The sequence below is a fragment of the Homo sapiens genome, chromosome 1, assembly GCF_000001405.40.
Source record: "Homo sapiens chromosome 1, GRCh38.p14 Primary Assembly".
NCBI classification, from domain to species: Eukaryota; Metazoa; Chordata; class Mammalia; order Primates; family Hominidae; genus Homo; species Homo sapiens.
The window spans coordinates 26,076,780-26,139,011 of NC_000001.11; the positions used below are offsets into that span (position 1 = coordinate 26,076,780).

General features: G+C 44.4%; 1 protein-coding gene across 3 annotated transcripts, besides 9 other annotated features; it reads left to right on the forward strand.

The window, feature by feature from the left end:
- Nucleotides 2,437–2,613: a silencer, noted in NCBI's record as "fragment chr1:26405707-26405883 (GRCh37/hg19 assembly coordinates)". NCBI's record gives its function as "represses an EF-1alpha promoter that drives an FKBP-Casp9 reporter gene in an ReSE screen in K562 erythroleukemia cells {active_cell/tissue: K562}" and the evidence as "EXISTENCE:reporter gene assay evidence [ECO:0000049][PMID:32094911]".
- Nucleotides 16,583–21,473: an enhancer, noted in NCBI's record as "VISTA enhancer hs2271". NCBI's record gives its function as "enhancer in: heart[3/4]" and the evidence as "EXISTENCE:transgenic organism evidence [ECO:0001131][PMID:17130149]".
- Nucleotides 34,059–34,338: a silencer, noted in NCBI's record as "silent region_471". NCBI's record gives its function as "represses an Ori minimal core promoter by ATAC-STARR-seq in GM12878 lymphoblastoid cells {active_cell/tissue: GM12878}" and the evidence as "EXISTENCE:reporter gene assay evidence [ECO:0000049][PMID:35858748]".
- PDIK1L (PDLIM1 interacting kinase 1 like) lies at nucleotides 34,383–48,776 on the forward strand. Of its 3 annotated transcripts, NM_001243533.2 has the most exons (4): nucleotides 35,045–35,136; nucleotides 35,681–35,871; nucleotides 37,513–37,814; nucleotides 45,058–48,776. In NM_001243533.2, the coding sequence occupies exons 3-4, from the start codon at nucleotides 37,530–37,532 to the stop codon at nucleotides 45,796–45,798; spliced, it is 1,026 nt and encodes a 341-aa protein (NP_001230462.1). In that variant the 5' UTR covers nucleotides 35,045–35,136; nucleotides 35,681–35,871; nucleotides 37,513–37,529; the 3' UTR covers nucleotides 45,799–48,776. The 3 variants fall into 3 exon arrangements, with proteins under 3 accessions (NP_001230461.1, NP_001230462.1, NP_690048.1); NM_001243532.2 differs by lacking the exons at nucleotides 35,045–35,136; nucleotides 35,681–35,871 and adding an exon at nucleotides 34,383–34,641; NM_152835.5 differs by lacking the exon at nucleotides 35,681–35,871.
- Nucleotides 34,399–35,038: a silencer, noted in NCBI's record as "silent region_472". NCBI's record gives its function as "represses an Ori minimal core promoter by ATAC-STARR-seq in GM12878 lymphoblastoid cells {active_cell/tissue: GM12878}" and the evidence as "EXISTENCE:reporter gene assay evidence [ECO:0000049][PMID:35858748]".
- Nucleotides 35,089–35,318: an enhancer, noted in NCBI's record as "active region_479". NCBI's record gives its function as "activates an Ori minimal core promoter by ATAC-STARR-seq in GM12878 lymphoblastoid cells {active_cell/tissue: GM12878}" and the evidence as "EXISTENCE:reporter gene assay evidence [ECO:0000049][PMID:35858748]".
- Nucleotides 35,699–35,808: an enhancer, noted in NCBI's record as "active region_480". NCBI's record gives its function as "activates an Ori minimal core promoter by ATAC-STARR-seq in GM12878 lymphoblastoid cells {active_cell/tissue: GM12878}" and the evidence as "EXISTENCE:reporter gene assay evidence [ECO:0000049][PMID:35858748]".
- Nucleotides 36,853–36,902: a silencer, noted in NCBI's record as "silent region_473". NCBI's record gives its function as "represses an Ori minimal core promoter by ATAC-STARR-seq in GM12878 lymphoblastoid cells {active_cell/tissue: GM12878}" and the evidence as "EXISTENCE:reporter gene assay evidence [ECO:0000049][PMID:35858748]".
- Nucleotides 46,659–46,953: a silencer, noted in NCBI's record as "tiled region #12487; HepG2 Repressive non-DNase unmatched - State 15:Elon". NCBI's record gives its function as "represses a minimal TATA promoter and a strong SV40 promoter by Sharpr-MPRA in HepG2 cells {active_cell/tissue: HepG2}" and the evidence as "EXISTENCE:reporter gene assay evidence [ECO:0000049][PMID:27701403]".
- Nucleotides 51,879–52,173: a silencer, noted in NCBI's record as "tiled region #4586; K562 Repressive DNase matched - State 5:Enh". NCBI's record gives its function as "represses a minimal TATA promoter and a strong SV40 promoter by Sharpr-MPRA in K562 cells {active_cell/tissue: K562}" and the evidence as "EXISTENCE:reporter gene assay evidence [ECO:0000049][PMID:27701403]".

The window sequence follows — 62,232 nt, forward strand, 5'->3', positions numbered from 1 at the left end:
GTAAACATTTATTATCTCATACAGTTTCTATGGGTCAGGAATTCAAGAGCAGCTAAGCTGGGTGGTTCTGGATCTGGTCTCTAAGGAGGTTGTAGTCAAGATGTTGGCTGGGGCTGGGCGCGGTGGCTCACGCCTGTAATCCCAACAGTTTGGGAGGCTGAGGCAGGAGGATTGCTTGATCCAAGAGTTTGGGACCTGCGTGGGCAACACAAGGAGACCTTGTCTCTACAAAAAAAAAAAAAAATTACCTGGGCATGGTTTTGCGTGCCTGTAGTCCTAGCTACTCAAGAGGCTAAGGTAGGAGGATTGCTTGAGCCCAGGAGGTCAAAACTGCAGCAAGCTGTGATAGTGCCACTCCAGCCTGGGCAACACAGTGAGACTCTGTCTCAAAAAAAAAAAAAAAAAAAAAAAAAAAAAAAAAAATATATATATATATATATATATATATATATATATAGGCTGGGGCTGCAGTTGAGTTTAGCAGAATGCTTGACTGGAGCTGGAGGATCCACTACCAAGATGGCACACTCATGGTTGGCAAATTGGTGGGAGGCCTCAGTTCCTCAGTACACATACCTCTCCATAGGGCTGCTTGAGCATCCTTATAACATGGCACTGGCTTCCCCCAGGGCAAGTGATCCAAAAGAGCAAGACAAAAGTGGTACTATCTTTTATGACCTAGCCCCAGAAGTCACACACTATCATTTCCATTGTATTCTACTGGACACACAGACCAACCCTGATACAGTACGGGAGGCAACTGCACAGGACCTGATTACCAGGAGGCAAGAATTATTGAGCTGTATCTTGGAGGCTATCACAGTCTGTTCTAAGTGTTTTATAGGTATTAATTCATGTGTTAATTCATGACATTGATACCACTACCATCCCCATTTTACAGATGAGAAAACTGAGTCACACAGAGATTAGGTGACTTGCTTAAGGTTACACTTCTAGGAAATGGACTGGGGTGTTGTGATGGACTGAATACTTGTGTTCCCCCAAAATTCACATGTGGAAGCCCTAACCCCAAATGTGAAGGTATTTGAAGATGGGGCCTTTAGGAGGTAATTAGGGTTAGATGAGTTCATGAAAGTAGGTCCAGTGGGATTAGTGCCCTTATAAGAAGAGACATAAGGCTGGGCAGCTGAGCAGATGGGCAGATGGGCACGGTGGCTCACACCTGTAATTCCAGCACTTTGGGAGGTCAAGGTGGAAGGATCACTTGAGCCCAGGAGTTCAAGACCAGCCTGGGCAATAGAACAGACCTTGTCTCTACCAAAAAAAAAAAAAAAAAAAAAATTAGCTGGGTGTAATGCCACACACCTGTAGTCCCAGCTACTTGGGAGGCTGAGGCGGGAGAATTTCTTGAGCCCAGGAGCTGAAGGCTGCTGCAGTGAGCTATGATCACACCACTGCTCTCCAGCCTGGGCCACGGAGAGAGACCCATCTTTAAAAAAAAGAAAAGAGACACAAGAAAGCTTGCTCTCCTTTCTTCTCTCTCTGTTTCTGTGGCTGTCTCTATGTCTCTCTGAAACTGCCTTTGCAAAAATTATAACTGAGGAAACTATGACAGTGAAAGATTTCAGATCTAACCAACTCCGTCTTGTTTCTAACCTTTAAGCAGTCCTTGTTCATTTCTGGGCTTAAGCCAAACTAACCTAGGGAGGAATTTAGTTTGACTCTGAAACAAAATTGATAATAGCCCTTTCCTGAAAAGACCCCCTTCTTCTGTTGGGACCAGTCTGCTTTTGTAGGACTAACAAATTAGCTACAAGATTAGAAATTATGGTTTAGGGGTCATGCAGCCTCTGACTCCAAGTCTGAACCTCCCCCAAATTGCTCCTGGGGACATCACTATTGTAAAACCTAAGATCAGTGCTTAAGATATTTTGCAGATCCCGCACTTGATGGATCAGCTGACACCACCCAGGCCAGTAATCTGACTCAACCAGTTCTGCGATCTTATCCAGGAACTGAGGACAGCAAGAAAACTTGACTTTGACCCCCTCTATGATTCCATCTCCAACCTGACCAATCAGCACTCCCCACTTCCGGAGCCCCTACTCACCAAATTATCTTTAAAAACTCCGATCCCCGAATGCTTGGGGAGACTGATATGAGTAACAATAAAACTCCAGCCTCCCACACAGCCGACTTTGCATGAATTATTCTTTCTCCATTGCAATTCCCCTGTCTTGATAAATTGTCTCTGCCTAGGCAGTGGGCAAGGTGAACCTGTTGGGCGGTTGCCTCTCTCTCCCATTCTCTATGCATACACACCAAGGTAAGACCATGTGAACACATAGCAAGAGGGTAGCTACCTACAAGGCAAGAGAAGAGAACTCAGAATAAAATCACCTAGATCTTGGACTTGCCAGCCTCCAGAACTGTGAGAAGTAAATTTCTGTTGTTTAAGCCACCCAAGCTGTGGGATTTTAGCAGACTCATGAGGCTTTGCACTCAGAGGGTTCAGGATTTGACTTCAGAGCGCTGACTGTTTAGCCCTTGTTCTTAACCTTTCCCTCTTTCTCCGGGACAAACACAGGCCCTGGCGCCCCCTGATTCCCGCCTGGCCCGTTTGCTGGGTGAGAGGCTCTTTTCACTGACAGTGAGGCCCTACGTGCCACTGGGAAGACTTGGAAACAGGACTGGGGGAAGCCTCTGGGGCAAACTCCAAGTCCAAGGATTCAGTGCTGGCCCAGATGTTCCTTTGTTTATACCCCTGGGAGACAGTCTTGGGGGCTCAGCTGCCCACCCCACCTGGCCTGCCGCTCCCCACCCCCACAGCTTGAACCTGGGGTTTGCCACACACACCCTCAGGGACTATCCAGATCATAAACAGTGAGCAGGAGGAAAACAAACTATATTTAAAACAGCAGTTGCTTCACAAACAAAGCTGGTGGGGGGAAAACACTAGAAACATGAAAAGACCAAATGTCAAAATCCATAATACGTTAAAATTTTAAGAATAAGCAAAAGATATAAAATGGCAATTCACAGAAGAATAAATGTCAATGTCCCCAAAAACAAAAGCGAAAAAAAGTGCTTATCCCCACTAATTTAAAAATATCACATTAAAACCACAATAAAATCTGATTTTTCTTTGATCCAATAGACAAAAGTATTAAAGATTAATAATATCCAAGCTCGGTGAGGGGTAGGGACATGGGCACTGGCACTGCTCTTGGCCCTGGGGGAGCAGGAGAGTGCAATCTGACAAAGAAAAATGTTAACAATACATACATGTGACTCAGCAATTATATTCTGAGGACTCTATCTTATCAAAAGACTAGAAAGATAACAGAAAGATATAATTAGATAGATAGATACAGATATGCAGATATAGAGAGCTATTTACACACCAGGACGTTTTTGCAATTTTGTTTGCAGTAGCAAAACCTTGGAAACAGCCCAAATGTCCATCAATGGGACAAATAAATAAATTGCCGTATAGTCACCTAGTGGAATATTATACAGAATTAGAATAAACAAATCTTGCCACACGTAACAACATGAGGGAAGCTCATAAATAGAATGTCAAGCAAAAGAGGACATCCTGTATAATTCTGTTTATATAAACTTTGAAAAAGGCAAAACGAATCTGAGCTGTCAGCATTCAGGATGGTGGTTATCCTTGAGGAGGCCAGAAGGAAGCATGGAGCCCCTGCGAGTGCTGGTGATGGCCTGTTTCTTGACCTGGGTGTGGGTGATGCAGGTATACTCACTCTGTGAAAATGCCTTGAATTGTACACTTAGGAATTGTGTACTTATTTTGTTTTTTTGAGACAGGGTTTCACTCTTGTCACCCAGGCTGGAATGCAGTGACGCAATCTCGGCTCACTGCAACCTCCACCTCCCAGGTTCAACCAATTCTCCCGCCTCAGCCTCCCGAGTAGCTGGACCTACAGGCTCATTTTTGTATTGCTTGGTAGAGATGGGGTTTCACCATGTTGGCCAGGCTGGTCTCAAACTCCTGACCTCAAGTGATCCACCCACCTCAGCCTCCCAAAGTGCTGGGATTGCAATGTGTACTTTTCTGAATGTATATTATACTTGAAGAAAAAGTTTACTAAACAATAACAACAACAAAAAGCATACCCCAATAAGCATTCCAAATGTCCATGCAGAAAAATAAATGCTTATATATATACATAAATATTCCTCCAATTTTAAAACAATGGACATTGAGCTTTCCATATTGAATACCAATATCAAAAGATGTCAGCAATATATTGTTAGGCACAAACAGAAAAACACACGCCTATTAAATATAATCTGATCCTATTCTTCTAAAAAATATTATACATGGGTATCTAAATAAACGTATGTAACAAATATGTGGTACAGGCATAGAAAATGGATGGAAAGAAATCTCCAAACTGTTAAAAACTAGGAGCCAGGGCTCCTTAATGAGGCCCTCTAAAGGCTCCTTAATAAGCCCATTTAACGAGGCCCAGCAGGAAACTTGAGCTACAGCTGAGCAGAACTGGGCCCTCACCTCTGTCAGAGCTGGGCCCTGGCACAGCCCTGGGTAGGCCAGGGGCCACTTAGGATCAGAGTTTCTGGAAGCACCATGCAAGGCGAGCCCTGGGGGCCCTGGAACAGCCAGGTCAAGGCCGGGGGAATGGACCCTGAGAGGTAGGATGAAGACAGGAGAATTAGCCCTGGCCTCATGGGCCCCAGTGGTGTTGGGGGAAGTGGGGGGAAGACAGCCCTATCTGGACACCCCAATTAATCATCAAAACCCTCAGGACACCAAGGTCATACTGTTAGTAGGTGGAACAGCCAGGCCTTGATCCCAAATCTGTTTGAATCTCAAGTTAGAGGCTCTGTACTGGGCTGGGGAGGGTGTGGTAAAGACAGTAGAAAGGAGCATGGTGCCCTGTACAAAGACCCAGAACCCCACGGCAGGAATCACAGAAGTGGCTTTGGCCCAGTGCCCGCAGCTAAGCCACCCTCTGTGGTCAGAACTCAACCACTAAATCTGGCTCCAAGAGCCGCTCCGTTAACTCAGCACTGACCTCCACCTCCAGCTTCCAGCAGCCTGGAGGCTGGCCCCATCCAAAATAGATCCCAGGAGCGAGAGCCAGGTCTATCTACTGTGCCTCTGTACACAACCACCCCCAATCCCCCTATTCACTCACCACCCTACTTTCCCCAGCCCCCTTCACCCACCCCGCCCCTGTGTTCTGAGTCACTCAGGACATGATGGCTATTAAGGAGATGGAAAGAGTAGGGGCAGAGGAGCAGGGGTGGCTGGAACAGCCTGGGTCCCAGGTTCAAGTCCCCAGAGTTGAGCCAGATGTGGCCTGGCTGATTGTCCTAAGCAACTTAGAACAAACAAATTTATCAGGTGTGGGACAGCAGTCAGCAGTTGGGAGCCTACTGTGTACTGGGTTTATTCAGTCTGTACAACTGTCGGTATTAATGTCTCTGTTTTACAGATAAACTGAGTTCAGAGGTGAAGTAACTTGTCCAAGGTCACCTACAGCTTGGACCACTGAACCAAGGAAAACGTAGATTTTGAGCACAGTCCTGCTACTTACTAGGAGGAAAGCCGTGTGGCTTGGGCAAGTTACTTTACCTCTGTGAGCCTCAGTTTCCTTATCTATAAAGATGATGTTAAATTAATATTTAACTTATAAAATTGTGAGGATTCAAAAAGATAACGTTAATCTGAGTGCTGTGGCACACACCTGTAATTCAAGCTGCTCAGGGGGCTGAAGCGGGAGGATCGCTTGAGCCCAGGAGTTTGAGGCTGTAGTGAGCTGTCATTGCACCACTGCACTCCAGCCTGGGCAACACAGCAAGACCCCATCTTTAAAAAAAAAAACAAAAAGGTAATGTTAAAAGTCTTAGCATAGTATCTGGCACATAGAATGTCCTTAGAAAATGTTTGTTTTACTTTTTTTTGAGACAGGCTCTCTCTCTCTCTCTCTCTCTCTCTCTCTCTCTCTCTCTCTCTGTCTCTGTTGTCCAGGCTGAAGTGCAGTGATGCAGTCACAGCTCACTGCAGCCTCAACCTCCCGGGCTCAAGTGATCCTCCTGCCTCAGCCTCTGAGTAGCTGGGACTACAGGCATGTGCCACCACACCCGGGTAATTCTTTTTATTTTTTTTTGTAGAGACAGGGTCTCTCTATGTAACCAGGCTGGTCTCGAACTCTTGCCCTCAAGCAATCCTCCTACCTTGTCCTCCCAGTCTTAGCAAATGTTATTATGATTAATTTAATTATCTGACCAATGAGAGAGTTTACTCCCTCAGAGCAGTGGGGTTAGGGAAAGTTTTTAACCTTCCTAGATCAATCCAGGATGTCTTCCTGAAAGAAGCAGCATTTCTGTCCCATTTTAACCTGAGACCATGAATTCCCTAGGTATATAAGGTTGTGATGGGGTAAGCATGGGGAGTATTTGGTAGAAGAGGGCACACCTTGGATAGGGAGAATTGCCTCAGTCTGGGTGTGGGGGGTCAGGCCAGGTCTAAACACAGGCAGGACTCCAGATCTCGTTCTCGGAGAATGTCCCAACATCCTGCTTGGGCACCTTGGATGATAAACAGGTTGTCACCCTCCAAACCCCAGGTGAACCTGATAAATCCTGGCAAAGCTGAGGCGAGGAGAAGAGGCCCATCTATAAATACTCAGTGACTCAGGCTCAGTGTCGTGTTGAAAGAGCTGCTTGTGTTTATGGCTCGGTTGCTCTGGGGAGGCAGTCCAGCTCTAGGAGGAAGGTCCAAGCTGCCCTGAAGTCTCAGACCTCCCAGTTTTCTCTGCTGGGGCAGGTTTGGGACCTGGGGCCAGACCCACCATACCCTGGCTTAGTGTCCAGTCCATTATGGGACTCTGAACAAACCTCTCACTTTTCTGAGCTTCTAGCCATGCAGGAAATGAAACATGTTGACTCTCCCTACTTTGGCCAGATAGGCTGTGAGGCAGGATGGTCTAGTGATCAGGCACTCAGGTTTTTGGTGCCAGATAAATGTAGGTTCAAGTCCCAGTTTCATCCTTTAACTAGCTATGTGACTTTAAGCCAGTCAATTCATTTTTCTGAGCCTCAGTTTCCTGAACTATAAAATGGAGACGATAATGGAACTTTTTTCATAGAGTTGTCATGAGGATGAAAGAAGACAAAATACATAAAGCACTTAGCAAAGTAACTGACAGGTAATAAACACTCAGTTAATGATAGCATTATGATTGCAAATTAAGCTAACTGTTTAAAATACTTTGAAAAGGGATATTGGAGATCTTGGTTCCCCCAGAGAGATATTTTGAGAGTCAATGATTACCCAAGAACTTCAACTACCTCTCTGCTTCCTAAGTAGAACGAGCCAAGCTATGAGGAAAACAAGACAGTTCCCCAAGATTGGTAGGGAAAGGGCAAGGCACTGTCACTCATCAAATACCTACTGTGTGCCAGCTGTTGTCACCTCCAACATCATCTCACTTACTCTTCAGCCACCAGCAAGGCACAACTTCCCTACACAGACCAATAAACCCAGACCCTGTGAAATGAACTGAATGGCAGAGCTGGGATTTGAGCCCAGGTCTGAGTACTTTCAAAGTGCTTGCGTGTGATCCTATCACACTATGGTACTTGGCTGCCTCCCTGGTCTAGGAAGGTGGCCAAGGAAGAGACAGAAGTGAGAGAATGAGGAAGGGAGATTCAAGGTGCTCAGCAACAGTCAAGGGAGAGTGTAGAGATTTAGAAGGAGATGGGAGGTGGAGAGCTGTTTGGGAAGAACACATGACTTTGAGGTGACTGTTCTATGGGTCAACCAGCAGGCAGATGGAAAAGTACAGCTGAACTCAGAAGAAAGATCAGACTGGAGGCTGGGCGCAGTGGCTCGCATCTGTAATCTCGGCACATTGGGAGGCTGAGGCGGGAGGATCATTTGAGTTCAGGAGTTTGAGACCAACCTGGGCAACATGGCGAAACCTCGTCTCTACAAAAAATGCAAAAATTAGCCGGGCATGGTGGTGCACACCTATGGTCCCAGCTACTTTGCAGGGGCAGAGGTGAGAGCATTGGTTGAGCCCAGGAAGCGGGGATTGCAGTGACCTGAGATCACACTGCTGCACTCCAGCCTGGGCAACAGAGTGAGACCCAGTCTCCAAAAGAAAGAGAGAGAGAAAAAGAAAAAAGCTGGGATGGGGTTGTGAGGAAAGAATCCTTTGCTCAAGGCTGTCTGAAATGACTTCTAAACTTACAACCCCTCAAGACCCTCTTCTGCATGGCTTTGAATGCCGTCTCTGCAGCATCCTACCTCCTGGCCTTTGCACATGCTGTGTGATCTGCCTAGAATAGTCATTTCCTCCTCAGCTGAGATGTCACCTCTTCAAAGAAGCCTTCTTTAACCACTCTATTTAGATAGGCCCCGTCCCATTACTCCTGGATTGAGCACCTGCTTGGTGCTTGGTTCTTTCTCAATATTTATCACAATCTATATTTTACCCAATTTCTTTGTCAGTTGTTTGTCCCCACCCTCCGCCCAAGACAGTATCTGCTCCATGAATGCAGGGATTGGATGAGCTTGTTCACTGCTATCTACAGCTCCTGGAATAGCGCCTGGCATACAATGCAGCTTAGCGTGTTTATGGAATGAATGAATGATCCAGTCCCAGCTGTCTCCTAAAATCCTGTCTCCAACTGTCTGATCCGTTGGAATTGATTTCCCACTATTTCTCCATTGCACCCTCCCCGTTCTCCCCTTCTATGGTCCCCTACTTGGAATACCCTCTCTCCTCTGCCCATTCAAGCCCTGCCCAAGGCTGAGCTCCCCTGGGAAGCCCACTCACCCCCAGATCAAGTGAAATGAATAATCTATACAACTGTACATGGTGGCCCTACTCCAAGCACCACTACTTACCTTGAGTAAGTCATATCAACTCTCTGGAACCTATTTTCCCCAGTTAATTCTATCCTCGGTATTGCATCCAAAGGAAATCATTCAAAACCAGAGAAAAGCCAGAAATGGCCAAAGATATACCCTGAAGTATTATTTAAAATAGAAAAAAGCTTTTGAAACAACAAAAATGTTAAATGTTAATAATAATAAAAAGCTACTGTGTAATGAGTGCTTAAATGGATCTGGCAGTGAGCAGCTGTGGTTCAGAGCTGTGGTTACGCACACAGGCTCTGGACCCACAGCCCCACCACTTACTGTATGATCTTTTAGTTTGTTTGTTTGTTTGTTTGAAATGGAGTCTCACTCTGTTGCCCAGGCCGGAGTGCAATGGCGCAATCTCAGCTCACTGCAACCTTTGCCTCCCAGGTTCAAATGATTCTCCTGCCTCAGCCTCCCAGGTAGCTGGGATTATTTATAAGCATATGCCACCACACCCGGCTAATTTTGTATTTTTAGTAGAGACAGGGTTTCACCATGTTGGCCAGGCTGGTCTTGAACCTCTGACTTCAGGTGATCCACCTGCTTCGGCCTCCCAAAGTGCTGGGATTATAGGCGTGAGCCACCACGCTCGGCCGATCTTTTTTGTTTTCCTTGCTCTGTCACCCAGGCTGGAGTGAAATGGCACGATCTCAACTCATGCAAACCTCTGCCTCCTGGGCTCAAGCAATCCTCCCACCTTAGCCTTCTGGGTAGTCGAGAGTACAGGCATGAGCCACTGCACCTGGCTGTACTGTATCTTGAGCCAATGATTTAACTTCTTTGAGATTCAGTTTCCTCATCTATAAAATGGGAATGATAAAGTTTCCTTCCTCGTAGAGCTTTTGTTGTTGTTGTTGTTAAGTAAACCTTTTACTGACTGTAATCCAAATACCAAATTGTACATGATTAAATGTGTAGCTGAATAAATTTTCACAAAATAAGCATTGTTGTGTAATCAACAAAAAAAGATGATTTTGACGATTACATGAGACATGTGGGAAATACTTAGAGCAGTGCCCGGCACAGAGAACATGCTGGGATGGGTTGCTCCTGTTTCATGGGCATTGTGCTAAGTACTCTCTTTACATGCATTATTTTTATTTAATTTTGTTTTCCTTTTATTTACCTCACAATAACCCTTTGAGGTAGGCACTAATATTACCCTCATTTCAAATAAGGAAACTGAGATTCAGAGAAGTTAAATATACTGCCCAACATCACAAAGTTAGTAAATGACAGAGGTGAGAGAGGAACCCACGTCTTTTGCCAAAACCTCCTTCCAAAACTCCTTGATATAATGACTCCCCAAGACATCTATTGCAGCATCAGCTAATAAGCTATTTTTAAAAAGGATATTCAATGACCAACTAGGTAAACTGTGGTCTGCTGAATTCTCTTTTTTTTTTTTTTTTTTTTTTTTTGAGACAGAGTCTCACTCTGTCACCCTGGCTGGAATGCAATGGCTCGATCTTGGCTCACTGCAGCCTCCGCCTCCCGGGTTCAAGCAATTCTCCTGCCTCAGCCTCCCAAGTAGCTGGGATTACAGGTGCCCACCACTACACCTGGCTAATTTTTGTATCTTTAGTAGAGATGGGGTTTCACCATGTTGGCCAGGCTGGTCTCGAACTCCTGACCTCAGGTGATCCACCCACCTCGGCCTCCCAAAGTGCTGGGATTACAGGCGTGAGCCACTTTGAGCCCGGCTGGTCTGCTGAATTCTCAAGTTGATAAAATAATTATCTGTTGAGCACCTACTACATGCCAGGCACAGTTCTAGGCACTGGAGATACAGAGAAAGCAAGAGAGAAAAGCTCCCTTTTCTCCCCAGGGAGCTTATATTTTGGCAGGAGAAGACAGATTTTTAAAAACAAAGATAATTTCTGATGTAATAAATGCTATCAAGAAAATAAACCAGGCCAGGCACGATGGCTCATGCCTGTAATCCTAGCACTTTGGGAGGCCAAGGTTGGCAGATTGCCTGAGCTCAGGAGTTCGCGACCAGCCTGGGCAACATGGCAAAACCCTGTCTCTACTAAATATACAAAAAATTAGCTGGGCGTGGTGGTGCATGCCTGTAGTCCCAGCTACTTAGGAGGCTGATTCAGGAGAATCCCTTGACCCCGGGGGGCGGAGGTTGCAGTGAGCCGAGATCACACCACTGCACTCCAACCTGTGTGACAGAGTTAAACTCTGTCCCCAAAATAAAAAGAAAAGAAACCAGAATCGACTGGGAGCAATGGCTCATGCCTGCAATCCCAGCACTGTAGGAGGCCGAGGTGGGAGGATCACTTGGGCCCAGGAGTTAGAGACCAGCCTGGACAACATAGAGACATCCTGTCTCTACAAAAAATTTAAAATTTAGCTGGGCATGGTGGCACACGCTTGTAGTCCCAGCTACTTGGAAGGCTGAGGGAGAAGGAGTTCAGGAGTTCGAGGCTGAAGTGAGCTATGATGGTTCCACAGCACTCCAGCCTGTGCAACATAGCTAGACCCTGTCTCTATAAAAAATAACAATAATAAAGTATTCTAAGAAAGAAAGAAAGAAAGACAGAAAGAAAGAAAGAAAGTTAGTTGGTTGGGTGTGGTGGCTCATACCTATAATCCCAGCAGTTTGAGAGGCTGAGATGGGGGTATCGCTTGAGTCCAAAAATTTAAGACCAGCCTGGGCAACACAGCAAGGCCCGATCTCTACCAAAAAAAAAAAACCCAAATATATATATATAAAATATGTATGTGTATATAATATATATGTGTGTGTATATGTAAATATAAATATATAAAGTAGAGTAATAGGATGGAGAGAGACTTTCATTCAGGGAGACTGCCTTGGATGCTTTAGATATGATGTTCAAGGAAGGCCCCCTGAGGAGGCGACAGTCGATCTGAGACTTGGATGTTGTGGAAGAGCTGACTGAGTGACAACCTTGGGGAAGGACACTCCAGAGAGAGCCCCAAGGGTTATGCAGCCATTCTAATATATTGTATTGAGACCTGGAAAAAAGTAAAACAAGGCCGGGTGCGGTGTCTCACGCCAGTAACTCCAGCACTTTGGGAGGCCGAGGCGGGCGGATCACCTGAGGTCGGGAGTTAGAGACCAGCCTGAACAACATGGAGAAACCCCGTCTCTACTAAAAATACAAAATTAGCCAGGTGTGGTGGCGGATGCCTGTAATCCCAGCTACTCGGGAGGCTGAGACAGGAGAATCGCTTGAATGTGGGAGGTAGAGGTTGCAGTGAGCCGACATGCGCCATTGCACTCCAGCCTGGGCAACAAGAGCAAAACTCCATCTCAAAAAAAAAAAAAAAGTAAAACAAAAAAGCATAAGATACACTAAGATGACAACTATTACAATACGTGGGCTCACCTGGTCCCAACCTTTGCCAGATAGATAACATCCTGAGAAAAGTGAAACAGTCAGTTATTGAGGTGCTGTGATTATGGGTGTTTTGGTTTTCTTGTCCTTTTCCAAAAAAATCTGCTGTTGTTACATTTTTCTTTTTGCAACTTTTTTAAAGTACAGAAGAAAGAAGAAATATTCCAGGAGTCTCATACAAACCAAATAAGAGTTCTCTGATTACTACGAAGGCTATGCGTGTGAGAAGAATGTATTATCTTAGTGAACATGCTGTGCAATCTCAAGTGAGTCACACTCCCTCTCTGGGCCACAATCCTGAACATGCAGGATGTCACATCACCTGCTATACCTGCCAAATGTGGGGTTCTCCACAGGCAAGAGCACTGGCAAAGTCAAGCCTTTCTGCTGTTCATACGATACATACTTTTAAGAACACCTATTTTTTAATTTTTAATTTTTTTTTTTGAGATGGAGTCTCACTCTGATGCCCAGGCTGGAGTGCAGTGGTGCAATCTTGGCTCACTGCAACCTCCACCTCCCAGGTTCAAGAGATTCACGTGCCTCAGCCTCCCAAGTAGCTGGAATGACAGGCACACACCACCACACACGGCTAATTTTTATATTTTTAGTAGAGACAGGCGTCTCACCATGTTGCTGGTCTCTAACTCCTGACCTCAAGTGATCCACCCACCTCAGCCTCGCAAAGTGCTGGGATTACAGGTGTGAGCCACTACGCCTGGTCAGAACACTTACTTTTTGGTAACAGAGGAAAAGAAACACTGAGCCATTAATAAAAATCAGTCAGGATAATGACAAGCCAAGTCAACAGACTGGGAGAAAATATTTGCAAAAGACACATCTAATAAAGGACTATTATTCAACATATACAAAGAACCCTTAAAACTCAACAATAAGAAAACAAATGGGCCGGGCACAGTGGCTCAAGCCTGTAATCCCAGCACTTTAGGAGGCTAAGGTGGGTGGATCACGAGGTCAGGGGATTGAGACCATCCTGGCTAACACGGTGAAACCCCGTCTCTACTAAAAATACAAAAAATTAGCTGCGCGTGGTGGCGGGCGCATGTAGTCCCAGCTACTCGGGAGGCTGAGGCAGGAGAATGGCATGAACCTGGAAGGTGGAGCTTGCAGTGAGCCGAGATGGCGCCACTGCACTCTAGCTTGGGCGACAGAACGAGACTCCGTCTCAAAAAAAAAAAAAAAGAAAAGAAAAAGAAAACAAATGACTCAATTAAAACATGGACAAGGCTGGGCTTGCTGGCTCATGCCTGTAATCCCAGCACTTTGGGAGGCCGAGGTGGACTGATCACAAGGTCAGGAGTTCGAGACCAGCCTGGCCAACATGGTAAAACTCCGTTTCTACTAAAAATACAAAAATTAGTTGGGTGTGGTGGTGGGCGCCTGTAACCCAGCTACTCAGGAGGCTGAGACAGGAGAATCATTTGAATCTGGGAGGTGGAGTTTGCAGTGATCCGAGATGGCACCATTGCACTCCAGCCTGGGCAACAGAAAAAGACTCCGTCTCAAACAAAACAAAACAAAACAAAACAAGAGAAAAAAAAAAACATGGACAAAAGATCTGGACAGACACTTCACCAAAGAAGATAAACGAATGGCAAATAAACACATGAAAATATGCTCAACATCATGTGTCATTAGGGAATTGCAAATTAACACAACAACGAAACGCCACTACTAGAATGAAATACCAACTAGATTAGCCAAAATCCAGAACACTGACACCACCAAATGCTGACAAGGCTGTGGAACAACAGTAACTCTCATTCATTGCTGGTGGGAATGCAAAATGGTACAGCCACTTGGAAGACAGTTTGACAGTTTCTTACAAAACTAAACACACTCTTACCATACTAGCCAGTGATCACACTGCTTGGTATTTACTCAAAAGAGCTGAAAACTTATGTTCACACAAAAACTTACACAGGAATGTTTATAGCAGCTTTATTCATAATTGCCAAAACTTGGAAGCAACCAAGGTGTTCTTCAGCAGGTGAATGGATAAATAAACTGTGGTACATCCAGACAGTGGAATAGTACTCTGCACTAAAAAGAAACGAGCTAACAAGTGATGGAAAGACATAGAGGAAACTTAAATGCATATAATTAAGTGAAAGAAGACCATCTGAAAAGGCTGACATACTGTATGATTCCAACTATATGACATTCTGGAAAAGGTAAAACTATGGAGACAATTAAAAAATTAGTGATTGGCCAGGTGCGGTAGCTCACGTCTGTAATCCCAGCACTTTGGGAGGCCGAGGCAGATGGATTACTTGAGCTCAGGAGTTTAAGACCAGCCTGGCCAACATGTGAAACCCCATCTCTACTAAAAAATACAAAAATTAGCCAGGCATGGTGGCACACGCCTGTAATCCCAGCTACTCAGGAGGCTGAAGCAGGACAGTTGTTTGAACCCAGGAGGCAGAGGTTGCAGTGAGCCAAGATCATGCCACTGCACTCCAGCCTGGGCGACAGAGCGAGTGAGACTCTTATCTCAAAAAAAGAAAAAAAAAAAATTAGTGGTCAGTGGTAAGCAGGGAGGAAGGGATGAATTGGCAGAGCACAGAGGATTTTTATGGGAGTGAAATTAGTCTGTATGGTACTGAAGTGGTAAATACATGTCACTATACATTTGTCCAAACTCCAAGAATGTACAACACCGAGTGACCATTAATGTAAACTCTGGGTTGGGGTGATAGTGCTGTGTCCACATAGGTTTATCAATTGTAACAAAGGTACCGCTCTGATCACCTAAGGTCAGAAATTCAAGACCACACTGGCCACCGTGCAAAACGTTGTCTCTACTAAAAATACAAAATTTAGCCGGGCGTGGTGGTGGGTGTCTGTAATCCCAGCTACTTGGGAGGCTGAGACAGGAGAATCGCTTGAACCTGGGAGGGGGAGGTGGCAATGAGCCGAGATTGGGCTACTGCACTCCAGCCTGGGCGACAGAGCGAGACTGTCTCAAAAAACACAAAAACAAAAAAACCAAGGTACCGCTCTTGTGGGGGATGTTGATAGTCGGGGAGGCTGTGCATGTGTAGGGGCCAGGGCTCTATGGGGTATCTCTGTACCTTCCTCTCGATTTTGCTGTGAACCTAAAAACTGCTGTAAAAAATAAAGGGTATTACTTTTTTTAAATCAATTTTTAAAATATTTTTTCTTTGTTTTAAGAAAACAAAGAAGCATTGTCTGGTATAATTTGTTAGCTCAGGTGGAAGAATGAAAAATTCCTGGAAGATCTTTGTTCCTTAAGATCTGCCACGGCTTCCCTGGGGAAGAACAAAATGGGAAGTTGTGTGTAAAATGAGGAGTTGGGATACCAACACCCACTACTTCCCAGACACTTGCTGTACGCTAATCCCTGTGCTTTTAGGAATTATTTCATTTGTCCTTTCAACAGCCAAATGAAAATGTTCCTATTGCATGTGTAAACCGAGAAGAGTGTCTAAGACAGGTCTCCATCAGTTTAGAGGTTTATTTTCCCAACGTTGAGCTGGAGAGGAAGGAGGAAAGAAAAAAAAAGGGAGGGTAGAAAAAATGAGACAAGTCTGGTTACATTGTTCTGAGGCTTTGCTGAGCCCTCACTGAATCCACATGTTGCATGTGAAAAGGAGGGGGTAGAGGAACAGTCTGTATTCCGGCTGGGTGCGAGTGTAGTGGCTCATGCCTGTAATCCTAGCACTTTGGGAGGGCGAGATGGGCGGATCACCTGAGATCAGAGGTTCGGGACCAGCCTGGCCAACATGGTGAACCCTGTCTCTACTAAAAATACAAAAATTAGTGGGGCATGGTGGCGCATGCCTGTAATCCCAGCTACTCGGGAGGCTGAGGCAGGAGAATCACTTGAACCCGGGAGGTGCAGGTTGTAGTGAGCCGAGATCGCACCACCGCACTCCAGCCTGCGCAACAGAGTAAGACTCCATCTCAAAAACAAACAAACAAACAAACAAAAATTATGTATTCCTCTCATGCTCAACGTGCTCAGTAAATCTACACTTTACATAAGATAAACACACAGCAGAGGAAGAAGTCAAATACGCATTCCTCTGGGGTGGGCGGTGGGACTATTTCTAGTCTCCTCTTGTCCCATACCCATCAAGATAAGATGCTCATTTACATTGTCAGGGTGAGGGAGGTCACCTGGGGAGATACCTATTTAAGAAGAGAAGGAAAGGCAATTGTTTATGTGTGACTCAGTTTCCAAACTTAACTTTCCCTTTTGGCACCGTGAGTTGGGGGTCCCAAGATCTTATTTTCCTTTCATACATGGAAGGTGTAAAAAGTAAAGTAGAGGTTCCTCTTCAAAGACTTTCCTCCCCATCTAATTAGGAATAAATAGTAACTTCTCTTAGAAGCAAAATTTATTCAAAGACCTGTGCTAACATTCTTAAATATCTGCTAGCCATAATAAAGAAATCAATATACTTTATGTTCTTAGCTTCCACAATTTAGCCTAAATATTTGCCCTGGCATGCTTATACTGGTCCAAGCAAGCATTAGGTCATAGCCTGTTCCTCTTCCTTATTTAAAAGTGTTTTTACCTTTCTCAGCATTCCATAAGTTACTTCCTCCTTCCTTTGTTCCCCTCTACCTTTGCCTCTTTTAAAAAGTTGTAAGTCTCTAGCCAATAGGGACAAATACAGAATGTGAGGTCAGGTTCCAGCCAATGGAAACCGGACACAGCAGTAGGGTGGACGCATCAGGTTATAAATGACCCTGTCTCCTTTGTTCGGTGTACTCTCGTGGCAGAACTGCTGGAGAGTGTGAAGTAAAAATGGCCTTACTAAATAAATTAAATTTATGTCCAAGTGCTATTTCTTTACTGCACCGAGGAACAAACATTTCAAACAAAGGGTTCAAACTTAGTATTATTCCCAGTTAACCGCTGAGGAAACAGGCTGAAGGATGTAGATTTTCCCCATCACTCAGGTCTGCCTGAGTCCAGACGCTGTGTCTAAACCCCCAAGGCAGATGGGAGTCCTTTAAGCCCCCTTCCAGTTTTGAGGGTCCTCTGTTCCATGCCTGGATCTGTTCCTTCTGGGAGCGCTGCTCTTTTGGGCTTTGGATCCCTGGAAGGACAGTGCTGTGCCCGTAGGGGACTGAGGAGATGACAGCCTGGCGTTTGACTTCATGCAGGAATTTCACACCTTCCCAGACCTTAGAGTGCAGGTGGAGGGTGTCTGGCAGAGAAGGCGCCAAGTACTGCCTGCTGGGGCTGGGAAGGACTGCTCCCATGGCAAGGGAGGCCAGCGGCTCCTTCTCCTGCCCTGGCCACCTGTTTCCTAGCCCTCCCCTCCCCACCTCTCCACCTCGGAATGCTAAATGCAAAGCTGGTGGGCTGGCTGGGTATTAATAACTCGACTCTGACAGACTCTGACGTCTATGCTGATAAGAAAGGCGTTTCCTACTGGAGCCAAGGCATCTGCATGCCTTCTCAGCCATCTCTCCAACCCCTCAGTGCCCCTGAAGAGAATGAGGGTGGCAGGATAATAATAGTAACCATAGCTACCCTGTTTTGAGTGCTGTAAGGTGCCAGGCCACCGTGCCAAATGCGTCACCCACATTGTTGCATTCAATCCTACAGCCATCCCTTCAGGTACTTTTAGTATCTCCATTTCATATATGAAACAACTGAGGCTTGTGAGAGGTCAAGTAATTTGCCGCAGGACGCACAGCAAGTGAGCCGCAGAGAGAAACTCAAATCCTATCCTCCAGCAGAACCAAACCCTCGTCTTCTCCCCCCTAGTGGGTGGTGAGAGCCAGAGGGAGGCACGCTGCTCCGGCTGGCTGGTGCGCAAGGGAAGTTCTGTGCCTGGTTTCTTCAACTTCCAGGAACAGAGTGGACTAGGATGCGGCAGAGAGGGAGGGGACGAGCTTCCAGGAAGCCGCCTTTCCGGTGGATGAACAGCAAGATCAGGGCTGTTGGCCCAGGCCTCGTGATGGCCCCAGGGGGCAGGGGCAGGGCCAGCCTGGGAGAAGGGCCCTCCCCAGGCTTCTAAAGCGAGGAATCGGGTAACAGGAACATCTGTTTCTGCCCAGGGAAGGTGAGGTTGTGCTTGGAGCAGGCAGGGCCTTTCCACCTCTGCCCACCTCCTCTCCTCTGGTCCCTGGTTCTCCATCCATCGCTCCTCCCCTCCTTTCAGGTGCTTGACATTTGGAGTCTCCCAGGAAATAGGGAAAATCACAGCGGGAGGAGAGCAGAGCAGCCCATTTGTCCGAGGCTCTCAGTCACAGAGGCCTCAAATTTAGGCTTTGCACCTTGGCATCTGAGTGGCAGTGAGGCATAATGGTTAAGCCTGCAGCCCCTGGAGCAAGATTCCTGCTGGGCGGCCACCCTCCCAGGGCCGCCACTTAATGCTGCCTAACCTTGGGCAGGTTCCTTAACCTCTCTGTGCCTCAGTTTCTCTGTCTGTAAGATAGGGATAAATAACTACTTCATAAGATTTTTGCAAAAATGCAATGAGTTGATAAATGTAAAGTAGATATTTCTGTAAGTGTGAAGCCTGGCACAGAATAAGCACTCTCTCAGTGTTAGCTGCTGTTTCCAAATGAAGTTACATACAGAATCATGGATAGAATGGAGAGAAGGCATCCATCAAAGAAATTTTCAAAAACAGTCCCCTGGCCAGACGCGGTGGTTCATGCCTGTAATCCCAGCACTTTGGGAGGCCAAGGCAGGTGGATCACGAAGTCAGGAGATTGAGACCATCCTGGCTAACATGGTGAAACCCCATTTCTACTAAAAATACAAAAAAATTAGCCCGGAGCAGTGGCACATGCCTGTAATCCCAGCTACTCGGGAGGCTGAGGCAGGAGAATCGCTTGAACCTGGGAGGCGGTGGTTGCACTGAGCCAAGATCGCGCCACTGCACTCCAGCCTGGAGGACAGAGTGAGACTCCGTCTCAAAAAATAAATAAAATAAAATAAAATAAAATAAAATAAAATAAAATAAAATAAAAAACTGTCTCCTATACCTACACCACTCAGCACAACCACCAACCCCATTTCACTCTATTTCCTTTAGATTTTTTCCTGTTCATCATTTTTATAACATCGTAACCATCATACGCTTAAAAGTTGTAAAACTTTGGCTGGGCATGGTGGCTCACGCCTGTAATCTCAGCACTTTGGGAGGCTGAGGTGGGAGGATTACTTGAAACCAAGAGTTTGAGACCAGCCTGGCTAACATGACAAAACCCCCTCTCCACTACAAAAGTTAGCTGGGTGTGGTGGTACAAGCCTGTAATCCCAGCTACTTGGGAGGCTGAGGCAGGAGAATCACTTGAACCAGGGAGGCGGAGGTTGCAGTGAGCCAAGATTGCGCCATTGCACTCCAGCGTGGGTGACAGAGTGAGACTCTGCATCCAAAGAAAAAAATAAATAAAAAGAGTTGTGTAACTTTGGGACTTTTTTTTCATTTAACGTTTTATCCTAAGCATTTTCTATAATAATTCAGTAGGTTTTTGTTGAGGGTCTACTATGCACCAAGCATTGTTCTAAGCTCTGAGTATACAGCAGCCAACAGAACAAAGCCCTTTTTCTCCAGGAACAGAACAGACAAAGCCCTTCTCTCAAGGGCTTGGTGACATTTCCCGCTGGGCATTGATTGCTACATGGTCTTAGAACTCATTCTTTTAAACTGAGGCCTAATTTCATACAGTAGAGTGCACACATGTGAAATGTGAAGTTCAGTGAATGTTCATGTGTGTAGTCACCCATGTAACCACCACCCATCTCAAGATACAGAACATTTCCAGTGCTCCAGAAGATTTCCTCACCTTCCCAGTCAATAACTACTTTTCTTCCCCTCATGTAACCTTCTGGCTTCTATCAACATAGATTAGTTTCACCTGTTTAAGAACAAGATCCACTCTTTTGAGAATGTCCATTTTCTAATGGCTGCAGAATATTCTATCCTATGGATATGTTGTTGGACACGTTTTACTTTTAGTTTCTCACTGTTATCAATAACGCTACCTTGGGCCAGGCGCGATGGCTCACGCCTGTAATCCCAGCACTTTGGGAGGCTGAGGCAGATGAATCACCTGAGATCGGGAGTTTGAGACCAGCCTGGCTAACATGGTGAAACTCTGTCTCTACTAAAAATACAAAAAAAAAAAAAAAAAAAAGCCAGGCATGGTGGCACGCGCCTGTAATTCTAGCTATTCAGGAGGCTAAGGCAGGAGAATCGCTTGAATCTGGGAGGCGGAGGTTACAGCGAGCTGAGATCACGCCACTGCGCTCCAGCTTGAGCGGCAAAGCGGGACTCCATCTCAAAAATAATAATAATAATGCTACATTGAATGTCACATTTTAAATCACTTCCTTAGGCTATAGACTCTCAGAAGCAGGACTGACTACTGAAAGCGTCTTGGTAAATACCGACAGATTGCTTTCCTGAAAGAGTGTGTGGCACCCACAGTGAATGTAACTGGAGGGGCAAGCTATGGGTGCAGCGCATCCCTACAGTGTCCAGCTCAACTCAATTGTCTACCTCCCTATCCCTGTTTGAGCTTGAATACTCACATATAATACAGTGGTCTGGAAGGGTGTCTCCACGAGAAGTCTGAACGCCTTGAGAAAGATCCACAAGACTCTCTTGTTGAAGTTGCCATAATAGGGAGTTTGGGCCTCAACTTTACAATGTCAAAACTCTAACTTTTTGTTTACATTAAGAGAGGATCCACCCTTGGGCTAACAATAATGAACCAAAAGAGTCTGACTCAATCATAAAGCAGATAACAATCTGTGAGTTTATAAAGATAAATTTATCTGTCAAGTATGCAAGAATGTGAGTATATCAAAAGACTGGTGTGTCCTCCCCTTGTTAGAAAGCCACAGGGGAAGCCAAATGATCAACAGAAAATTTCTTGGTGTCTCAGTCTGAGTCAGAAAGCAGAGAAGGAAGCCCTGGAATGTGTAGAGAGGGCACCCTTATCTTCAGCTCAAAAGACCTCCTCAGCTCTGAGCCTATAAGGAGCAGTAAGTTTTCCTTAAGTTCAGCAGTTCCTTGGCTATTCCTCCTTCCCACCCCAAACTTCCAAACACCAGATCCTGTGCAATCTCCCACCTGCCCTTAAATCTATTTCTTCCCATCGCCTCATTCACAGCCTGGTCCAGACCACTATCATCTCTTGCCTAAACCTTTGCAATTCATCTCTCCTTGCCCTCTTGCCCACTCTTGATCCAGTCTCCATCTGCCAGCTAGAGTGATCTTTTTTTGTTTTTGTTTTTTGAGACTGAGTTTCACTCTATTGCCCAGGCTGGAGTGCAGTGGCACAATCTCGGCTCACTGCAATCTCCATCTCTCGGGTTCAAGTGATTCTCATGCCTCAGCCTCCTGAGTAGATGGAATTACAGGCATGTGCCACCATGCCTGACTAATTTTTGTACTTTTAGTAGAGACAGAGTTTCACCATGTTGGCCAGGCTGGTCTCAAACTCCTGACCTCAAATGATCTGTCTGCCTTGGCCTCCTAAAGTGCTGGAATTACAGGTGTGAGCCGCCTCACCCAGCCTAGAGTGATCTTTTAAACTGGACATATGAGCGTGTTTAAAGTCTCTACTTAGTTGAATGTGTTGGCTCATAACTACAATCCCAACACTTTGGGAGGCCAAGGCAGGAGGATCACTTGAGGCCAGGAGTTCAAGTTTAGCTTGGGCAACATAGCAAGACTATGTCTCCACATAAGTAAATAAACAAATAATTAGCTGGGTATGGTTGCATGCACCTGTGGTCTCAGCTACTTGGGAAGCTGAGATGGGAGGATCGCTTGAGCCCAGGAAGTCAAGGCTGCAGTGGACTGCGATCGTGTCACTGTACTACAGCCTGGGCAAAGAGCAAGACCCTACCTCAAAAAAAAATAAAAATAAAATAAATAAAATCTTTACTTAAAACTCTTTGGTGATTGACAGGTTGACAGATGAACAAAATATAGTATATACACAAAACGGAATATTGTTCAGCCTTAAAGAGGAATGAAATTCTGACACATGCTACAACATGGGTGAAACTTGGAGACCTTACACTAAGTGAAATAAGCCAGACACAAAAAAATAAATACTGAATTATTCTATTCATATGAGGTACCTAGAATAGTCAAATTATAGAGACAGAAAGTAGAGGCTGGGTGCGGTGGCTCATGTCTGTAATCCCAGCACTATGGGAGGCCGAGGCTAGCAGATCTACCTGAGGTCAGGAGTTCGAGACCAGCCTGGCCAACATGGTGAAACCCCATCTCTACAAAAAATACAAAAAATTAGCCAGGTGTGGTGGCAGGCACATATAATCCCAGCTACTTGGGAGGCTGAGGCAGGAGAGTCGCTTGAACCTGGGAGGTGGAGGTTGCAGTGAGCTGAGATTGCGCCATTGCACTCCAGCCTGGGAGAAAAGAGTGAAACTCTGTCTTAAAAAAAAAAAAGTAAAATAGTGGTTATCCAGTTACCAGGGGCTGGGAAGAGAAGGAATGGAGAGTTATTGTTTAATGGATACAGAGTTGCAGTTTGGGATGATAAAAAAACCCCGAATGTCCGGGCTGGATGGTTCACACCTGTAATCCCAGCATTCTGGGAGGCTGAGGCAGGTGGATCACTTGAGGTCAGGAGTTCGAGACCAGCCTGGCCAACATGGTGAGACCTTGTCTCTACTAAAAATACAAAAATTAGCCAGACATGGTGGCACATGCCTATAGTCCCAGCTACTTGGGAGGCTGAGGCGGGAAGATTGTGTGAACCGGCAGGTGGGGGTTGCAGTGAGCTGAGATCACACCATTGCCCTCCAGCCTGGGAGACAGAACAAGACTTCATCTCAAACAATAATAATAAAAATAAAAGTTCTGGATGGTGGTGATGGTTGCACAACAATATAAATGTACTTAATGCCGTTGAACTATACAGTTAAAATGATTAAATCAGCAAATTTTATGTTACCTCTATTTTACCACAATTAAAAAAAAAATAGACCCTTGCTGACCTGTTGCTTTTATGCCCAAATCCATAACATGATCTACAAGACCCTACAGGATATCACCCCTGCTTGTGTAGGGGTTTTAAGGCTAAACCTTACAACTTATTCCCCCTCCAGTTGGGATCTGGACCTATTAGGAAATCCCAATGGCAATCAAGGCAATGGAGAGATAAAAATATGGGCCTTATTACTGATAAAGTTGGGCTTTGGAAGCAAAAGCTTGTATTTATACCCACAATGGAGCTTCCTAGTATCTTCCTCTCCCCATCGTTTCCCCCCAGCTCTTGATTTAAACTTCCAGCTGAGGCCTGCATAGAGCAGCTGGTACCGGCCGTCCTGAATGCCAAGCATGCTCCTCCCTCCGCTTCTCACTTAGCTCATTTCTGCCCCTCGGTCATTTCTTAGCATAAGTGTCACATGTGGCTGGGTGCATTGCCTCACGCCTGTAATCTCAGCACTTTGGGAGGCTGAGGCGGGCAGATCACTTGAGGCCAGGAGTTCGAGGCCAGGAGTTCAAGACCAGCCTGGCCAACATGGCGAAACCCCGTCTCTACTAAAAATACAAAAAATTAGCCAGGAGTGGTGGTGTGTGCCTGTAGTCCCAAGCTGTCTGTGAGGCTGAGGCAGGAGAATCACTTGACCCGGGAGGCAGAGGTTACAGTGAGCTGGGATCGCACTATTGCACTCCAGCCTGAGGAACGGAGTGGGACTGTCTCCAAAAAAAAAAAAGAAAAAAAAAAAAGGCCTCTGTCATATGCTCAGAGGCTTTCCGTGGCCCATACTACCTCCCTCCTCCCTGCCTCCTAATAAGTCTCATGCGCCCTAGAGCTTCTCCTGCATAGCGCTTTCCAGAACTGTATTTATGTGTCTCTTTCCATGATCATTGTGGGTGTAAATAAGAAGGCAAGTTTCATGAGAACAGGCACTGCGCTATGGTCTCCATGTGTCCCCCTAAAATTCATGTTAAAACTGAATTGCTAGTGTGATAAGAGGTAGGACCTTTAGTATGTGATTAAGTCATGAGGGTGGAGCCATCATGGGTAGGATTAGTGACCTTATAAAAAGCGTGCAAGGGGCCGGGCACGGTGGCTCATGCCTGTAATCCCAGCACTTTGTGAGGCCAAGGCAGGCAGATCACGAGGTCAATAGATTGAGACCATCCTGGCCAACATGGTGAAACTCCGTCTCTACTAAAAAAAAAAAAAAAAAAAAAAAATTAGCCAGGTGTGGTGGCACGTGCATGTAGTCCCAGCTACTCAGGAGGCAGAGGCAGGAGAATCACTTGAACCTGGGAGGCGGAGGTTGCAGTGAGCCGAGATTGTGCCACTGCACTCTAGCTTGGCAACAGAGCACGAATCCGTCTCAAAAAAAAAAAAAAAAAAAGATAAAAGGGGTGCAAGGGAGCTATTCATCCCTTTTTGCCCTTCCACTTCTGCCTTGTGAGGATGCAGCACCAAGCCACCATCTTGGAAGCAGAGACAGCAGCTCTCACCAGAGATGGAATCTACTGGCACCTTGATCTTGGTCTTCCCAGCTTCTAGGACTGGGGGAAGTAAATTTCTGTTGTTTATAAATTACCCAGTCTAAGGTATTTTGTTATAGCAGCATGAACAGACGAAGACACATTGTGTATGCCGTATGTTTCCTTCATGGCCACATCCCCAGTGCCTAGCACGGTGCCTGGCACTTTGGCTCCCATACACATTGCAGAATATTCCATTCACTAGCACTCCTCTCCAGGAGAGTTCTGTATACTGTTGGAAGACAAATGTGGATAAGGCTTGGGGCTGGGAGGTCAGGGGCCAGCCTAAGTAATATTCGCAGCTACATGAATTAGCGGGCCTTGTGGAGTCTACAGGTTTGTCCAGGGTCCAGGAGGTCAGGACCATCGAGAGGCTAAGTGTGGTTATCTGTGCCTCCTTCCCAGCCCCTGCTCTAAATAACCATAGAGCAAATATTTGAAGAATGTCAGCTTAAAGGAGTGTCTCACTCTGACCCTCAAATTTCTATTTATTTTTTAAATTGACAAAAATTGTATTTATTTACTCATATGTACAACATGATGCTTTGAAATATGAATACATTGTGGAATGGCTAAATTTAAGGCCCAGTGTAAATGCTACCTCCTCTCTAAAGCTTTCCTGCCCGCCATTCCCCTCCACAGAAGCACAGTTTGGATTTCCTCCCCTGGGCTATGTAACCTCAGCTGGCACTGGTTGAATTGTACTGTCTGCATATTTATATGTCTGTCTCCCCTCCCAGAGAAAGTCCATGAGGGCAGGGACCTTATCTTTCTGTTCACTGCTTTTTCTCAGCATCAAGCACAATTTCTTGCACGTGGTGGATATTCACCAAATAGCTGTTGACTTAACGAACAAAGTGCCACCATGTGCCAGGCACTAGTTGACTTCTGAAGAGAGGGGTATATGTCAAGACATTTGTTAGCCACCCACCAGCCTCTGAATTTAAGCCTGCCAGTAAGCCCCATCCTTCAGGACACAGAGCTTGGTCAAGGAGGGGCCCACAACCCTATCTCTTACCCCCTACTCCCTAGCCCCTAGCCAATCAGGTCCAACAAGACTTAATTTCAGGAATGTTGTTTGAGGAATAGAGAAGTTGACTTTCTCATTCCTGCAGGATATGATCTCATAAGGCTGAATTCCCACTGGTGACCCCGAGGCCCACAAGGGAAGCCAGCCTTAAGATGAAGGCAGCATCATGGGAGGCAGAACAGAGGAAACTAGAGTCTTTGGTGACATGTGAGCTGCTGAATCAAACTTCCTTCCCGAAGCTAGCCCTCCCACCTCCATTTCTCTTAGGTAAATGTACCAATCATTCCTTTCAGTCACTTTGAGTTGAGTTTCTGCTCTTGCAACATGAAGCATCCAGAAGAGGCCAGAGAATCAGAGGAAGCCGAAGCTTTAACACTTCAGGACCTGCTGAGGAGTCGGGTGAATCCTCAGTTTGGGACACTCCCAACACCCCCATCCAGCATGGTTTTCAGATGGTGGCATCCCCAGCAGCTCTTGGACCCAGGGGCAGGAGATGTGAACCTGGGTCTTAACCATCAGCTGCTCCAGCTGTTCTCAGTCCTCACCAAGAAGACAACTAGGACCCATCCAAAGACAAAAACAGCTAATGTTATACCTGGTGCAAGACCTTTGTGGGCCCCCAGATCACTTGTCTCAGGGGCTGGATCAGAAATAAACATTTTGATCTTCTTATTACAAGCATAGTGGAGGTGTAGGATTCAAGAATCAGAGTGTTGGAGCTATAAGGATCCTTAGAGATGAGCTGGTCAGACCCCCTCATTTTGCAGATGGGGAGACTGAGGCCCACAGCAGGGGGGAGTCTTTCTTGCTCAAGATGACACAGCGTGTTAGTGCCAAAGCTAATACCCTTCCTAAAGGAGTTTCTCCCTCAGCCTCCCCCTGCAGAAATGGGGCTGGGGTGGCTGGGCACAGTGGCTCACGCCTATAATCCCAACACTTTGGGAGGCCGAGGTGGGTGGATCACCTGAGGTCAGGAGTTCGAGACCAGCCTGGCCAATATGGCAAAACCCCATCTCTATCAAAAATACAAAAATTAGCCAGGCATGGTGGCGCATGCCTATGATCCTAGCTACGCAGGAGGCTCAGGCAGGAGAATCGCTTGAACCCAGGAGGCAGAGGTTGCAGTGAGCCAAGATTGTGCCATTGCACTCGAGCCTAGGCAACAGAGCAAGACTCCATCTCAAAAAAAAAAAAAAAAAAGAAAAGAAAAGAAAAGAAATGGGGCTGGGGCTCCCCAAGCTTGGGAAGAAGAAGGGAGGGGACACTGTCGGGGATTCTCTCTGCTACAGCAGTTAGGAGCTGCTCCGGAAACATTCACTGACAGGCCTAGCCAGTCGCCCTTAATGACCTCATTGTGGCATTTTGATAACAACTTGTGGTTGGCTCAGTGGGTACTAGGTCTCTAACAATGCATCAATGATGCCTCTCATAATTTCTCCAGAGGAGAAATTCAGGGTCAGCAATCTGGTGGGAAGAAAGACTCCAAGATGTGCCTTGGGGACAGGGTGTATATGGGAAGTCTGTAATTTCCACTCAACTTCACTGTGAACCTAAAACTTCTCTAAAAATAAAGTCTTTTAAAACACACACACACACAACCGGGCATGGTGGCTCATGCCTGAAATCCCAGCACTTTGGGAGGCCAAGGCGGGCAGATCACTTAAAGCCAGGGGTTCAAGGCTAGCCTGGCCAACATGGTGAAACCCCATCTCTACTAAAAATACAAAAATGAGCCAGGAGTGGTGGCATGCGCCTGTATTCCAGCTACTCGGGCGCCTGTAATTCCAGCTACTCAGGGGGCTGAGGTGGGAGAATCGCTTGAACCCAGGAGGCGGAGGTTGCAGTAAGCCAAGATTGTGCCACTGCACTCCAGCCTGGGGGACAGAGCGAGACTCCATCTCAAACACACACACACACACACACACACACACACACACACACACGCAGTTAGACCCCAATTGAAGTGCCTGTGTGACTTTGGACAAGTTCTTTCACCTCTTAGAACCTTTGTTTCCTCAGTTGTAAAAGGGAGGACAATAATAGCACATGCTTTACAGGGTCACTGTGCAGATTAGATGAGATCACTCTATAAACAGTACTTTGCACAGTGCCTCGCACAGAAGTTAGTATGAATATTACCTATTATTTATTTATATTACCGATTTGTATTTATTTATCTATAGTTTATAGGTAAAATTGCTCCATGATAATCTGCTTCCTGTGGACCCATTCTAATTAGGGACAGCCCATTTGCCTCTTCCCATGTGACCTCTCTTCAGATAGGAAAAGTAAGGCTCAGATTCATGTTGATTTATGGGGCTGGGGACCTGGAGTCCAAAGACTCCAGGAGTCTTGGCTCCACCAGTGACTTATTAGGAACCTAAGTTACTGAGTCCCTTTGAGTCTCAGTTTCTCCAGATGTAAAAGGCTATGCTCATATTCTCCACTTCGTAGGGTTCTTGCGGGATAAAGGACTTGGATCTTGACAGGTCTGGGAATTCAGACCTGCTTTAGTGAGACTGGAGCATCAGCTTCACTAATGGAACCTGCCACCAGGGGGCAGGCTTGCTACATCCAAGTTCCCATTTGTCCAAAATACTCATTTCCTTTTTTGAGCGTGATTGTCTAACTTTTTATTATGGAAAGAGTCAAACATACACAAAGGTAGAATGGTATAATAAGCCTCACGTGCCCAGCACTAAGTTTCAACAACTATCAACATTTTGCCAATCTTCCCCTCTCTGTTTGCTGTGCTGATAGTGGAGTATTTTAAAGTATATTCCAGGCCTCATTTCGTTTCATCCATAATGCACGTGTGCTGAATTGAAAAAGACTTATTTTCGGCCAGGCACTGTGGTTCACACCTGTAATCCCAGCACTTTGGGAGGCTGAGATGGGCGGATCACCTGTGGTCAGGAGTTTGAGACCAGCCTGACCAACATGGAGAAACCCCATCTCTACTGAAAATACAAAATTAGCCAAGCGTGATGGCGCATGCCTATAATCCCTGCTACTCAGGAGACTGAGGCAGGAGAATCGCTTGAATCTGGGAGGCAGAGGTTGCGGTGAACCGAGATTGCGCTATTGCACTCCAGCCTGGGCAACAAGAGCGAAACTCCATCTCAAAAAAAAAAAAGAAAGAAAGAAAAAGACTTATTTTCACAAACACTGTGTCACTTAACAAAAAAGAACAATAATTACTTAATTTGATCTAAGTTCATATTTAAATTTCTTTTTTCTTTTTTTCTTTCTTTTTTTTGAGGGTCTCACTCTGTCTCTAGACCAGGCTGGAGTGCAGTGGCATAATCTCCGCTCACTGCAACCTCTGCCTCCTGGGTTCAAGTGATTCTCCTGCCTCAGCCTCCCAAGTAGCTGGGACTACAGGCTTGTGCCACCATGCCTGGCTAATTTTTGCATTTTTTGGTAGAGACTGGGTCGTTCACTGTGTTGCCCAGGCTGGTCTCACCCAACTCCTGGCCTCAAGTGATCTGCCCACCTCAGCCTCCCAAAGTGTTGGGATTTCAGGTGTGAGTCGCCGTGCCTAACCTATATTTAAATTTCTGAAGACATCTTTTGACAAATTGACTCATTTGAATCGTGATCCAAATGAGTTTACTGCATTTGGTAAGTCACTTTCACATTCCACGGTCCAGTTTTACTTCTATATCATGAATCTACTGGAGAATCCAGGACACTTGTCCTGTCCTGTAGCATGCTCCACATTTGGAGTTTGACTGATTATGATCTTTGTCTATCCCTCATATTTCTCGAAAACTGGTAATTAGATTTTGGCTTGATAAGACTTAGGCTCTTTTTCTTTCTTTCTTTCTTTTTTTTGTTGTTGTTCTATTTTTTGAGACAGGGTCTCGCTCTGTCACCCAGGCTGGAGCGCAGTGGTGAGATCTCGGCTCACTGCAACCTCTACCTCCCAGGTTCAAGCAATCCTCCTTCCTCAGACTCCCTAGTAGCTGGGACTACAAGTGTGCACAACCACACCTGGCTAATTTTTGTATTTTTTTTTTTTTTTTAGTAGAGATGGAGTTTCACAATGTTGGCCAGGCTGGTCTCGAACTTCTGACCTCAGGTGATCTGACTGCCTCGGCCTCCCAAAGTGTTGGGATTACAGGTGTGAGCCACCATGCCCAGCCTTTTTTTTTTTTTTTTTTTTTAAGGCAAGAATATTTCATGGAGAGCACTGTTGACTTAATGAACAAAGCACCACCACATGCCAGGCACTAGTTGACTCTTCAAGGAAGGTGTATGTCAAGACATTTGTTAGTGGCCCCCACAGCCTCTGGATTTAAGCCCGTCAGTAAGCCCCATCCTTTAGGACACAGAGAGCTTGTCGAGGAAGAGTCCAAGGACCCTATCCCCTATCCTCTCCCCTAGCCAATCAAGTCCAACAAGACTCAATTCCAGGACTGTTGTTTCAGGAATAGACACTAACCTTAAAACATTTTAGTGATTTTAAGGTTGGTCAATGACTTTTAAATTATTTTTAATGTTTTTTTAAACTGCAAAATGGTATTTAGAGACTAAATCTGTGCACTAGGGGTGTTCCTTACCACTGAGTTGGTCATTGCTTCTAGGCCTTTTCAGCAGACAGAGCTAAAAAATACTTTTTTTTTTTTTTTTTTTGAGATGGAGTCTTGCTCTGTCACCCAGGCTGGAGTGCAGTGGTGCAATCTCAGCTCACTGCAACCTCCACCTCCTGGGTTCAAGTGATTCTCCTGCCTCAGACTCCCCAGTAGCTGGGACTACAGGTGCCCACCACCGTGCCCAGCTAATTTTTCTATTTTTGGTAGAGATAGGGTTTCGCCACATTGGCCAGGCTGGTCTGGAACTCATGACTTCAGGTGATCCACCAGCCTCGGCCTCCCAAAGTGCTGGGATTACAGGCGTGAGCCACCATGCCAGGCTGAAAATACATTTTTGAAGAGAAAAAATACATACTGCTATCTAATTCAGATCTAAGTATATCCTAAGCTTCTTTTCCACTTATAACACTTTCTCATACACTGAAAAATCTTGGTTCCTAATGCTATTGACATAATTACTTATTTTTTCTTATATCATAGTTTCAAAATAGCAACATCAATATTACTACTGGCAATAAGACTAATGAATACAATTGTATTTCTATGCAGTTTTATTTGTCCTTAGACTGTATCCCATTAGACAGGTACAAACAAGGATTACATGACTGTAATCCCAACACCTTGAGAGACAAACGAGGATCACTTGATGCCAGGAGTTTACGAGCAGCCTGGGCGACACAGCGAGACCCTGTCTCTACAAAAAAAAATTTTTTTTTTTTTTTTGAGACAGGGTCTCGCTCTGTTGCCCAGGCTGGAGTGCAGTGGCGTGATCTCAACTCACTGCAGGCTCTGCCTCCCAGGTTCACGCCATTCTTCTGCCTCAGCCTCCCGAGTAGCTAGGCCTACGGGTGCCCGTCACCACGCCCGGCTAATTTTTTATATTTTTAGTAGAGACAGGGTTTCACCGTGTTAGCCAGGATGGTCTTATCTCCTGACCTCGTGATCCGCCCGCCTCGGCCTCCCAAAGTGCTGGGATTACAGGCGTGAGCCACCGCGCCCAGCCAACAAAAACTTTTTTAAAATTAGCTATGCCTATAGTCCCAGCTCCTCAGGAGGCTGAGGTGGGAGGATCCCTTGAGCCCAGGAGTTGGAAGTTAGTGAACTATGATCACCACTGCACTCAAGCCTGGGCGACAGAATGATATCTCTTTATTTTTTATTTTTTTGAGATGGAGAGTCTCGCTCTCTCGCCCAGGCTGGAGTGCAATGGCTCGATCTCAGCTCACTGCAAGCTCTGCCTCCCAGGTTCACGCCATTCTCCTGCCTCAGCCTCTCCAGTAGCTGGAACTACAGGCGCCCACCACCATGCCCAGCTAATTTTTTTGTATTTTTAGTAGAGACGGGGTTTCACCGTGTTAGCCAGGATGGTCTTGATCTCCTGACCTCATGATCCACCTGCCTCGGTCTCCCAAAGCGCTGGGATTACAGGCGTGAGCCACTGCACCCGGCCTGAACTCATCTCTTTAAAAAAGAAAAAAAATCAAAATACTTAAGAAGCCATTTGAAATTATTTTCTCTGTGTTACACCACCAATCTGACATTACAGATGGTTCGTTTCCATTTGTTTTTAATTTTTATGGAGTGCTTTATTTTATTGAACTTTGTCTTATAAATATGTGAAATGTTTACAAGAGTCCAAAATTGTACTATATAAAAGGTATATTCATAGAAGTCTCATTCCCATCTCTATCCCCTCCAACCCACATAGGCAACTATTTTTTTAGAAGTTTGGGATTTATTCTTCCATTGTTTACCTTTTAAATATAAGTACTTAATGTATATTTATCTCTCCATTACTCACATGTAATAGCATACTATAAACACTGTATGCACTTTGCTTATTTCACTTAATAATAAACAGATCACTTGATATTAGTATATGTTTATTAGTATATATAAGAAATCTTCCACATCTTTTTTTTTTTGAGATAGAGTCTTGCTCTGTTTTTTTTTTTTTTTTGAGACAGAGTCTTGCTCTGTCGCCCAAGCTGGAGTGCAGTGGCTTGACCTCGGCTCACTGCAACCTCCGCCTCCCAGGTTCAAGAGATTCTCCTGCCTCAGCCTCCCAAGTACCTGGGACTACAGGCAAGTGCCACCACACCCGCCTAATTTTTGTATTTTTAGTAGAGACAGGGTTTCACCATGTTGGCCAGGCTGGTCTCAAACTCCTGACCTCAAGTGATCTGCCCACCTCGGCCTCCCAAAGTGCTAGGATTACAGGTGTGAGCCACCATGCCAGGCCTCTTCCACATAGCTTTTCATGGCTGCATAGTACTTTATCCTGTGTATGTACTATAATTTATTCAACCAGTTCTTTATCATTAGACATGTGAGCAGTTTCCAATCTTTTGCTATTCATTAATGCCATAATGAACAGCCCTGTACATACAGGTTTGTTGTTTTGTGTGTGTGTGTTTGCCAGTATATTACTAGGATAGATTCCTCGAAATCTAGTATTTGATCTAGGGTTACTGGATCAAATAATATTGCTATATATTGCCAAATTTCCTTGTTAACTGTTATATCACTTTGTCTTCCCACCAGCTATGTATGAGAATGCTAGCCTTAGGTGTATTTTGATACCATATCAGATTGAGGAGGCTGCAGAGATGAATCACAGACAAGGTTCCTGCCCCTAGGAATTCTCAGTCCTCCAGGAGGCCTAAAGGCTAAAAAAAATGACATAATAAGCAGGAGGCAGATTTACCCTGAAACTAATGAATCTTAAGCTTCAGAGTCCTTTACTTATAGGGACCCTTTCCAGTGTTCCAGATATGTGTTCACAGGGCCATTTTATAACATTTTTCCTCAGGAGGACACCCCAAATTATTTAAGTTTCAGGTCCCACAAGATCTAAACCCCCCTCACAGACTTAACAGTGAGCCTAAACTGGGGGCGAGAGTGGATTTCAAATCTCATCTGCAGCTGACTTAAGAGCAAGGGTTCCTATGATATTTAATGACTGAGACAAAATGAAAACGCTACTTTGATCGAGAGAGAGGTCCCTCCCCTGATTGGGATCAATAACCCACACAGGTAGTTAGCTGTCTACGCAGAGCCTTCTATATTTTCCCTCTACTTTTGAGGGCGGGAAATAAGTCTTGGCTGACACCAGTGTTTCCAGCAAACAGCTGAAGACTTGACACTTGGATGGCACTCAGGACAAAAATCTGAACAGATTACAGAACCGTTGTTGTTTTTTTTTTTTAAGGGGAGGGTGTGTTACACCAGGAATGGGTATTCAAGGTAGACACATCCCAAAACAGACACTTCAGTGAGAAGAGGCAGAGGTGTTTCCTCACCTGTAAAAACAGGATAATAAAACCTACTCTTGTGGGGTTTGGTTAGGATTAAGCAAGATCATTTATATAAAGACCTAACCCAGTGCCAGACTCTCGGGAGAAGGGGCATAAAGGACAGAAAATAAAATGAGTTGATCTTTGAGCACAGCGACAGGGATTTTTTGTACATCGTGCCTTACAGAGCGAGCGCTGGGAGGAGGAATCATCACCCTGCTGAGAAGTAATGGGTGCAGAATAAATCGAGTAAGAAGGAATGGACTTTTCTGGCGGATGCTTACTGATCTAACAACTGGATGACTGAGGAATGCGGTCCTAAGTGACCCCGGGCTGGCTGTGGGGCCAACAGCGTGCGGGATCTGACTAACAGCGTGTGGCAGCCGAGCGACTGCAGCAGCGGCGGGGACCCCATTGACTGTCCAGCCCCGAGAGCGGCAGGAGCGCGGTGGATCCTGGCTCGGACCAAGGCCTCTCCCCTGCGCCGACTGCAGACCAACCCTCCACCAGGAGCCTCGCGGGGGGGCGCCGTGGGCACCGCAGCCAGGTGCAGGCGCCTCCGCGCCCTCACTCCCCACGCCGAGGAGGTGGCCCTGGCTCCCTGCGGCCGCAGCCGGGGAACAATGAGGCGCCGGCCTCTTTAAGGGAGATACCACCGCGCCGGCGGGGCAGGGGACGGCATCCTCCCAGATGATCGCACCCAGCCCCGCGCCGCCGCCGCCGCCGCCGTCTCCGCAACTGCACCGCCCGCAAACATGGCTCAGTGACTCGGAGAAAAGCTGCAGTCTCCCTCCCGGCGGGGCGGACGCCAGGCCTCCTTGGTCGGGCCGCACCTCCCCGCAGGCCCGCCAAAGAGCACCGCGCCCCGCAGGCACCCGAGACCCGCGCGGAAGATGCACCGGGCGTTCCACCCCAGCGAGCCCCGCACCCCAGCCCGCAGCTCGGTAGGTCGGAAGGGGGCGGGTAGAGGGAGGGGAGGCCGCGGCCGGGCGCGCGCAGCCCCAGGCCCGGACCTGCCGCTGCAGACGGTCCCCGGGGCCGCGGGCCCTGAGCGCCCGCTGCGGCTGGAGGGTGGCCGAGCCCCGGCGTGGCGTGGCCTCGCGGTTCCCGAGCCCGGCCACCCCTGCGGGGAGCAGCACCAGTGGTGCGCTCCGGAGCGCGCACACCTCCGACGACTCCCGGCTCTGCAAATCCTCGAGAGAGGGAGGAGGCGAGCGGAGCGCCGGCCGCGCGCCTCGTCGGTGGCGCGGAACGTCCCGGCTCGCGCTACGGAAAGCCGGAGGGGGGCGGGGCCGTCGGCGTAAGGGGGTGTGTCCGCGCGCACCACGGGGGCGCGCGCCGGCTGCTGACTGGAGGCGGCGGCAGCGGAGGCGCGAGCTGCCCGATAATGGCGGCCTGCAGAGCCCATGAGAGGGAGAAGCGGCAGCGTCTACCCTGAGGTAAATCTGGCCTTTCGGCGTGGCGGAGAGGTCTTGCTGCAGAGCCGATGGCCCTGCATGTGCCTCCCTCCCTGGGAGGCTTGTCACAGACGTGTCAGCGGAGTCATCCTGGGGAAGGCCCTGCGCTCCTCAGGCCACCGACCCCAGTCGCGGCCTCCTCTCATACCGGGGCCACCTCCCCCCGGCCCTCAGCCCCCAGCCCCGAGGAGTTGAGGCAACTGCAGGGCTGGCTCCTCAGAGCGAAGGGGCTCAGGAGGCTCCCCTCCGGGCTTCATCTGAGCACGGCCGAGGAGGGGGAGGGCCTGACACTTGGCCAATGAGCGCGGCCTGAGCCGCCGCGTCGGGCAACACCTCTGGCCGCGACTGGCCCTTCCCGGGCGCCGGCAGGTGTCTGGCCTGGCCGGCTCGCGTCCCAGCGCCTGGTTAGAGCAGCGGGAGCGAGGGCCCGCCACTTTCGGTCGAAAGTCACTTAGGTTCGCATCGGATGCATCATTGGATCCGGGATCCCACGGGTTTCATAAACACCTCTCTCCTCCCTATTCAGGAAGGTGCTCTTCCCCATGGGGACTGTACCAGGCTGGAGAGGACATGGCACTGCTTCAGAGACACGAACCACCTTGAGTGGATGTGATTGGCGATCCCCGTAGAGCAGGAAAGCTCGTCTGCTGTGCAGCCGGCGCAGAGGATTCTGTGGCAGGAAATTAGACACTAGGAAATTCAGTAGCGATTTGAAGGGTGGGTGTCCAGTTAGAGGAAGTGGGACTGAACACAATCTCAGAAGTCATTTCTTTTTATTAAATCTATCCTGTAGACTTAAAGCAGTGGATCCCAACTTCTCAGGCTCTAGGGTCAGTAGCCTTTTGCTTCCCCAGCTGTACAGAATAAATATTGTACAATCTCAGGTTACTTTTCTAGCCCGTGGTCACAATCTACAAATGAGAATTCGTTCATGAAGTTGGTTATAATCTAGAAATTCTTTGGGCGCTGAGGAAGCCCACTTTAGACTTTCTCCATTCAACACATGAGCATTTCTGTGCAGGGCCTTTGCCCTCGCCTTTAAACCGTTCAGTAAGTTGAATTCCCAAGAACTCTGTCAGAGAGCCCCTTGATATGCAGGATCTTTGTTGGCAAAAATGACCTAGAACTAAATAGATATTGTTTACTCCAGCTGTCTTATGACTAGGAAAAAGGAAACATAAAAATTTTAAAATAGCTATTGTTAAATGACTACAAAAAGGTAACTGTATTCTAAGTATCCAAGTAGCTTACTTTATTTTTAAGTAAATGTTTCTGGCCGGGCGCGGTGGCTCACGCCCGTAATCCCAGCACTTTGGGAGGCCGAGGCGGGCGGATCACGAGGTCAGGTGATCGAGACCATCCTGGCTAACACAGTGAAACCCCGTCTCTACTAAAAAATACAAAAAAAAATAGCCGGGTGTGGTGGCAGGCGCCTATAGTCCCAGCTACTCGGGAGGCTGAGGCAGGAGAATGGCGTGAACCTGGGAGGCGGAGCTTGCAGTGAGCCGAGATCAAGTCATTGCACTCCAGCCTGGGAGACAGAGCGAGAGAGCGAGACTCCGTCTAAAAAAAAAAAAAAAAAAAAAGAAACGTTTCTTTTCCACAAACTTTATTTTCATTATTGTGTAAGAAATAAGGAGATGACATAAGAGACAAAATTAAAATATGAATAGATAGAGTTTGGCCACTTACTTTTACATAATGAAAACAAACATTTTCAGTTCTATAAATGATTTGGTTCACTTTCAGGCCTTAAGCATAAGCCAGGTGTTTGTATTTCTAACTGTGAGGGGGTTTTGTTTTTGCTGTTTTATGACCATTATGTGTGTGTCAGCCTGAAGGAGAAGCTGGGATTTTGCTTGCTTGCTTGTTTTTTCCTGATCAGTAAATAAGAATGCTGAATTTTGGGGGTGTATTTTTAACAGTGACATTTTCAAGCAGTTCATATAAGAGACAGCATACTGTAGTGCTTCAGATCGTGGTCGTCTGAGGCAGATGGCCGGGTTTCAAATCCCAGGTCCACCAGTTACTAGCTGTTGACCTTAGGCGTTTCATTTAACCTCTCCATTATATAGTTTCATCTATAAAAAGACCATAATAGTATCTATCTCATCAGATTATTATGAGGATTAACTGAATTTAATATTCTAAAGAGCTTAAAACAGTTCCTGATACATGGTAAATACTACCTGTTAGCTTTATTGTTACTATTCTTAAAATTAGATTTCCCCTAGGTATAGCAAATATCCTTCAAGCACTGCAGACAGTCAGACAGATGACAAGTAAATCATACATAAGAAGAAATACAAGCCAGTAGGTATACATAATTTCAACAGAGCACTTTGTTGATTTTTCCAGAAACCTCGACCTTGAAGATGGTGAGTAGCCAGCCAAAGTACGATCTAATACGGGAGGTAGGCCGAGGTAGTTACGGTGTTGTGTATGAAGCAGTCATCAGAAAGACCTCTGCACGGGTGGCAGTGAAGAAAATTCGATGTCACGCACCTGAAAATGTTGAACTAGCCCTTCGTGAGTTCTGGGCACTAAGCAGTATCAAGAGCCAACATCCAAATGTGATTCACTTGGAGGAATGCATCCTACAAAAGGATGGGATGGTGCAAAAGATGTCCCACGGCTCTAATTCTTCCCTTTATTTACAGGTATGTGTTGTTGATTGGGAAATAGAAATGATTTGAACATGGCATTGGCCAGCAAGAAGAGGAATGAAAGGGTCAGACGAACGTTTCCCTTTAAATGCAGGTGTTTGTAGTTAGAAGTAGATAAGTGTCTGCCAAGAATTGAGTAGATGTTTGCTTTAAAACAAGGTTTTATTTAAACCTGTGAGGCACATACCTAAAAATAACATAAGCCACCTGTTATGCAATGGTACTTGCCAGTCTGCATAGGAATGGGGCAAGATAGGAACTAGAGAGGTGCTTGAGACTACAGTCTAATAACTTCATTTCTTTGAAATCAATAATTTTGGACTTGAGGACAGAAGAAAAGGAAAAATTCCACAACCAGTAGCAACACCCCTAGGTAATTGGGCATCTCTTTTATAAATCACTGGTTTGAATGTAAGCCTCTGCTGTTTTAGAGGGATATCTGGTTTCTTCACCACGCAGTTCCAGTTAATTTTCATGAAGTACATGATTTAACACCTGAATGTTATTAACAGTGCTAACAGCTAACATTTGAATTTGCATGCAGTTCGATGCTCTGTGCTGAGTGCTTTAAAAGCAGTTGCTCAAAACAATCCTGTGAGGAAAGGACTATTATTATCTTCATTACAAATGAAGAAACTGAGGCTTATAGTATAGATAATGAATTCATCCAAAATCACATACATAGTAAGTGGTACAATTGGGAGCTGGAGCTGAGAATGACAGCTGAAGCTTATGCTTTCTTAACTCCCAGATTACTCTTCTGTAAACCTGGGAAAATGGAAAAGCTTTTCTGTTTTTCTTTTGTTGGCTTCTGCCAGAAATTAAAATCTCTAGTAGCTCTATACTCAAAGAATAGAAAATATATTAAGACATAGCTTGTTAAAGGCTAGGGCAGAATTTCTTAAAGCTAGTCATTCTTGGGCCAGGCACAGTGGCTCACGCCTGTAATCCCAGCACTTTGGGAGGCCAGGACGGGCAGATCACGAGGTCAGGAGATCAAGACCATCCTGGCTAACACGGTGAAACCCCGTCTCTACTAAAAATACAAAAAAATTAGCTGGGCGTAGTGGTGGACGCCTGTAGTCCCAGCTACTGGGGAGGCTGAGGCAGGAGAATGGCGTGAACCGGGGAGGCGGAGCTTGCCGTGAGCCGAGATCGCGCCACTGCACTCCAGCCTGGGCAACTGAGCGAGACTCCGTCAAAAAAAAAAAAACAAAAAGAAACTAGTCATTCTTGGAAAAGAAAACAACTTTCTTTGAGTGTGTCTAAATTCAGAATTTACCATCAGACTTTTACCATTTAAAAGTCTGCTTTTGGGCTGGGCATGGTGGCTCATCACGCCTGTAATCCCAGCACTTTGGGAGGCCGAGGCAGGCGGATCACCTGAGGTCAGGAGTTTGAGACCAGCCTGGCCAACATGGCAAAACCCTGTCTCTACTAAAAAACTACAAAAATTAGCCTGGCATGATAACGTGCAACTGTAGTCCTAACTACTCAGAAGCCTGAGGCCGGAGAATCTCTTGAATCCAGGAGGCAGAGGTTGCAGTGAACCAAGATCGCACCACTGCACTCCAGCCTGGGGGACAGAGCAAGACTCCATCTCAAAAAAAAAAAAAAACTCTGCTTTTGGTCAGGCGTGGTGGCTTACGCCTCTAATCCCAACAATTTAGGAGGGTGAAGCAGGAGGATCACTTCAACCCAGGAGTTCAAGACCAGCCTGGGTAACATAGCAAAACCCCATCTGTACAAAAAAAAAGTGCAAAAATTAGCCAGGCATGGTGGCATGTGCCTTATAGTCCCAGCTACTTGGGAGGCTGAGGTGGGAGGATCACTTGAACCCAGGAGGCAGAGGTTGCAGTGAACTGACATCATGCCACTGCACTGCAGCCTGGGTGACAGCGAGATTCTGTCCCCCAAAACAAAAAAGAAAACAAAACCTCTGTTTTTAAAACAAGAAAAGTTTTGGACTAGGAACAACAAAGAAAACAAATACACGAATGTATGTATTAAGAAACTTGCAAGTTTCCTTGTACGATGAGCAGTATTAGTCTTGAGAACTTAATTTATATTAATTTATATTGCAGTTTAGCACTCTGTGCCCTGAAGTTTTTTGTTTTTTGTTTTTTGTTTTTGAGAAGAAGTTTTTGCTCTTGTCGCCCAGGCTGGAGCGCAGTGGTGCAATCTCGGCTTACTGCCACCTCCGCCTCCCGGGTTCAAGCAGTTCTCCTGCCTCAGCCTCCCGAGTAGCTGGGATTACAGGCAACTGCCACCACGCCCGGCTAATTTTTGTGTATTTAGTAGAGATGAGATTTCACCATGTGGACCAGGCTGGTCTTGAACTTCTGACCTCAGGTGATCCACCCACCTCGGCCTCCCAAAGTGTTGGGATTACAGGCGTGAGCCACTGCGCCCAACCTTTTTTTTTTTTTTTTTTTTTTTTTTTCTTTTTTGAGACAGAGTCTTGCTCTGTCGCTCAGGCTGGAGTGCAGTGGTGCGATCTCGGCTCACTGCAACCTCCGCCTCCCAGGTTCAAGTGATTCTCCTGGCTCAACCTCCTGAGTAGTTGGGACTACAGGTGCCCGTCACCATGCCTGGCTAATTTTTGTATGTTTAGTACAGATGGAGTTTCACCATGTTGGCTAGGCTGGTCTCGAACTCCAGACCTCAAGTGATCCATCTGCTGCAGCCTCCCAAAGTGCTGGGATTACAGGCGTGAGCCACCTCGCCCAGCCAATGCCCTGAAGTTTTCCGTTTTATGACAGTAAAAATAACTAGCCTCTGTGCATTTTATTGTTTGCTTTTCTTAAAGTGCTTATTATGTAAGTTGAATTGATAGAAAATATTGGAAACATTCTTACTATGTTCTCTCTGAAAAGTGAATAGAGGCCAGGCATGATGGTTCACACCTATAATCCTAGCCGAGGCAGGCAGATTGGCTGAGCTCAGGAGTCTGAAACCAGCCTCGGCAACACGGTGAAACTAAAATACAAAAAATTAGCCAGGTGTGGCAGCGTGTGCCTGTAGTCCCAGCTACCCAGGAGACTGAGGCAGGAGAATTGCTTGAACCCGGGAGGCAGAGATTGCAGTGAGCCAAGATCATGTCACTGCACTCCAGCCTGGGTGACAGAACGAGACTCCATCTCCAAAACAAAAACAAAAACAAAAAGTGGATAGAAAGCCAAACATGGTGGCTCACACCTGTAATCCCGGCACTTCGGGAGGCTGAGGCAGGCAGATCACTTGAGGCCAGGAGTTCCAAGACCAGCCTGGGCAACATGGCAAAACCCCATCTCTACGAAAAATACAAAAAGTTAGCTGGGTGTGGTGGCACACACCAGTGGTCCCATCTCCTTGGAAGGCTGAGGTGGGAGGATCACTTGAGCCTTGGAGGCGGAAGTTACAGTGAGCCGAGATTGGGCCACTGCACTCCAGCCTGGGCAAGAGCCAGACCCTGTCTCAAAAAAAAAAAAAAAGTGGATAGAACCTTGCTGAACTTTACATTGAGTTTTAGAGACTAAGAGGCATGATCTATTTTGAACTAGAAAAGCAAAGATATTTAAACAAAAGATTTATTAGCTGAGCATGGTGGCACGCACCTTTAGTCCCAGCTACTCAGGAAGCCGAGGCAGGAGGATTGCTAGAGTCCAGGAGTTCAAGACTGCAGTGAGCCATGATCGCACCACTGCACTCTAGCCTTTATCACAGAGTGGGACCCTGTCTCAAAAATAAACAAATAAACAAACATATTATTTAGTGCTGAGTCCAGATCCAGCAATTGTTATAGTAGCTAGGCATTAGCTCATAAAGTTTTAAGATGTAAAGGCCTACCAGACTTGATTCAGTGATTTTTATATCTAAAGCACCTTTTTGTTTAGTAAATCTCTTTCATCTTTTAAAGCCTGATAGACTTGTGTTTCACTTATGGTATGTTTTGCTAGCTGAATGACCTTGGATAAATAACCCAACTCTTCCTAGCCTCTATTTCTTCATATTTAAGATAAGGGGTAATAATATCTACTTTGTATAGGAGTTGTCAAAATTAGAGATGTTGCAGAAACAATACTTGGTACATATAAGTACTCAGTAATTGGTACCTCTATTAAAATTGCCCTTTCTGTGGATTCGTTTAGTTGTCCAGACATTCATCAACACATTTAGCAAGTGCCCTCTCTAAATTTACATCTAGTAAAGACAACCAATATTTACATTTAGTAAAGACAAACAAATCTGTAGTATGACCTCAGAGTCCCTATGCATGGTATATTCTCCATACGGATTTTAATTTTTCTCCATGTTTTTCCTGATGTCTTCTTCCTTGTTCTCAGTTGGAATCATTGAATCAGTTCCTGATAGCCAAAAGCCTCATCTAGAAGAAAATGTAAAACAATTAACAGAGGTTACAATCTCATGCATGGGAACCTAGTGGCCAGTCTGTGTACTTGTGATAAATATCATGAATGAGAAGTACAGGATGCATACAACAGGGAAACCTACATAATCCCGTGGTTCAAAAGTTACGAATCGTTGGCTGGACGCAGTGGCTTACGCCTGCAATCCCAGCACTTTGGGAGGCTGAGGCAGGTGAATCACTTGAGTGCAGAAGTTCAAGATTAGCCTGGACAACATGGTGAAACCCTATCAATACAAAAAGTTTAAAAATTAGACGGGCGTGGTGGTGCATGCCTGTAGTCTCAGCTACTTGGGAGGCTGAGGCAGGAGGATCATTTGAGCCAGGGAGATTGAGGCTGCGGTGAGCCATGATGGTGCCACTGCACTCCAACCTGGGTAGTAGAGCAAGACCTTGTCTCTCTCTCTCTCTCTCTCTCACACACACACACAAAATATATATATAATTGTCTAAAACTTGTAGTGTGAAGAGGAGTTAGCTAGATAAGTGAGAAAAATTTCCTAGGCAGAAAAAAACTGTACATACAAAGGTCGTGAAGCAAAACACATGAAGTGTTTAAAAATTGAAAGAAGAGGCTGGGCGCAGTGGCTCACACCTGTAATCCCAGCACTTTGGGAGGCCGAGAGGCGGATCACAAGGTCAATACATCAAGACCATCCTGGCCACAATGGTGAAACCCTGTCTCTACAAAAAATTCAAAAATTAGCTGGGCATAGTGGCGCATGCCTGTAGTCCCAGCTACTTGGGAGGCTGAGGCAGGAGAGTCTCTTGAACCTGGGAAGCAGAGGTTGCAGTGAGCCGAGATCGCGCCACTGCACTCCAGCCTGGCAACAGAGTGAGACTCTGTCTCAATAAAAAAAAAATTGAAAAAAGATAGTGAGATTGTGAGAGTTGTTTTAGATGAGGCTAGAGGGGACAGCAGGAGTCAGAGCACACAAGGTCTCATAACCCATGTTAAAGAGTTTAGACTATATCCTAAGAGAACAGGGAAGCCATTGAAGGGCCTCAGTCAAGAGAAATCAATGGCTAACATCCTCTACATGTTAAAATAAGCAGATTGGGTGCTGCATTTCCATAGCTCTCAGCCAGCGGCCCCGTGGCCTGTTTTCGTATGGTTTCGATGCTAAAAATAGTTCTTAGATTTTTTTTTAAGACTTCTGGGGGTAAAAAAGAAAGGAAGAAGTATATGGTACAGAGACCTTATGTGGCTGTCAAGCCCGAAATATTTACTATCTGGCCTTACTCTAAAACATTCTTTGAACGCTGGGACTCTGCATTGCTCAAAGCTATTTAGGAAGTTTGCTTTTGAGAGTAAAGACAGAAGAAGAAAAGCATGTTTAGTATCAGTGCACCTGGTAAATAATTATGTGATCTGTACCTTTCTTTCATTTTTCTGTCTCACTGGCAAACATGTGCAACAAGGAAAACTCATGCAAAAGAGATATCTGCAGATCATCGCAATTACTATTGTCTGCCATGTGGAGAGATGGCGTGAAGAGATGTTCTTTGCTTGTGCTTTCCCAGATGGTAGAGAAAGTACCAGTAGATTTAAATGTGAAATTAGCAATTCATTCACTCTTCAGCAACTCTTCGGCCTTTTCTGTTCAACTCATGGGTCTGAAAAGGGCACCATACAACAAATGCTTTTAAAAGACAATATACGGGGCCGGGTGCCATGGCTCATGCCTATAGTCCCAGCACTTTGGGAGGCCGAGGTGGGCGGATCACGAGGTAAAGAGATTGAGACCATCCTGGCCAACATGGTGAAACCCCGTCTCTACTAAAAATACAAAAGTTAGCTGGGCGTGGTGGCACGCGCCTGTAGTCTCGGCTACTTGGGAGGCCGAGGCAGGAGAATCTCTTGAACCTGGGAGGCGGAGGTTGCAGTGAGCCGAGATTGCGCCATTGCACTCCAGCCTGGTGACAGAGCAAGACTCCGTCTCAAAAAAAAAAAAAAAAAAAGACTATGTACTGTATTTTAGAGTGATAGTTCATGTCCAGTGAAGTAATTCTATTGAATTTCAAGTAAAGGAGCGTTATAACTAGATAATAATAACAAATAAAACTGTGATTTAGTCTAGGTTTTCAGCTTGTATGAAAGAAGAAATATACAAATTCAGAGTTGATTTTTTAATATCAAAATGCATATTTGAAAACAAAATAAATATTTAAAAATTTAAAAAATGCCTATTTGATTTTTATAAATTGGTTTTTAAAAGTCATCCAGTGAAAGAGCCAACGTATTTGCATTCTGCCTATAGAAGTTTATGAAGTAACGACGTCAGTCTTTATTTTATTAGTGACTACAGGAACAGCTATTTCTGCAACAGCTGGTTGTTCCTTGATCATTTTTCTCTCGATTTCACAGGTTATGTTGATAGTGTCTGTGCAATCAGTAAGAAGTATATTTCAGGCGATTTCATTGAATAGCGTTTCCTAATTGAGGTTTATACCCCAGCTGGCAATTTCCTAGGTCTATCTGCTGAAACTTTGGTCTTTTCATGAAGCTATGAGCTAGCTGGGTAGAGTTCAGCTCCACTGACACATGGAGAAAATGTGTGGCCACTTGGACGCTTTTCAAAATAAAGCTATTTTAAAATTTTTACCCCTTGGTTTAGAGCTTTGGTGTATATTTATCAGGGACAAAATGACAAGTTGAAGCATTTTTTAAAGTTTAAAATGCATATTTGAAAGCACTGATTAAATAAAATATTTATAGAGTTTCCACTTAAAGGTGGAGACTGACTTAACCTTTCAATTATTATTTTCCTATAACTGAATTGTATAACCTATGCAAATGATTGTAATCTTTTTTCTTCCTTCTTGTAGCTTGTAGAAACTTCATTAAAAGGAGAAATTGCCTTTGATCCCAGAAGCGCCTATTATTTGTGGTTTGTGATGGATTTTTGTGACGGAGGAGATATGAATGAGTATCTGTTGTCCAGGAAACCCAATCGTAAAACTAACACCAGCTTCATGCTTCAGCTGAGCAGTGCCCTGGCTTTCTTGCATAAAAACCAGATCATCCACCGAGATCTTAAGCCTGATAACATCCTGATTTCTCAAACCAGGTTGGATACCAGTGACTTGGAACCTACCCTCAAAGTGGCTGATTTTGGTCTAAGTAAAGTTTGTTCAGCCTCTGGGCAGAACCCAGAAGAACCTGTCAGTGTAAACAAGTGTTTCCTTTCCACAGCATGTGGAACAGATTTTTACATGGCTCCTGAAGTTTGGGAAGGACATTACACAGCAAAAGCTGACATCTTTGCTCTGGGGATTATCATCTGGGCAATGCTGGAAAGGATCACATTCATAGACACAGAGACAAAGAAGGAACTCTTGGGGAGTTATGTAAAACAAGGAACTGAGATTGTGCCTGTTGGGGAGGCACTTCTGGAAAATCCCAAAATGGAACTTCTCATTCCTGTGAAGAAAAAATCTATGAATGGGCGAATGAAACAACTGATTAAGGAAATGCTGGCTGCAAACCCTCAGGATCGTCCAGATGCTTTTGAACTAGAACTCAGATTAGTACAAATTGCATTTAAAGATAGCAGCTGGGAAACGTGACACATATTATTTGCAAATACCATGGATGATATGCTGCTTCTGTTTAACAGTGATGCAACATTATGTGGCTGAAAAAGAATATAAAAAGCTAGACTCTACCCTCTAAGGGTTTAGATTTTTTGTGGGATTTTTTTTTTCCTCATTTTTCTTAAATCCAAGTTGGCCGTTTTATTAGTATGTTTCAAATGTGTATTACCAATGTGGGTGTAAATTTTTAAAAAATGATTATTGATAGAAGTTTGGCAGGAAAATTCTTTAAGAGCTAACAAGAGAAGAGAGTCCAGTTTTCTGGAAATATGTCTTTAAGTATTTTAGACATTCCTCGTCAGTATTAGGAATTTCCATGGGAAAAGAGGTTTGCATGCTGGTAATGCAACCTTTGAAACTTTGTAAAGGAAACATATATGTATATATTTATGTATATGTAAGTATGTGAATGTGCGCATTTTGCATTCCATATGAAAAAAATGCCACGTCTGTTTAAATTATTTGATGTAGGTTTGGGTTTTTGAGATTTGCTGGTGAAGTCAGTGACGAAAAATAAACCTTCCCTTATCTTCCTACTCTGCCCCTCCCCCTAATGAAATCATATTAAGTTGTTTTTTTTTTTTTTTGTAATATACAGCTTTTTTTTTAAGGCATCATTTTCGAGGGTCTAAAATTATCTGGTAAAACAAATGAAATTAAGTGATCCAAAGCTGCTGAAGTATGTTTGAACTCTCCAGTGCCCTATAGCTGCAAGAGTTGAATTAGTCATGCAGTCATATGGCAGCAGGTTGGTGATTCAGTCCGACCTTCTTTAGGTAACCGAGCATTTATTTAACCAACTATACCACTGCATTGGGACGTCTGCACTTGAGCTTCTACAATCTGATATAAATCTGAATACAGGATTATTCTGTTTGAAAACTTTGCTATGTGTGAACTGTAATACTTGATACATTTTTGGTTTGAAGACTTTGTCTAAGCCTCATTATACTGAAGTTGAAGAAACCAAATGAGCTCCACCCTCACTTTGCCTGCCCTGATATGATCACTTGTTGAGTCACTGGAGTTCCTTTCATTTTGGCACTGATGCTGTTTTCTCTTGTCTGATTTGAAACAGTACTGGTAATAATATGGTTGTTGAAAATGTGATCACCTTTATCTAAAGTGGGAGAAGATACATACACAGTATGGCAAATGGATAAAATATTGTGGCATCAACTACTTTTAAAGTAGAAAAGCTATCCATTTTATACAATCACTGATACAGTCTATGTCAAAAAACCAACAGACCATTATTCCTCTTGAAGTTAGTTTGATTTTATCTTTGTATGGTTGTCTACAATTTGTTTTCCTGTAAATGCAGATAGTTAAAATCTAAAGGATAGAATGCTTTCCTAAAACAGAACATTAGCCTTTAAGGTTAAATAGACTTTACATTGTATCTAAGTTAATCTTTATAAAGCACTAGAATTTTTGGTCAAAAGTCAAAATAGTATTAGAATATTGAAATTATTGATAGCTTTCATAATCTCAGCTTTTTTGAACTTCCACAATTTTTGGAATATGTCATAATTTTTTTCCCTGTTTCAAATGTGTTCAGAGGAAATAGAATGTAAAACATCACAAAAAAAATTGCAGTACATAAAATTTCTGGACTATGTTAGTTACTTGATCTGGAAGTTTAAAATTTGGACTAAAAGGTTTTATTGAAATAAAGCCTCTTAAAATGAAAAATCATATACTTTTAACATCACTTTTAAGCTAATAAATATAAGAATTCTTTTGGAAATTAGAGGTGGAAACACACTGGAACCTCATGATAATTGACCCTCTGGATCACCAGATTAGTTTAATTTAACAGATATGTCCAAGGAAGTTGAGCTATAGGGAGTAAGAAAAAGCATCATGATAACGTCTAGTCAATAACATGGCACTTCAGCAGAGATTCATAGATGATGGTATGCCCATGCATCATTTGCTCTTCAAATATCTATGTGCTTGGAGCCACAGTTTCCTAAGCGCATAGTTTTTGGTCCTGCCTCATGTAAAATAGTTAATGATTATCATTTACTTGGAAAGATTTTACCTGTGAAGTGAAATTCTTTCATTGGGGGTAAGGGTATGAGGTGATCAGGAAGTTTCTTCTGGAATTTTATCAAGTCCTTGTATTCTAAAATAGCCAAGCAAAATGATAGTAAATTCTTTGTCTTTGTTCTTTCAGTCAGAGGTATTTATTAAGTACCTACTGTGTGCTCAGCACTAAAGGTTTGTTGATAAAATGACAATTAAAAAATGGCATTTAGCCAAAGGCCTTTTCAGCCAGGAGTAAGAAAAGATGGTTAGTGATATTTGGAAATACCTGGATATTTGCTAGAGGAAAAATGAAAGCAAAACTTCGTACACAGTGCCTTGCCCATAATAGGTACTCAATAAGCAATTGTTCCTCATAGAGTCTTTTGCCATGATTTATGGTGTTTTTTGAAATTTGTCTTAATTGAAAAAAGACCAAATATTTCAAATGAGCTTATAGGCAGCTGTGGCCAGTGAAAATATGGGGTTGTACAGTTAGTTCCTAGAATGTTATTTTGCACTAGTTGTCACTTAGAAAGATGGGGTTCCTGTAGATTTTTTGGTGCTAAGGGATACTTTGTCATTATGATGAAGTAAGTGTTAAGTGTCAGATAAATAGCACACAGAATAGTTCTTTCTGCTGGTCTGTTTTTTCTCTTCGTTGTTGTTGTTTTTAATTGTAAATTGTTATCAATCAAACTATTGTAGCAGCTACAAAGTAATTCACCAGCATGACAAAATGGTCAAAAAATAAGTCATCAGCACTTAAGAAATGAAAGCAACTTTTGAAATTTTCTGTTAAAATTGTCAAATATATTTTATGAAGAATTTATAAAAGGGGAAAATGATTGTAATTTATTGTTCATGACTTTTTTTTTTAAATAAAGTGAGTTTCAACAAAAAAAAAACTGAAAATTCTACATTGCTGCTTTAGTGGCTCTGTGAGTAGTTCTGTAGTACTTTACTTCATGAGCATAAAATAGAAGGTATAAAATCTGAAACAATGTATTTTTCAGACTTACCTTTTAAATGATTCTGAAATAGAAGTGATTGCCAAGGAAAAGATGATTGAATTATAGGAGTTTCAGCATTTCAAGTTCTCTGAAATTTTAGTGCTGTCTTGCTGTATTTGCTTTGCACACAAGAAGAACTCGTATTGCCAGAGATGAAATTTTTTATTCATTTATCCTTCTGTTTCATTAAGCTGAGGATGCAGCTCAGACTCAGCATAATATATATTAAATAAATGAGAGGATGCAGTTTTTCAATCTATAACTTGAGACGATGGTTTAATTTTCTATTAAAAATTTGGGCCCACTTTTTTATGTTTATCATTTCTGCCTGAAGATACAGTCTATTTAGTGGTCCAATGGAACAGCAGAGGAGAATATGGAAGACAGAAAACAACTCTACATGTGACCTAGTGAAAGTAGGCATCAAGAATTGTGGCTTCAAAAATCAAACCAAAAAAATAGGGGAAAAAAAAAGAATTGTAGCTTCCTACTCTTCTGCTTTCCCTTGGTATAACCTTTATAGACAGGCAAATTTTGCTTTCTAGAGATTGTTTTTAATTGAAGCTTTAAATATTTGTATTTACTAGCATTTTGTAATCCTTTGCAGTTTACAAAGCACCTTCACATGGTTTTTACGTATCTTTTTCACTGAGTTTTACTTAAAATAGGGGCTGATTTCCTGATGAAATTAACAGTAATTACACCAGTTACTGAGATGATGACAAAAGGTTTTACCTTAAGACAGGGTTTTGGTGCCTAATCTCTGACTCCAGTTGGAGTTTTCTCTGACAACGAAGCTTTATCTTTCTCACTGATGTAATGACACTTGGTTGTTTTGGTCTTTTCTTTAAATTCAAATGTTGCTCTCTTTGCCAACCAATCATAGACATCCTGTAAAGTGCAGTGTAATGACAGACGGTTGGTTTGTGGTTAGATAATAACTCCCACTTGAGAAAACCTACAAGGCTGCCACACCTCTTGAAGGCCAAGTGCGTCTTTTAAAGGCAGTACTTTCACCTTTGCAATCATTTTTCATTGCACAGAAGGAAATTGAGAAAAAAAAAAAGCTTGGGCTTTGACTTTACTCTTTTATTTCCTGTTCAGCCCAGTATTTCAAGCTCAGCTTGTTCTGAGCAGAAGTTGGGCAACTTGATATTACCAAAGGCATCCTGGTCTAGCAGAAAAAGCCCAGGCTTTGGAGTAGCAGATGTTGTGTGGTAGCTCATGCCTGTAATCCCAGCACTCTGGGAGGCCGAGGTAGGTGGATCACCTGAGGTCAGGAGTTCGCGACCAGCCTGGGCAACATGGTGAAACCCCATCACTATTTTTAAAAATACAAAAATTAGCTGGGTGTGGTGGCGGGTGCCTGTAATCCCAGCTACTTGGGCGGCTGAGGCAGGAGAATCGCTTGAACCCAGGAGGCAGAGGCTTCAGTGAGCCGAGACCGCACCATTGCACTTCAGCCTGGGCAATGAGCGAAACTCCATCTTAAAAAAAGAAAAAATTCATCAAGCTGCACTTAAAATGTTTACATTTTTCTCTAGGTATGTTATACTTCAAGAAAAATTTTATTTTTAAAAAATGTGCATTGGGGCTACTGGTGACAGCTATTATCAGGCAGAAGGAAAGGACACAGACTTTGAAAATAGACTCTTTACCTTTCTGTTACTAGCTGTGTGACTTTCATGAGTTCCCTAGCCCCTCAAATTCAGTTTCCCACATGTTTAAGCAGAGACAGTACCTGACTCAGAGCGCTGTGAAGATAAAAGGAGCCAATGCATGTAGAAATGCGTGGCATGCTCAGGAAATGTCAGTGCTTCCCGTTCACCCGGGAGGACTCCTAGGAAATGACTCTGAGCTGCCTTTACTGCTAATTTGTACTGCTGATAGGGAGCACGTTGATTGGTTTGTTTAATTTAGCTTACATTTTTACCACAATTATTAGAGAAATACATTCGGTTATGGTGATGTCCTGCGTGTCTCTTTGCCCTGCAGCCCTATTTAAGAACAAGGATAGTTCAATAAAAATCCCCTCAGCCCAGTTTTCTTTCCTCCTTCTACTTGCTGATCACATGATTGATAGTAATTCAGGATGTTTACTGTCTCTTTCACATAGACTACCATGCGTGGAAATTAGGAAAGTAGTAATAAGTACCAAATACTAGAATGACATGCCATTTCTCCTGGCTTTAGGTAGAAGGCAGGGAGCGTTTACTGACGTGATTTGAGAAGCAACAGTAGAAGCACAGCTGTGAGGGCGGCGTGGAGCAGGGCAGCAATGGCTAGAACTTGGAAGTTGGAATTACAGTAGACTCAGTGTTTCTCAACTCTGGCTACTTGTTACAATTTTAACCTGAGGAGGGCAAAAGCAAGCAAAAATCCTGATGACTTCTGCTTCTGGCCATTATGGAGTAACAGGGTTCTATTCCTGCCATAAACAACTCAAATGTCAGACACTGGGAAACTAGCAGTGCACGACAGCAATCCCTGGGAGAAAAGGATCAAATGGGGTGAGCCCTGTGGTTGCCCCAACTTGGAGGGAATCTTTAGGCTGCTGTACAGGGAATAAGTACCTAAACAAGGTTCAACAGTCTCCCTGAGTTGAGGAGACAGAATTTAGGGTTCAGGGAGCACAAGCCAGCTAGGATTCATGGGGCAGAGTATCAGAGAGAGAGAGAGAGACAGATGGTAACAAAGAATTCCAGACCTTGTTGTTTATTTTTTTTCTTTTCTTTTTTGTCCTGTTTTTTATTTGTCGGTGAGAGTTCCAGACCTTTGCAGAAAGTTTTTTTCAAGACATCAGCTGAGGCAGGGCCAGGTAACTCACATCTGTAATCCCAGTACTTTAAGAGGCCAAGCCAGAATGATCACTTGAGCCCAAGAGTTGGAGACCAGCCTAGGCAACATGGTGAAACCCTGTCTCTACAAAAAATAAAATAAAATTATCCAGGTGTGATGGTGTTTGCCTATAGTCCCAGCTACTTGGAGGCTGAGTTGGGAGAATCACCTGAACCCAGGAAAGTCAAGGCTGCAGTGAGCTGGAATCACCACGCTGCACTCCACCCTGGGCGGCAGAGCAAGACCTGCCTTAAAGAAAACATACACACTCACACACACACTCTCTCTCTCTCTCTCTCTCACACACACACACACACTCACACACTCACATTCACACACACAGTATCAGCTAAGTACTAATCAGTCATGCTTATGAAGAAACTATCAGACCTGAATGCAGGAAAGATCCCCTGAAAGGATTAGGCAGAACAATCCTGGAGCTCACACAGGACCAAGAATAATTGATATTTCCACCAGCCAGAACAGAAAGACCTTCTTCCAATATACAGAGCATCACAGAAGAGTATTGTCTCAGTAGTGAGGCCAAGGCTAACAGCTATTCTGGACCTGTCTATCCAAGCTTAAAAGTAAGTCTTGAAAGGTACACAGACAAAATTATAGCAAATTTGATTTAAAGATCTATATTGGCTTTTCTTTGTGATTCTAGAAAAAGGCAACACCTTATTCTATAAAATACAGTGAGTATTCCGATAAGCCAAGCAGAAAAGTATGGTTTTATAGACAGAAAAGGCCTGAGAAAAGCAGAAACAGAGAACAGAAAATTGTCTGGTTGTTTCAAAGTTACTTTCCTTATAGAGTTAAAACAGACACAGGCGTAGTGGGTTGCTGCGCCCTCCCAGGCGGTCCCAACAACTAGTGGACCAGAGCCCCCAGGGGACACAGCCTAAGTCCCTGCCCATCAGATCATCTGGAACTTCTGCCCAGAGAGGATCTGGAACTTCTGCCCAGAGAGGAGAGAGCGACTGGAAATTCTCTCAGTCAAGGTCCAAACCTAAAAGAATCACTGGCACGCCCAGCAGGACTAAGACCAATTTTTAATGAAATGTTTTCTGTGTTTGGGGTGCATAACTATATTTCTTTATAACAAAATTACTTAAATGTTTTGATTTTTTATTCCTCATATGCATGGCCTGTGACAGACCAGGGGACTTGTAAGCTCACAGTCCATGAGGTCAGAAGCTGACATCCTAAATGTCTATTTATAATGAATTTAAACAGACCAAAAACTCTGCTATGAAACTCGGAAAGACAAGCAATTTAGCAAAAATGAACCAGTCTCTAAATAAATAAAAAGATTAAAATTTAAAAATTAAAAACAACAACAACAACAAAAACAGAGGGAACTTCATTTTCATGCCAGCTCAGGTAAACTGGGCCCCTTTTGATTGGTTGCTGCGAATCTCCTGGGGGTATTTTTTTGGTAGCGGGGTGGGGGGTGGACTGGCCTGTTTCAGAGTTCAGTTTAATTATGTGGCACCCAGCATGAGTGACTCCATTCTGATTTGGCTCGGTCTGCTAGTGCTAGTGTACGAGGCTAGTCCAAAATAATGGTCTCCTATACATTTTATTTAACAAAATACATTTTTTTCTAAGTAACATAATGTGCTAGAACAAAGCTCAAAAATACTTGAGTCCAAAAATTCCACTTCTCAACAATATAAAATTCAAAATGTCTGCCAGCCAATTAAAAATATTAGAAATGGGCCAGGTACAGTGGCTCATGCCTGTGATCCTAGCACTTCGGAAGGCCAAGGCAAGAGGATTGCTTAAGTCCAGAAGTTCAAGACCAGCCTGGGCAACATAATGAGACCTCATCTTTACCGGGAAAAAAAAAAAAAGGAATTAGCTGGGGGTTCTGGTGTGGTGGCACATGCCTGTAGTCCCAGCTATTCAGGAGGCTGAGGCGGGAGGAGCACTTGAGCCCAGGAGTTGGAGGCTGCAGTGAGCCGAGATCGCACCACTGCACTCCAGCCTGGAGACAAAGCAAAACCCCAACTCAAAAAAAAAAAAAAAAAATTAGGACTTCTAATTTCTGGTTTGGCACAAAAGGAGCCTAAAAGTCACCACTCCATCCTAACAACAATTAAAAAGCTGAACACATGGAAAAATCAACCACTCTTCTTAGATATGTCAGAGCAGTGAGGTCACAGGGCAAACTGCTGCCCCTGTAATTGGAGAGATGCATTGGTAGATACAGAATATCACAATTTACTAGTGTGGAAAAGGTGCAGGGGTAGGAAAACCTAAACTGTAATTGATGAATTGCTTAGTATGGTCAACTCTGAGAGTTAAAAAGCCCAGGGGGACCCAATCACAGGAGGCTCCCCACACTATTACCTCCAGGAGCTCTGCCAGATCCTCACAGGTGCTCATTCTTCTGCTAACGGGAGGGGGAAAGGAACCATTTTGAAACCTGCCTGAACATTCTGTTCTTAACAAGGACAACCCTCAGGAGCAACTATTTTACCACAGCCTCATCTGTTGTGGTTTTATCAGCTGACCCTAACCTATCTGAGGGTATTCCAGCCCCCTCTAGCCATCCTGACCACCTAAGGGAACTTCACCAAGAGAAGCACTGGTGAAGTTCACAGTCCAAGGGCACAGGCTCACCTATGAAAAGCCCATGACCAAATCATAGGATTATAGAACACCCACCATCCCCAAATGTTACTACATTACTAAAGGCCTATTTATGGCAGTTCCTTTAGCCAGTACATTCCATCCACCTTTCACAAAAAAGTACAAGGGATACTAAAAAGCAAAAAATACAATTTGAAAAGTCTGAACAATCATCAGAATCTGAGTCAGTTATGGCAAGAATCCTGGAACTATCAGGCCAGGGATTTTTTTTTAAATTGTGATTAATATGCTAAGGACTTCAATGGAAAAAGTAGACAATATGCACACACAGATGGATAATGTAAGCAGAGAAATGGAAATTCTAAGGGTCAAAAAGATGCTAGAAATCAAAAACTCTGTAATAGAGATGAAGAATGCTTTTGATGGGCTCATTAGCAGACCGGACATGGCTGAGGAAAGAATTTCTGAGCTTGAACATATGACAAAACAAACTTCCAAAACTGAAAAGCAAAGAGAAAACGTCTAAAAAAATTTTTTTAAAGAACGGAATATCAAATAATTGTCGGCCAACTATAAAAGGTATAACCTACATGTAATGGGACTATGACAGGGAGAAAAAGGAGAGAAAGGAACAGAAGCAATAGTTGAGGTAATAATGACTGAGAATCTCCCCCAATTTTTTTGTTTTTTTGTTTTTTTGTTTTTGAGACAGGGTCTGGTTCTGTCACCCAGACTGGAGTGCAATGGTGCGATCTCGGTTCACTGCAACCTCTGCCTCCTGGGCTCAAGCCATCCTCCTGCCTCAGCCTCCCTAGTAGCTGGGACTACAGGCATCTGCTAATTTTTGTATTTTTTTGTAGAGATGGGGTTTCGCCATGTTGTCCAGGCTAGTCTTGAACTCCTGAGCTCAAGCAATTTGCCTGCCTTGGCCTCCCAAAGTGCTAGGATTACAGGTATGAGCCATCATGCCCAGTCAAATTTCCCCAAATTAATGTCAGACACCAAACCACAGATCCAGGAAACTCAGAGAACACCAAGCAGGATAAATGCCAAAAAACCCACAAAATGACACCTAGACATATTCAAACTATACCTAGACATATTCAAATTTCAGGAAATCAAAAATAAAAAATCTTAAGAGAAGTCAGACAGAAAAAAGCACCTTACCTATAGAGGAGTAAAGATAAGAATTACACTCAACTTCTCAGAAACCATGCAAGCAAGAAGCAAGTGTAGGAAAATGTGTAGTGTTGAGAGAAAAAAACCCACTAACCTAGAATCCTGTACCCTGTGAAGTTGTCCTTCAAAAGTGATGGAGAGGTCAGGCACAGTGGCTCACACCAATAATCCCAGCACTTTGGGAGGCCTAGGTTGAGAATCACTGGGCAGCCTGGGCAATGTAGTGCGACCCAATCTCTACAAAATAAAAAATTTAAAAAATTATAGCTGGGTGTGGTGGTGAGGTAGGAGAACTCGACTCCAGAGGCAGGGCTTGGACATCAGACCAAATTGAGGACTAGTTAACACAGGTCCCTGTATGGAAGCAGCTTTCCATAAGACACGCCCACCAGTGTGCCATGTCAGTTTACCGTTGTCATAGCAACACCTGGAAGTTACCACCCCTTTCCATGGCAATGACCTGACGACTCAGAAGTTACCATGCTTATCCTAGAAATTTCTGCATAAACCACCCCTTAATTTGCATATAATTAAAAGTGGGCTAAAAATATGAGTGAAGAACATATTCTGAGCTGCTATTCTGGGCACTGCCCTGCCCTACAAGGAGCAGTACTTCTGCTGCTGCTGTACACTGCTACTTCAATAAAACTTGCTGTTTACCGCCATTGGCTCCCATTGAATTCTTTCCTAGGTGAAGCCAACAACCCTCCTGGGCTAAACTCCAATTCTGGGGCATGCCTATCCTGCATCAGTGGTGCACACCTGTAGTCCCAGCTACTCAGGAGGTTGAGGTGGGAGCCCTGAGGCTTGAGCCCTGAAAGTCAAGGCCACAGTGAGCCATGATCACGCCACTGCACTCCAGCCTGGGTGACAGAGCAAGACCCTGTTTCAAAAAAAAGGTGATGGAGGGCCAGTTGCAGTGGTATGTGCCTGTAGTCCCAGTTACTCAGGAGGCTGAGGTGGGAGAATCATTTGAATCCAGAAATTTAAGGCTAGCCTGGGCAACAGAGCCAACTTTGTCTCTTAAAAAAAAGAAAGAAAGAAAGAAAGAAAGAAACGTTGGGCGCAGTGGCTCACACCTGTAATCCCAGCACTTTGGAAGGCCGAGGCGGGCGGATCACGAGATTAGGAGATCAAGACAATCCTGGCTAACACTGTGAAACCCCATCTCTACTAAAAGTACAAAAAATTAGCTGAGCAGAAGAATTGCTTGAACCCGGGAGGCAGAGGCTGCAGTGAGCCGAGATTGCACTACTGCACTCCAGCCTGGGTGACAGAGTGAGACTCTGTCTCAAAAATGAATAAATAAGAGTAGGCAGCCAGGTGTGGTGGTTTGCACCTGTAATCCCAGCTACTTGGGAGGCTGAGGCAGGAGGATCGCTTGAGCCCAAGAGTTAGAGGAGTAGTAGATGAATCCACTATTTTTTTTTTTGAGACGCAATGGCATGATCTCGGCTCACCACAACCTCCGCCTCCCGGGTTCAAGCGATTCTCCTGCCTCAGCCTCCTGAGTAGCTGGGATTATAGGTGCGCACCACCACGCCTGGCTAATTTTTTTTTTTTTTTTTTTTTTTTTAGTAGAGATAGGGTTTCACCATGTTGGTCGGGCTGGTCTCGAACTCCTGACCTCATGATCCGCTCGCCTCAGCCTCCCAAAGTGCTGGGATTACAGGCATGAGCCACCATGCCCGACTGAATCCACTATTTTAATTGGAGACTTTAACACCTCTCTGTCAGACATGGACAGATCCAGCAGGCAGAAAATCGGTAAGGACATAGTTGAACTCAACAACACTTCAATCAACTGGATATGATTGACATCTATAGACTTCTTCATCCAATAACAGCAGGTTACACACTCTTATCAGCTTACATGGAACATTCACCAAGATTAACCACATTCTGGGTCATAAAACACACCTCTACAAATTTAAAAGAATAGAAATCACATAATGTGTGCAAATTCAGACCACAATGGAATTAAACTAGAAACATGAACAGAATGGTACCTGGAAAATCCCCCAAATACTTGGAGATTGAAACAACACACTTTTAAATAACACACGCAAAAAAGAAACTTCAAAAGAATTTTAAAAATATTTTGAACTAAATGAAAATGAAATATAATTTATCAAAATTTGAGGGATGCAGTGAAAGCAGTGCTTAGAGGGAGATTTGTGGCATTGTTAGAAAGAATAAAAATCTAAAATCAATAGTCTAATCTTCCACTTTAGTAAACTAGAAAAAGAAGAGCAAATTAAATCCAAAGTAAGCAAAAGAAAAATAATAAAAATTGGAGCAGAAATCAGTAAAATTGAAAACAGAAAATCAACAGACAAAATCAATGAAACCAAAATCTAGTACTCAAAAGATCAATAAAATCAACAAACCTCTAACCTGGCTAACTAAGAAAAAAAGAAAGAAGGCCAGCCATGGTGACTCACGCCTATAACCCCAGCACTTTGGGAGGCTGAAGCGGGTGGATCACTTGAGCCCAGGAGTTTGAGACCAGCCTAGATAACATGGTGAAACCCCATTTCTACCAAAAATACAAAAAAAATTTAGCCAGACGTGGTGGTGTGCACCTGTAGTCCCAGCTACTAGGGAGGCTGAGGTGGGAGAATCACTTGAACCCAGGAAGCAAAGGTTTCAGTGAGCGGAGATCATGCCACTGCACTCCAGCCTAGGTGACAGAGTGAGACCCTGTCTCAAAAAAAAAAAAAAAAAAAAAACCAGAAAGAAAGAAAAAGAAAAGAAAGAAGACACAAATTTCTAATATCAGAAATAAAAGAGGGGACATCACTACAGACCCCATGGACATCAAAAGGAGAATAAAGGAACATTATGAACAACTCTATCCCCACAAGTTTGGTAACCTAGATAAAGGGGCCAATTCCTTGAAAGATATAATCTGCCAAAATTCATACAAGAAGAAACACAGTCTGAATAGGCCTATATTTATTAAAGAAATTGAATCAATAAATAGTAACCTTCAAAACAGAATTCATCAGCCCAGATGGTTTCACCAGTGAATTCTACCAAATGTTTAAGGAATAAATTATACGAACTCTCTACAAACTCTTCCAAAAAATTGAAGCAGAGGAAATACCTCTTAACTCATTCTATGAGGCCAGCATTACCTTAATACCGCTCCCTCATGAACATAGATGCAAAAATTCTCAACAAAATATTAGCAAATTGAATCCAACAATGTATAAAAAAGAATTACATGCCATGACCAAGTGGGATTTATCCCAGGTATGAAGGCTGGTTCAATATTAGAAAATCAATTAATTCAATCTATCACATCAATGAGCCATACAAGAAAAATCACAGTATCATGTCAATAGATACAGAAAAATCATTTGACAAAATCCAACACACATTCATGATTTTTAAAAAAGCTCTCAGAAATGGAATAGAAGGCATCACTGCTTTTTAGCATTATACTAGAAGCCCTAGGTATTACAATAAAACAAGAAAATGAAATGAAAGCATACAGATTTGGAAGAAAGAAATAAAACCATTTGTTTACAGATGACATGATTGTCTATGTAGAAAAATCCAAAAGAATCATCAGCAACAACAAAAACTCCTAGAACTAATTAGCAGTTATAGCAATGTTGTAGAATACAAGATTAATGTACAAAAGTCTATCAGAAATAAGCAAGCAGAATTTGAAAATAAAGATGCATTACTATTTACATTAAGTTGTACAAATTAAGTGTATAAATTACATTAAATTGATGTAAGTTGTTTACTCAAAAAAGCCACTTAGGTATAAATCTAACAAAATGTATACAAGACTTACATGAAGAAAACTACAAACCTCTGAGGAAAAATATCAAAGAAGTTGGCCAGGCATGATGGCTCACACCTGTAATCCCAGCACTTTGGGAGGCCAAGGCAGGCGGATCATGAGGTCAGGAGTTCAAGACCAGCCTGACCAACATGGTGAAATCCCCGTCTCTACTAAAATTACAAAAATTAGCCAGGTGTGGTGGTGCACGCCTGTAATCCCAGCTTCTCGGGAGGCTGAGGCAGGAGAATTTTGCAGAGGCAAAAGACCCGGAATAGCCAACTCAAAATTGAACAAAGAAGAATGAAGTCAGAGTACAGACACTACCCAATCTCAAGACTTAACGATCAGCCTACAGTAATCAGGACAGTGTGGTATTTGCAAAAGAATAAACAAATAGATCTATGGAACAAAATAGAGAGCCTAGAAATAGACCTATATAATACCATCAACTGAATTTGACAAAGGTAACAAAAGCAATACAATGGAGCAAAGACAGTCTTCTCAACAAATGGTGCTGGAACAACTGGGCCTCTACATGAAGAAAAAAAAGAATCTAGACAGAGACCTTATATACTTCCCAAAAATTAACTCAAAATGGATCACAGGCCTAAATGTAAAATGCAAAACACCTAAAAGACAACATAAGAGAAAATCTGGGCCAGATGCGGTGGCTCACACCTGTAATCCCAACACTTTGTGAGGCCGAGGCGGGTGGATCACCTGAGGTCAGGAGTTTGAGACCAGCTTGGCCAATATGATGAAACCCCAACGCTACTAAAAATACAAAAAATTAGCCGGGCATGGTGGCAGGCGCCTGTAATCCCAGCTACTCAGGAGGCTGAGGCAGGAGAATTGCTTGAACCCGGGAGGCAGAGGTTGCAGTGAGCCAAGATCCCGCTACTGCACTCCAGCCTGGGCAACAAGAGCGAAACTCTGTTTCCAAAAAAAAAAAAGTCTGGGCGCAGTGGCTCACACCTGTAATCCCAGCACTTTGGGAGGCTGAGGCAGGCAAATCAGGAGGTCAGGAATTCGAGACCAGCCTGGCCAACGTGGTGAAACCCCGTCTCTACTAAAAATACAAAAAATTAGCTGGGTGTGGTGGTGGGCGCTTGTAATCCCAGCTACTCAGGAGGCTGAGGCAAGAGAATCGCTTGAACCTGGGAGGTGGAGGCTGCAGTGAGCCGAGATCCCGCCACTGCACTCCAGCCTGGGCGACAGTGTGAGACTATGTCTCAAAAAAAAACAAAAACAGAAACAAAAAAAAAGAATGGGCAACAAAGGGATCAGAGAGCAAAGTCACGGATTGGCCCAAGGCAGGCTAGAGTTGATCGGCTGTCCCCTGGAGGAGGCAACCACTCTGGTCCAGGCCTACATGTCAGAACACAAAGCCCTGTGTCTGCCAGGGCTCTCATCCTGCTCCAGCTGGCTCACAAACTCACTAGTGTGCTCCAGAGTCTTGACTTGGGCCCTGCTTCTCCCAGTTTTGTGGCAGGATTTCCTGAAGCTAATGAGAGACCTTGTGGGCCCTCAACCGCTCCACTCTAATTATATCAATGCTACCAGATGGGGGAGGATAGTTGGTTCTTCTAGTCTTTCCTAAAGGAATATCAGTGCCTGTGGGCTACAGTGGACTGTGGAAAATAATGTATTGTTTGGGGTTAAATTTCATGTTTATCTAAGGCCTGCCTTTCAGCCTAGGCCCAGTCCTTACAGGTGAAATTTCTTGACTTCAGGATTTCCTTTAAGAACATAAGACTGGGCTGGGTGCAGTGGCTCACGCCTGTAATCCCAACACTGTGGGAGGCCGAGGCAGGCAGATCACAAGGTCAGGAGTTCAAGACCAGCCTGACCAATACGGTGAAACCCTGTCTCTACTAAAAATACAAAAAATTAGCCGGCGTGGGGCCGCACGCCTGTAATCCCAGCTACTCAGGAAGCTGAGGCAGGAGAATCGCTTGAACCCAGGAGGTGGAGGTTGCAGTGAGCCGAGATTGTGTCACTGTACTCCAGCCTGGGCGACACAGCAAGACACTGTCCAAAAAAAAAAAAAAAAGCTGGATGCAGTGGCTTTTGCCTTTAGGAGGCCAGTACTTTAGGAGGCCAAGGCAGGTGGATCACCTGAGGTCAGGAGTTTGAGACCAGCCTGGCCAACATGGAGAAACCCTATCTCTACTAAAAATACAAAAATTAGGTAGGCATAGTGGCACGGGCCTGTAATCCCAGCTACTTGGGAGGCTGAGGCAGGAGAATCACTTGAACCTGAGGTGTAGAGGTTGCAGTGAGCCAAGATTGTGCCACTTCACTCCAGCCTGGGTGAAAGAACAAAACTCTTTCTCAAAAAAAAAAAAAAATATTAGCCGGGCGTGTTGGTGCACGCCTGTAATCCCAGCTACTCGGGAGGCTGAGGCAGGAGAATAGCTTGAACCCGGGAGGCAGAGGTTGCGGTGAGCTGAGATCGCGCCACTGCACTCCAGACTAAGAGACAGAGTGAGACTCCTCCTTAAAAAAAAAAAAAAAAAAAAAAAAAAAGAGCATAGGACCAAAAGGCTTCAATAGATTGGGGTCTTTGGCCTTCACAATAATTAATCACTATCAGCACTAACCAGGTGTACTTTCCAAGTGCACTTCCACCTCTAAAATTCAGTGATTCTATCCGTTCATGAAAAATTACTAGTGAAAAGATATGGGAGCCACAAAGAAATGTCACACAGCCCCTGCCCTCAGCTCAGAAAACAAAACACGCAAGTTACAATTAGCAGAAAAATTAAAGGCTAACATATACGTGTATTATTATAAATTTGCCATAAGACACCAAGGTTTAAGAAACATCACATTTCTTTATCTTTCCAACACAGCCATGCCTTAAGGGGCTCTTAATCCTCTCTAGAATATCCACAAAGCTTGGAGAAGGGCCTCTGGTATTCCAACTCTCCACTGAGATGC

Coding starts and splice junctions, on each gene's coding strand:
- PDIK1L (NM_001243532.2), top strand. CDS start 37,530: ATGGTGAGTAGCCAGCCAAAGTACGATCTAATACGGGAGGTAGGCCGA. Junction 37,815..45,057: donor ATTCTTCCCTTTATTTACAG/GTATGTGTTGTT, acceptor TCCTTCTTGTAG/CTTGTAGAAACTTCATTAAA.